The sequence below is a fragment of the Pangasianodon hypophthalmus genome, chromosome 27 (assembly GCF_027358585.1).
Source record: "Pangasianodon hypophthalmus isolate fPanHyp1 chromosome 27, fPanHyp1.pri, whole genome shotgun sequence".
In the NCBI taxonomy this organism is placed as follows: Eukaryota; Metazoa; Chordata; class Actinopteri; order Siluriformes; family Pangasiidae; genus Pangasianodon; species Pangasianodon hypophthalmus.
This window is the reverse complement of record NC_069736.1, coordinates 9,349,609-9,421,219: the sequence shown is the minus strand read 5'-3', so window position 1 is coordinate 9,421,219 and position 71,611 is coordinate 9,349,609. Positions and strand designations below refer to the sequence as shown.

Below are 71,611 nucleotides of genomic sequence, written 5' to 3'. Positions count from 1 at the left end.
GCCCTGATAAATAAAAACATAGGAAAACCCTAATAACCCTAGTAGTAGTGTATTTTTAATTGTATCGCACCAATGTCAGAAATTCAGACAAAACTACTACAAACTCTCCCCCCATCTCCAATTTGGTTACCTGCCAATTCCCACCCACCACCCAGCCAGCCCTGTCATATGACAGCTGCTCTCTGCCCTCTTCTGCATATGTGAGCTCACAGATGCTCACAACTGGCCAGTGTCACTTTGCTTGACAGGGCAGAGAGAGCAAGCAATCCCCCCATATGAGTTTTTAAACATTTTTGATGTTCTCATATAAGGGGGCTTCCAGTATACTGTTTTTCTGTTCTTTCATTAATACAGGGAAATATCAGTTCTTGTTTGTGGTACTTACACACACGCTACAGAGGTGAGGCGGTATTCAAACATAGAGTTTTCCTTTACCGAAGAGGTCCCCAACCCTGGTCAAGGAATACCCCCTGAAAGTAGTGTTTTCCTTGCTTTAACACAACCACTTCAACTCAGGAAGTGCTGCTGATTAGCTGAATCAGCTGTGTTGGAGCAGGGAAAACACTAAAATGTGCAGGACAAGGGGAACTCCAGGACCAGGGTTGGGAACCTGTGCTTTAAGGTAATCTGTGTGTTCAGGTAGGGCATGAACATTTCTGAAGAGGAAAGTTTGGTGTGCATGTATGTAATGTGTTTATATGTGACATTTCTAGCTGTGGACAATGGGACGGCGTCGAGTTGCCACTTTGCGAGGCGTTTCGTCAGCGAGACAGTTGGGGGTCACCCAATATGGCCCTTGACCCTTCAAACCCCATTACAGATGATTCGGAAAGGCCTATCGCTACAGAAACAATGTCACATCACCTCAATGGGCACGGAAGCAGCACAAATGAACAGTCTTGAAAACAGATCAGTTAGATCGCATAAGCTACTTTCTTAATCTTTGCTCTCTACATTAATTCCTGAGCCAAAAAAAAAAAAAAACTTTCACTGACTTAAAAAACTTAAATGACATACACTCATCTACATCTTTGCAGTGGAACAAATACTGGATTCTCTTTTTCTATGTCTGACTACTGTACATTCCTCCCATACCTCGCAGTATTATAGTGTGTGTGTTTACCGTACATGACTTATCACTCTTGGGTCAGGAAGGCCCTGTTAGATATCTGTTTACACTGTTTTTTTTTTTTCTAGTTCTTTCACATGATACTTTAGCACAGAAGCTCATAGTCATTTGTGTAATTTTTCATTGTGTTACCGTTTGAAGGCACATTTCCTTAGTTGCATCCACTACGAATAAAATGGTTTGACACAATAAGTTTCTGAAGTCTTATTTACTTGGAAACATGATGTAGATATATTAAGTATTCATTGCACTGCAAAGCTATTGTATAAAAACAGGCACAAATTGTTCAACTAAATATTTACATAATAGCATTTAAAGATGCAGTATGAAGCATTAACTAAGAAATCCTGGAACTCATGAAGAGAGACATCATGTTCACTTTCATTCATTCATTATCCTTTATCCTAATCAGGGTCATGGTGGATCCAGAGGAATCCCACGAACTCTGGACGTGAGCCAATTTAGCATGTTTTTGGGACATGGGAGGAAACCAGAGAACCCGGAAACAGGGAGAACATGCCCAACTCCACACAGACAGTAACCCAAGTCTGGAGCTGTGAGGCAGCAATGCAACTCTCTGCGCCACCATGCCACTCGTGTTATCCCACTACAAACAAAATATTCCTTTGAATTTTTGACAAATATTTATTTTCTTGCTTCAAATAATTTTGGTTGACTGCTTTTAATGAAGTCGTACACAATGCAACATTAACATGAATTAATTCACATTCATCAACATAAAATAATTCAGCAAGTATCCCTTGTGATTTGCTGATTACACATTATATTTACAGGTAAAATCTTTTTAGCTGTATTTATCTGTACAAATGTAATTATTTTCAGTATGACTTCTGCTTGCCAGATCTTAAAGAAGATATTTGCTAATTGTTCCACCAGCTCTTGAGAATTCATAAATCATTTCTCTAGGTGGTAAAATGGTATCTAACAGATGCACAATTTCAGCATCAGAGTTGATTTTTTGCAAAGTATGGATTGTTTGATGGATCAGTATCTTCGGTTCATCTTCTTGAATTTCTCATAATGATAGTCATCTGTGGCTTTCTCGTTGTTTGGTCTCTTGCGGTAGTTGGGTGGTGATTCTGAGAGGAAGGGAAAAAATTACCATCATAGCAAAACCAGGAACCATTAAATGTAATATACTGTTACGTAGCAAATGAATAAAAACTGGCAAAATAGACCAAAATGTATACTTTGCATTATGCAAACAGAATCTCTAGTCATTGGTGATGAATTGTTTTGAATTCATTTTCTATGAGGTGAACAATAGCAAAGAACCATGTGTGTTTCCTGTGGTTCACTGTATATTACCTATATTTACTAAAACCTATGACTGCTTAGTCCTTGCAACTTTACCAGAACTCTAAAAAGAGTAACAAGTGGCTGCATAACATTGGTACCATCTCATTATAGCTAATGAACACTGTGTTCTTTTCCATACTGTCCTGTGTATTATATTGTTCTGCTTTTATTCTGGCTTTACTCTATTGCACTTAATGCAGCTCTGTTTAGAGTCACTGTACTGTCTCACCTGCATCAGCTCAACTGTACTGGAGTCTGATACCTACACACGCGCGCACGCACACGCACACACACGCACACACACACACACACACACACACACACACACACACACACACACACACACACACACACAATGTGCCCACTCCCTCAGCTCTCTCTAACTCACCTGTCTGTTGGACTCCTGGGACTGATAATACCCTTTAAATATGCTTCTCTTTATTTCCTTTTTATTTGCATTGTTCACATTGCAAATAAAGTTAGGATTACATTTTATTCATTGCAGTTACTATTTCTGTATTTACCCTTTTTAATTTATCAAGAGATTTATTTGTTTGTACACATTTCTGTGTTAAATTGCAGTGTTCCATACAATGCCTGGACATATGACTGATAAAGAAGCACTAACTCTGTTAGTTTTGTGTTACTGTCTTTCTTTCTTTCTCTCTCTCTGTAAAGCACATTGTTTCCTCAAAATGGATTAATAAATAAAAACTGTCTTCTTTAACAGGTAGTTGTGAATAAACCTGGGTGCCCAGGTCGATTATCATCTACGCCTGATAAACAATGATACATATATGCATAAGAGGACAAACACTGATTTGATTTGACTCTGAAAGTCTTTCAGGTGCGAGTGTGAGGGTTTGCACTTACTTTCCGGTGCTGGTTTCTCAGTGTCTCCAACACGCAGTGGTCGTGCTTTAGGCTCTTCTCGGTGGCGTCTGTGAGGTGCGTTCACATCTTCATGGTAGACTGAAAAGTGAGTCATGTCAGTCAATTGCTGCACTGTCTCATATATTCAGATGACATACAGCAAAACACTCATCTTTTTAACAGCTGTGAATAAGCTCATAGTGTTTGTGTTGTTAATTCTAAAATGGATTACACAAAAGTAATCCAGATACACAAAAGTAGGGTGAGGGTATGTAAGAGCTAGTGGTCCGAATTGATGGAAAATACTCACAGCGATTATGCTGGACGTAGTTCACGGCAATGTTGGTGGGAACAAATGAGGTACCGCTGTCTTTCTTCTTATTCCTCTGCTCAGCAATCAGCTTCGCTTTGGCTTCCTCTGTAGTGATTATGTTCTTTATCTTTGCACTGCACAGGATACAAACAAAACAGTTTAGGACACAAACACACACATACAAATTACTGCAGGAAACAGCAATGAACAGGCCACAGAAAGCAGAACACAGGAAAGAGCAGTGACTACTTGTACATTTCTTCCCAAACATTCTTAATCTTTTCATATGAGTGTAGCATGATGCTAGATTTTAGGTTTAGCAGGCTAATGTTTCTCCCAAGCTTATACGCATTACAGAAATGACCCTACATAGCTACAACATTTTTCTAAGGACAGCATTCTGTATCTGTGTAAGCTCCTTGAACTCAGTGATACCAAATGCCACTCACAAGAGCTGTGTGGTTTTATTTTTTTGTTTCTTCACAGCTGACATCTGCCTGCACATTGCAGTGGATGCAGAATACCTGTATGTTGTACAATAGAAATACAATATGCAGAGATCTTGGATGCATTTGTTTTGGGTTTCTTTTCCTTTCTTTTTTGCATTTATGTTAAGTTGCAAGTAGCTGACTAAATTGCATGTTGCACATTACTGGTGGTTCAATCTTGATGTTTGTCTTTATAGGATTGTTCAGCATTATCACTGCAATAGAACACTATTATTTTATTCTGGATTATGGTTACTATCATCTACGTTAAGCATTTCATATGTATTACTTTTGGCTGTTATTATGGTCCCTGGAGGACTAGTGGTTGGCCATGGCGCTCTCACCGCCGCAGCCCAGGTTCGATTCCCGGCCAGGGAACCGAACACAGCCACTGGGGTTACACACGAGAGTACACTCCCAGTGCTGGGTTGCGTCAGGAAGGGCATCCTGCATAAAAACTGTGCCAAATCAAATATGCGGACTGTGGTGACAGTCGGGAACAGCCGAAAGAGGAACGAAAACAACTTTTGGCTGTTATTGTACCTTTGAATTCCTCATAGCTGTCCATTATTACTGACAGTTCATCAGGTGCAAAGTAAACATATCTATACAACAGCACTGTTGAATTCTCAGTTCTGCTTGGTCAGAAAATGCTGATTAATTTTCTTACAACGTCAGTTCTGACAGTGTTGGCTGCAAGACAAATCACAGGTTTATGTTATATTATAGCTAAATCACAGGGACTACAGCGAATGCCCCACATCTAACAGTAGACAGATTTTTTCTAAAAATGTAACAATGAAAAACATTATCATCCATATGGTTTAGTTTTCTGTGAGGAGACGGTGAATTAACATCGATGGGAGGAGTCTCCAGTGACAGAGCTTGGTAACAGTCAGAGGGAAAGCCGTTTCAGGGCAGAGGACTTTATGTTGCACTGCGTGTTTTATCAGTCACTTGACAAGCTGTTTTTTTGATCTTATTAAATTTATAGCTGCAATAACCTAAGTGCTAACAGGAACTAACTTGTTTTGCAGACATTTCACAACACTGAATGAACTACGTGTCATTCTTTAATAAATTTCAAAAAGAAAAACATGCAATCTTTGGCAAATTGCTGTGGTATAAGCAGAATAAAACATTTCGCAATGTGCCGTTAAGGAAAATGATCACCTCTTGGATCTCATAACACCATCATTCTATCAGCACGTCCTCTACTGAACACATATCGTTTCCCATTGACTATTTCAGCTCATGTGAGATCCACCCAGTTTTACATGAACACAGGCAGACAGAATTCTCCTGGTGACTTCTTATCCCCCTTCTTATCCCCTCAATTAACCCAGCTTGTAGAGATTTGCTTAAGTGAAGCCAGCCACATTTGCTAAACCCTGAGTGTGTCAAGATTCCTTCATATTATAAGCCTCGGCTCATGATCTTCCCATTCAGTAGCTGTGAATGTTCCTAATTATTTATCAGATAGTAATTCAACCTGACAGGAAAAGCTGCACTTGCACTTACTCGATTCCCAGGTCCACTTCTGGGATGCCGCTAAGCATCTGATTGGACAACATCTCTTCAGTCTTTTTGGCAGAATTGACACGGATGTTCTCAGGCAGCTCGTACAGGAGATCCTCAGCATTCTTCATCTTCACCTTCTGCTCCTCTGCCTCCAACAACCCCTTCTTCTTCTTCAGCTCTGTTTCAATGTATTTCATCCTGAAAGGAGGAAAAACAGATAAATGATGAGATGATACAGAAAGCATCATCTATATTTTTCACCATTGTTTCTTTTTTTTCCTTATTAAATAATTTTTTTTAATTAAAAAAAAAAAAAAGTGTCTCTCCTGTCCATTTAGCCCATCTCTAATATTAATATCTCTCTATAACTCCGTATACATACATGTCTGCATCTTCATCTCTTCTGTTCGTCTCAGCAGAGAAAGCAGTTCCCAGGTTCAGATCATCCTCTGTACTGGAATGGGGGAAAAAAAAAATGCAGCCTTGGTTACAAATACGCTCACACACGCCCACTGTAATAGAAGCTGGGGACCAAACACTGGCCTTCACATGTAGTCACTGGGACACTTACTTATCTATGGCTTTGTCTTTCACTTTCTTCATGTCCACGATGCCTCCTGTCTTGAGCTTAAATGGATCATCCTGAAATATAGGGAGAACAAAAACCACACAGAACTCCGTCACATCACTGTCAACATATTAATTAAACACATAAGACTACACTTAAATTTACAACACACCATGATGATGATATAGAACTGTAACACCTTCAATCATGAAGTAAGCTTACCTCTATCTCTGCTTCCAGTGGTAACTTTTCTCCCACAAGTAACGACACTAAACTGGGGAGAAAAATCAAAAAAGTGAAGAAGAAATTTAAAATTTCAGCCTTGTACTTCTGTCACTGTACAATAAGCAAAACAAATGGCAGAGAAAAATGACAATTATACTTCCTTTTTGTTCATGTACAAAACTGATTTCCATGTTCATTTAATCATATTTGTCTTATCGAATGCCTGTTACAACATGATCACGAATTAAAACAATATTGTCTAAGACGGCATTTATGCTTATTGACAAAAGTTTTTATCCCTGTTCACATTAGGAGTCAAATTAAGACCTGTGGGAAAAAGTCCTAAAACAGAAAACAGTGCTCTCTCCACTACTTGTGCATTGGATTCCTCATTAATACGACGTTTTACGTTGCTTGAAAATACTGAGAGAGAAAAGAAGCTCTTGCTCTCTTGTTTTAAGAGCTAACAGCACAGCTGGACCGTTATCATTTATGTTTGAGATCGATGGAATTTTTTTTCCCTATGCTTTGTTTTCATGTGACATCACAAAACGTGTGTATTTTGCCATCCACCATTTTGATTCCCTACACAAATGCCACATCTCTGCACAAAGACCCACTACACAGATACTCCAGTTGCCCAGATGAACAAAACAAGTTAAGATTATTCAAGGTTCTGAAAGTTATTACTGCTGTTATGTACTACTGAATCGTATGACATCGCAACCGAGGAGAAATGGGACTGAACGATCGTCTGTTCTTTCTCATTGTTTGGTTTTTACTCTCATGACAAGGTAAAATGTTGTCCATAAGAAGTTACGTGGTGAATTCTGAACTACTGATCCTGCTACTGATTACATTACCTCACCCAGCTTAAGGTTCACTACAGTAAAATGAAACATTATGCACTCTTTAACTCATTCATCCTCACAGCTCCATAGATTTGGTTGATGAATCAAACTTTGAAATGAGATGTACAACCTAATTAGACAATTTTAATTAAAAAAAAAAATTCAATAATATTGACAAAAAGCAAAGATCTTCCAGGCGAGATCTCAATACTGTTAAAGTACATGGAGGTAAATTGCCCCATGACGTAACTTCTAACTGGAATAATGAGAATACAGCACCAACCAACAAACCAGAACCACTAAGCACATCACAAATATTACAACTATTACAACATAGTGTGTTTTAGGGTGGAGGCTGCCTTCAAGTGATACCATTACCAGCAGTGAAAACATGCTCATTCAGAAACATGCACAAACTCATGAGCAAAGGGTGGAAGAACAATAACGGCAAACTGTCTGAGAGATCGCGGAAATCCAAAACACACCTGAAAAGTCCTTAGAGGCGAGTCTAAATTTGTATCAGGGTCAGAATTTGAGTGGTGCTGACACTGGAGACTCCTTCCATAAATGTGGAATAAACATCTCCTTACAGAACATTTAACCGTATCAACGATTATATGTTTTTTAATCTGTTTATTAGTCTCAAGTTGTGTCCCAAATGACCTACTATACACTATGCACTTACACTAAGCACTCTACCGTCTAGTGTATGAATTTTAGAAAGTTAATGTTGTCTCAAATGGAAAACTAACTGTTTTTACTAACCGGAAGTATACGCCGTTATCCAGGATGGCAAATTACGTCAAACGCACGTAATGTGATGCCACTAGCTTTAGCAGAATACTCAGCATCAATGAAAACTTATTACTACTTATTTCTCTACTGTTTATGCCAATGTTACCTTTTATGATTCTGAGTAAATCTGAGCCAGCGTCAGCACCCAGTAGCCCCGCCCCCTTCCGGTACGTAAGCAAAGCCGCGACCGTTGAGTGTTTGACATTCTACACGCAGTGTATTCTTCAGCTAAATACTTCTTCTTGTGTGAATTTTCAGTACTCACACTATTTATACTACAAAATGGCGTAGAATAGTGCATAAGTATGCACTTATGGGACGTACATTTAGACTATGTAAATCTTCCGCTGCACTAGTCCCTGTGACTAACCTGTTACTATAGAAACCATAACGTATTAGAACGCGCGCATTAATCTAAAGCTGTGATTTGCCTCGCAGCCGGAACTACTGTCATCGAAAATTAATCACCACCTTCTGACCAATCAGAACCGAGAATTCAACCGCGCTGTGGTATAAAGCTACATGAAATAACGCTCACCTCACACCTTTCTGTCTCCTCCGTAAACTCTGTAGCTCCTTTGCTTCATCAAGTTTGGTCCTGTGGACGCAGTTATTTAAAACTCAACATTACCTACAACGACACATTGTTTTCATACTGGGCCAATATCAGAATAAGAATGTTTATGAATAGTTTATAAGTAGCCTACAAACAGCAAATTGGTTATTTGTTTTTAGCAACACAGAAAGACAGTTAGCTAGCTAACGTTACAAAATCGATTAGCAGGAAGCTAAAGCGGTGGACAGATTATCAACCTGACTTCTGCAGTTACTTCGTCAGATTCCTCTTCATCAGAAGATTCCTCTTTTCTTCTCCTGAAATTTTTACCCGCTGACATGATGAGATATTTTTCTATATACTGTTATGAAACGTAACTTTCTCCTGCTCCTGATTGAGAGCGTTTTGGGAAACAATGTTCACTTCTTCTCCTGTTCACTGCCATCCGAAGTTATGGTTTATTACCGCCACCTACTGGACTGGAGGTGTACTGCGCTCAAGAGCTCTTGGTTCGTTTAACCCAGGATTCTCAAAAAACCTGAAGTGTAATATAATACAAATTCCACGAATTTGTTTTATGAACATAATCCATCTATTCAAATGTCAGGGCCATTATTCAAACGTGTGCAATAATATTCTGGCTATTTATCTGAGCCACAAAGCTTTTTTTCCTGAACTATCCATCAACAGTTTAACAATAAACATTAGATTAAAGTTAACATTATTTATAGGCTGATTTGTTTTTGAGTTATTGAGGGTTGGATTGAACCCTTGCATTTCAAGTGACTGGTCAAACAGGCTCATAACTATAAGAACGCCGTCCACCCATCCATTTTCTGTACCGCTTACCCTACACAGGGTCACGGGGAGCCTGGAGCCTATCTCAGGGGACTCGGGGTACGAGGCAGGGGACACCCTGGACCATCAGAGGGTACAATCACACCCATTCACGTGCTACAGACGATTTAGAGATGCCAATCAGCCTACAGTGCATGTCTTTGGACAGGGGGAGGAAACTGGAGAACCCACAGGAAACCCCCGAAGCACAGGGAGAACATGCAACCACCACACATGCAGGGTGTAGGTGGGAATCAAACCTCTAGCCCCAGAGGTGTGAGGCAATCGTGCCAACCACTAAGCCACCGTGCCCACTGTAAGGACTCCATAGCATAAATATAAACTTGGTAATAGTGGGTTGTGGTTTCCATCACTGTAACAGTTAAATAAACAGCACAGACTGCTGAGGATCTATGTCCTATTCACCAACACTATGTTCCTTAAAACGTAAATAGTGCTGTGCTAATCTACTGTGATTCATCCTGTAGTAGACCTTTTGACTGGACCAATCAATACTCGTTTCTCTCAGAAATTTATTCATTTATTTATTTATTTATTTGCTACACTGACTCCTCTGCCTCGCATCCATTACACCTCCCTGTATTAGGCTTCCCAATCACTTTAATAGCTGAATTTAATCCACAATGATCAACTCACAATACAGTGGATACAGAGAATGTCTTCACTTCTGTTCCTCCCTCTTACACTTCCTGTCCCAACCCTTCTTCAAAATATTGAAATGTTGTCTTCCATTTCTCTCATTTTCACAACTCTGCTCCCATTTCCTAATTATTACATTCCATATGCATTTTTAAATTTCTGATTTACTTATTGGTATTTCAGTATCTCCGCTATCATGGATTGTCAGCCCTCTCTTTCCCTCTTATTCCCTGATGTACTGAAACTCACATAAACCTGAGTTCCTGATTGCTGGAATTGTGTGGATCAGTGTAATGCCATGTTTAGAATATGATGTGTGATGTTTTTGTCAAGACTTGCCAATCCTTAGCTGGAATCTTAAAATATGAATACTTTCCCCAGTTTTGTCTATATGATAGTGGCCATGGTAAAACCCTAGTGTCATGGTTGAAAGCCATGTTTCTTCACACTGTTAAACAACTAACTATTCTGCATGCTTCCACTACCACGATAAAACAATGGTTTATTTTTCCTAAGGGATATATATATATATATATATATATATATATATATATATATATATATATATATTTTACATTGTCATATATTCCATAAGCAGTCTCATCTTTACATGGGTTAAGAAGTTTCCACATTTTATTACTTTGCTATTATTTTACACACTTAAATATGGCCATTTCCCATAATTTATATTAATATGTCACTCCAACAACAGAGCAGCAGACCGATTTTTGGCTCCAGTACAGTCAGTACACTTTAAAAATTAATGTAAGATTCATTCACGCCCTGCACATGGCTGCTTTCTTTGCTGGTAGTGTTGCCAGGTCCGTTGCTTTCCCTCTTTATACCTTTGAACTGCTATTGCGTTGCTGTTTTTTGTGGGGGAGCTGAGAAGTGACGGTTGGGAATTTTGCATACATTAGATTAATTCAAATAGGTAGGCTGTGCTAAAAACAAACAAACAAAAAAAAAACAACCAGCAAATAGTAAGCGTCTAGGCTACACAGTGGCAGTAATACACTATGTGACCAAATGTTTGTGGACACCTGACCATCACATTTGCTGGTATTATAACCTCCACTCTTCTGGGAAGGCTTTCCACTAGATTTTGGAGCATGGCTGTGGGGATTTGTGCTCATTCAGACACAAGAGCATTAGTGAGATCAGACAGTGATGTCAGGTTGAAGGCCTGGGGTGCAGTCAGTGTTCCAGTTCATCCTAAATTCATTCAGTGGGGTTGTGGTCAGGGCTCTGTGTATGAATTTTGTGCCAAAGGTTTCAAATAAAATAATAAAATCAATATCACAAGCAAAAGATTAATGATCAAAATCAAAATAGATTTTTTTTTTCAAAAAGATTACTTCTGATTCACACTCTCAGTTTTGCTTTAATTGTTTTCCAGAATTTTTCTGATGCAATTTTTTTTTTTTTGCTGACTTTTGGCACATTTTTTTGGGGGGTGGGTGGGTCTTAGAAGAAGGCCTCCAAATTAAATCTCTATTGGTCAACTGATTTTGGAGTGGGAGGTTCTCTGAGATTTACGCCCACCCTATTAACGATGGAGCGTCCTCTAACATGGCGGTACGAACGGAGTCGACTGCTCAGCAGCAGGGACGCTGTATTGTAGTTGCAGTAAAAAGCTGACAATAATAATAATACGCATAGCTACTGAACTGTCACCTAGTTATCTTTTTAAACCACCCCTTAACTGGATGGCATGGAGACACTTGTATAATAAAGAAATATGTGTGAGTGCATCTACAAATGATTCAGTAGCTACCTATATTATTTTTGTCAGCTTTTTAGTGCAACTACAATACAGTTTCTCTGCGGCTGAGCACCGGGAAGTGGGCGTGGCTACCCTTAAGAGCACCTCCCACTCCCAAATCAGTTTAAGGAGAATGGCTTCTTCTACGAAGCACTGAATAATATAAACGATGACTGTATATCCCTCATCAGGCTCCAATGCTGTGATTTGAATGAAAAGACACTGCAGACAGACAGTTCAAGAGACATAAATCTGCCTCAGACTTCAGGTATTTAAAGGGATATGAATACTGAATATGAAATTTGCCAGAATTTTACAACACAAGCTGGTAACCTTTTAAAGTGTACCATGATAATATTTTATAAAAATTATAGAAAGTAATAAGATTTCATATCTGATTTATCTCCTTAAACCCACAGTGCCCAGTGGTGCGTTCACATTCCTCACTACACACTTACATACCGACACACCTTTCCTGTATACTTTTGTCTACAGACTGAATCACTCATAATAGTTATTGAAGGTACCCTTACAGCTTTCCCTGTGGCTTGGTACTGTCCGTCATCTCCTCATGAGTATTTAAGGAGTCGGCAGTTTGGACTCATCGGTCTCGTTTTGCTCATTTGATTCGCTGTATTTGTGCTGCTAATTATTTGTGATTGGTGGATTTGGGTATATGACTCCAGATTATTACAGATAGAATATATTTTCTATTGTGTGTAGCGTTTGTAAATATGTGTGTGTATGTTAGTCAGGTGACTTAGTGGTTAGCATGTTTGCCTTTGATTCCCCCCTCCACCCTGCATGTGTGTAGAGTTTGTATTACACTGTGCTTCAGGGATTTCCTTCCCACTCCAAAGACACACATTGTAGGCTGATTGGGATTTCCAAAATGTCTGTAGTGAGTGAACGGGTGTGTGATTGTGCCCTGCGATGGGTTGGCACCCCGTCCAGAGTGTCCCCTGGGATAGGCACCAGGCCCCCTGCGACCCTGTGTAGGATAAGCAGTACAGAAACTAAATAGATGGCTGTTACCCACGTCAGCAGGGGTAGGCTTTGCCTGCCATTTGTGTTGGATGGGGGCATTTTGTCTGTGTTTATGGTTAGTCACAGAGAAAAGGGAAGCCAAATGTCATTTGTTTATCTTTTTTTTTTGTATAAGTAAGACAGCTTCCTTGTGCACAGTTAGTTTTGGGTGTTTATTTGTTGTTTTGGCCTGGGCTGGCCTGACGCAATACCAGTGACTGTAAATATTTTCTACAATATATCTCATAAAAGATCATTTGTGTCTTTGTCCTCATTTCTCAATTTCCTCATCTCACATTTCTGTTATCAAACCCAACCCTAGACTGGGGCGTAACGGAAGTGGTGAACGGAAATAGCCTACGTTTAAAGAAAATTATGTTCTGCTTACATCATCATACAGCAGAAAAATCCGGTTTTATATAGTCTTGTTGGGACAGGCTTACCAGTTCATCACTCTTTAGAAAGATTGTTATAAGTGCAAGTTCCCATTGTTTAATAACACAGCTCTACTTCCAGGATGTGCCCAGGGCTGGGACCTATAATATTGTTATTATTACAGTACATATGTATTTATGACAATATCGGAATAGCAGCTCATTTTGGTGGAATAAATGTTTAGGAAAGCTGCATGTTTGAATGCTGCATCATTAAAATGTGTTGTATGATATTAAGAAAAAAACACAATGGTGCATGGTGTTATAGAAAAATAAAACACAACGCGGTGGTGTGATACGACCCGACACTGAACAGAGTTTGCCTACAGTTACACTTCTTTAATAATTAAAGAACAACACGTCATACTCTTTAGCGATCTATTGTTACGTTTAATGTTGTGGAACATCTGCAAGACAAGTTACTTCCTATTATCACTTACATTATAGCAGCTGTAAGCAAGTGTTCCTTCACCAGCATCTCTTTTTTCTCTCTTTAAATTAATAATAATAATAATAAAAAAAACACTTGCCAGCTTGTTATGGAAAAACCAGAAAGCGTAAACTCCAAAAAGAAGTTATGGAAAAACCAGAAAGCGTAAACTCCCGGAGACTCTCCTGTGGCGGAAACATTTACAAAGCACTGAAACTGGAGACTCCTTTCCTCAATGTTAAAGAAACCTTCACCATATCAACACAATAATCAAGTTCATCTGCTTATTATTAGTCTTAGATGAAGTGGAGTCCCTGTGAATGAGTTCTTACTATAGAAACAGAAACCTGTGATTGACACTTTGATTGACACTGTTATCAGAGCTGCTGTTGTTGAAAATGACTCAACACCTCATGGCCAGGGGGGAGTTCAACAGCACTGTGGTATAATATCAGACTCTGTGTATTGAGTTGGGTTTTAATGCACATGGCGTGGCGTTGGTACAGACCTGGCAACCCTGCGCATCACCAGCGCTCTGGCTGCTAGTCTGTGTTTGTGTTGCTTAGCTTAGCCTGCTAGTGCTGCAGCAGGAGAAAGGCAATTTGCGCATTTCATTTTAGCCTAAAATGAACGTTTTTGAACATTTCCTCTGGATGTGCTGCTGAGGTGCGTTTTTTTACTGTTAAGTTATCTGAACAGAAAAAAAATTGTGTGTTATTTTGGGTTTTCTCTGGGCAGTGGCCTCCGCTATAAAGACCTTTAAATAGATTGGGAGGTATTGTTGCTAACAGTTGCTCAAAGTGCCAGTTAGCAAAATGATTATTGTGGAGAGTTCAGCAATATTGCAGCAATATGGGAGATGAATAGCTAGCTAATAGCTAATATTCCTGCCAGATGTTTGGGTCCTGTTATTGTCATGAAACAGCAGTAATGATGTCGAAGGAAATTGTTTTCCTTGTAGTTAGCAGACAAAACATCACAGGAGCATTGTCTGTGCTGTGTCACAGACCTGAAGCTGTCCTGTATCATTACTGGCATAATCAGCAGAGGATTATAGCAAATATTATTCCAAAACAAAACAAAAAAGCCAAGGTGTCCAAGGTGCTGTTTGCCTCCTGTCTGATGTAACACTCAGGATATGATTTTGTTTTATTTTTAGTGACCATCTGAGAAATATCTCTCAGTCATAACACATTTCTGAAATCATTATGTAATATTATATCAGTGAGACACTACAGGGTCATTTTTAAAACAAAACACAGAGCAGTTCATCTTCAGCAGTTTATTGCTGATATTCATACAGGTATTTTCATACAAGTATTTATTTATCCTTCATATATTTGTGCATACTTCATAAATGGCTGTTGTTCGAATTAAAATATTTTTCATTGTGAAGACGCCCAAGACAAAAGTTTGATGGGGAAATCATTTCTTTATTGTTGAACCATGAAATCAGCATGCAATATTTTTATGTTAATAAAAAATATTTCTATGCCATTCAGAAAAAAATCTAACATAAATCCAAGGATAATCAACATTTAGGGAAATTTCGCTCACTGTAATGTAACACTTACACATTTAAAATGCATTCAGGGTTTGCTGAATATTCATGAAATAATTAGAAAGCGATTGACTGTCATCATCGTAGAAAATTCGAAAATGATTTTGGTATCGTCAGAAAGTTTCCAGACTGCTCCATTGTAAGATAGAGAATGGAGACATGATCATGCTTCAAGTAATCTCATCTCATAGATGTAATCCCTTTGTTAACAAAAATGAATTTCAGGCATTTATCACAAACATAACATGCAACCAGGCGTTGCTGTCTTGCAGCTCCAGGGTCTGGGGTTCAATCGTGGGTTACTCCGGGTTCTCCGGTTTCCTCCCATCTCCCAAAAACATGCCGGTAGTTGGAATGGATACTCTAGATTGCCCCTAGGCGTATATGACTACGTTTACATGCACATCATTTCTGATGTTTATATGCGTACCGGCATCGGGATATTCCTGTATACATGGCTGTTGTAAGTTTTCCGTTTCCGTTTCGTGCGCGTTACCTTTCCCACTGTTATTTCCCGGGAGATTCAAGATGCTGGCGTTGGTAGTAGAGTATGCTCACTTATTAGTTTTATTACTACTTTTTCACACCAATTTAATTAGAACTCTAGCACTTCTCACCATCAAAAACGCCCGACAGCACCGCCTCGAAATGGAAAAGGTCGGGTGTTGGCACTAGGGCTGCACAATATATCGATATATCACAAACGTAAATATTGTGATATGCATATCAAGGGCTTGCGATAACTGAATGAATTTTAATACTTCAGAAAGTTTCGAAAAGTCACAGTTTTAGGGTGACTCAGATAGCAGAGAATGCTTTCTTTTCCTCAGAAGAACATGAAACATATGTCGGTTATGTCATTTTCAGTTTTTAAATATAAACATATATGTAAATGTATTTTAAATTGATTTTACACACTTATAGCATTATCATACCTCTTATCGCATATAGCATTATTTGACAAGTTAGATTGCATATCTAATTTTTCTTCAATATCATGCAGCCCTAGTTAGCACCCACAATTCCTTGCAGACTGAACATGCGCCTGTATCTCCTTTCAGTGGATTTTCTAAATAAATTTGTTTACATGCAACAAATTTGCTATTATAACTATTAAATTAAGCATATTCCAGGGGTGGGAATCAGAATTTTGGGAATCAAAATATTGTCTTAATCAGATTGTGGAGATTACATGACTCAGTAATAATTACAATATTGCCAAATTCTGATTAATATCGGAGTATTTATGTGCATGTAAACATAGTCAGTGAGTACCCAGTGTTCCTGGGATAGGCTCCAGATCCACAGTGACTCTGACCAGGATAAAGTGGAATCAGTGAATAAATAACGTAGAGACTCTTTCAGGATGTTTAGCACAGGTTAACCATGACTATGTGATGAAGCGGGTAAAAGTTTCGACTACAAGCTGTCAGAACAGCTTCAACGTTCCTCGTCATAGATTCTACAGGTGTCTGGAGCTGTACTCGAGGGATGAACACAGTTCTTCCAGAAGAGAGTGCTGTCTAACACGTCTGATTATTCAGTGAGCTCTCATGCTCTTCAGAGGAGACATATTGGCAGTGACTCTGCATAGCCACCGTTTTTTTCCCCTTCAGTTTCCTTCAATCATCCGTCTGTCTGCATGTCGATAAAATAAATAATTTAGCCTCCAAGCCTATTTGCACTTTCATATTTTACATATAATATAATGTTCAGTGCAATTTAAATATAAAAAGTAAAGTAAAAGTAAATTTAAAAGTAAAGGGTTACACAGCAGGGTACATTACATCTAAAAGTATTTTTCTATAATAAAGTGCACCAGATGTGTCCCTTTTTACCTGGACTCATGTTGTCTATTATTATCTAACTGATATTACCATTACTGTGCAGTGGTTCTCTGTGATTGCTTGTGTGATGATACACACTCTGACAGTCAAATCCTTATATTAAATGAAGCAGAATCTTAAGTCTCTGAGCTTAATGCTTGTTCTACATGAGGTCTCTGTGCTTAGATGCTTGCCCCGCCCCTCTCAAACCGTCTTGAAGTCATGTTTTATTGGTCCAGAGATCTTTATACAAGACTTAGACATATTGTTCTGACAAGGAAGTGAAAAAAAAAAGTTTCTTTATTACCTGAATTCACCGTACACCACATGATATGTGTCATATATGTAAACTTACTGTTTATAGTATTGCTAAATACATTGTGTAATTAGTTGTGGTTCTTCTCTTTAGTTCAACGCCTCGTTTTTTTTCTGTGAGACATCAGAGCCACAACATGACAGACTGTGGAGACGTTTGTCCTCACTTGGACTCCATAGGTGAAGTGACCAAGGAGGAACTTCTGCAAAAATCAAAGGTAAAGCTTGAATGTCAATGCAACCAATATTAAATCCGGTCACTTCTAGTTATTTGTAATGATTTAATCGGTACGCTGCAGATACGCCGTAGAAATGTCAGTATGTACAAGCTGAATTTGACATGACATATTCGTGAAAGGCATTTCAACATTCGATTTTTCTTTACTTATAGGGCACCTGTCAATCATGCGGGGTAGGTGGTCCCAACCTCTGGGCATGTCTTCAGGTGAGAGGGAAAATGAAGGGTTTTTTTTTTCTACTCACTTGGTAAATGAAAATGTTCTGCTTGTATATGCCACACTGTCCTGGCATTCTGAAACTGAGTGTTGGTGGTGTAGTCCAGCAAATGAATGATGATCATGTTTATGTGGCAGTCTGGGAAAACCCATTGGATGTCACTGTGATTGAATTTTAGCAAACAGCGAGGGATGAAAATTGTGTTTTTGTCAAAAAAAAGAAAAGGGTTTTCTGCCTTTAACATACTTTGACACCTTTAGTTTAAGAAAGCGTAAGTATATTCCACCAAAACAACCTAGAATGTTTTTCTTTACTTTTTATGGTTCTGTCAGTGGAGGCATTACGTATCGGGTTGTCCCACCTCCGTCTGTCCGAGATTCTCTTTAGCGTGATATCTCAAGGAGTGGTGGAATGTTTATAGGATTAAGAAGGAATGATCATTGTACCCAGCAGATTTTGGAATCTGCTTAGATTTTGGAATCGATCCAAACAGGATCAAGGTCACAGCAAGGTCAAATGTCTGAAATCGTTTTTTTTTTTCTCTTTTCAATAGCTTCCCAGTGGCAGGATTTTCTCCTTGATTTAATTTTGGCCAATTCTCACCCACCAGCCAGGTCTCCATTATCATATGACAGCTACCAGCCTATCATGGCTTCACGCGAAGCCAGCAAACTGCATCTTTTTGTGCTGCTGCTCATGCTGCGTCATGGGATGACTTAACACACTCGGAGGAAAGTGCTATTCGCCCCCTTCTGAATGCATGAGCTCACACACACACCCACGATTGGCTAGTGTCGCTGTGATTGACATGAGAGAGAGAGAGAATGCCATTCCTCCCACCCTGAGAGCATGGCCAATTTTACTCTCCTAGACTCCCAGCCACAGATGGCTGTGGCATCAACGGGATTCGACAAACTCGTGATCTCTGGATGCTCCTATATTGCGCCCCTCCGGAGCACCTTGAAGTGTTTTTTTAAGGGTATTTCCGGCATACAAATTAATAACAAGAAGAACTTGACTTGTTGGTGGTGGAAGCATCCCTGTCAGTGCTGAGTTCTACTTGTTTAACCTTACCTTGGCTATCTACCTGCAAAGGTCACATTGAGTAAGCAGCCAGTTTAACAATTGCTGCTAATAATGACCTCTAATAATCTACAAATGTTGGCTGCCCTGTTTATATAAAATAAAAGATATTATTATTATTAAACATGGAATGATTGAAAGATGGGCGGGACTTCTAAAAAGAGTCTGTAGTCTATGAACAAAGGCTGTTTATTAATCTTATTTATTACCTTAAATGCAAATGAAATTAATAAATGGTGTTTGCTTCTTCAGTGTGACTGTCCCTACGTTGGCTGCGGAGAGTCATACTCGGACCACAGCACCACACATGCGCAGGTAACTCTGAACCTCACATACATCCTCGCCTCTCCATCATCTATCAGTATCATCTTTCAGTATCTGTTCTGTTTATTCATTCATCTGTGTAACTTCTCTTTTCTCTCCAGGCGAAGAAACACAATCTGACAGTGAATCTGACCACGTTCAGGGTGTGGTGTTACGTGTGTGAGAGAGAGGTGTTCCTGGAGCAGAGGCCTATAAGCCCAGTGGCCTCAACTCAACGCTACAAACCTCTCGAACAGGTATCCTCATCCATATATCTCCTATCATCCTATCATCATCTGAACTTGAATCCTGAACTTGAAGATCTTGTGCATAGCACTCTTCATTTGATAACAGGGAAATTATTCAGCCAGGTGGTATTTTTCCAAAATTCTTTGGCAGCCTAGTGTGTGACCACTTTTCCTGTTTGAAAGCGTCGCTGCCAACAGTTTTTTTTTTCATTTTAGAAAAAAAAAAGAAGAATGCCAAGAAAGATCTGTGTTTAAAAGGAAAGGTCAATAATGTGAATGTGAATCTTTTTCCTGACCTTATTCTAGCCTGTAGTTTTTTTCTTCTCAAATTAACTTTATAACTCTAGCTTAAAGGATGGCAGATATATCTCTTATTTATTTGTTTATTTGTTTTTGTTTGTTACATTATACATTTGCAGGTGAAATTACACTGTGCTCATACCCCAAAAAATGTTTGTTTTTCCCCAGGATTCTCCTCCCCAGACTGCATGTCACCCATTAAAGGCAGTGCCGATCGCTGTGGCGGATGATGAAGGTTCAGAGTCTGAGGAAGATGAGTTTAAGCCCAGAGGTAAATAAACAAAACAACTGGCAGCTTTTTCAAAGCCATACAAAATGAGTGTGTGAATGTGTACATGAGATGAGATGTGCACTATATGGCCAGAAGTTTATGGACACCTGACCATCACATCTGTATGTGCTTTTTGGACATCTCATTCCAGATTTGCTGTTATAATAACAATCAAATCAAAATAGTTTATTGACAAGCTAAATAAAGTAGCAGTGATTTAAGCAAACCATTACAGACTGAGTAATAATACTGGTTCTGGGTCCATACATCATAATATAACATAATATTCTCCTCCATCTAAACTAGGAAGGAATATCTAATATTTCACAGAGGGAAAAATATGGTGTTCTGAGTCTCATCATCCTCAACTCCTAGGTAGTCACCACGTTTTGCTTATCATTTGCATAAGGCTAAACGTTGGTCAGTCTCATCACGCTTCCCCCTGCCCCTGCTTTGCTTTGCCAGTGGTTGAAAAATGAATGACTTCCAGGTCAAAGTGACATGTATCAGTATCCATACTGTGTTTGTGTAAATTTGAAAAAGAAGAGAAGGGAGAAGAAAAGGGGGGGGGGGGGGGGGGGGGGGGGATATATATGAATATGTATGTGCAATCTTTTCAAGTACTTTTTGTAGGTTTTGCTTTTTAAACTTTACATTTGACCTTAACATGATCACTTACATTACTATTTGTAAGTGGTATTATTATTAGTATTACTTTTTTTGAGTTTCTTTGTTTGTTTATTTATTTATTAATTTTTTATTATCCTTATTGAATTAGAGTCACTGAACCATTTTGTTACAATTTAATTTGGTGAGAAATTAAACTTATTTTTAGTTAGGCGCCCCCATTATATATCCCCTATATAATGCTGTTGTTTTCAGAATGAGGTGTTCTGTATGTCTGTTGTGAGGAGATCTGTTTCTTTTAAGAGGACAGGAAAGGTCTTTTGAAGCAAATCCAAGGAACACAATGTTCTGAGGATCCTCTGTAAATTGATTGTATTTTTTATCTCCTCAGGAAAGCGCACTGTATATTATTTAGCATGTATACAGTATGGTGGTGACTGTATATTTAGTATACTTAATAAACAAGTAAAAAATTTATATTTATTAAATAATAATTATTTATTAAATAATTAAAGAAGTAATTATGCAGTGACCAAGAAAAAAATAAACGATTTAAAACTATTATAAAAAAATTTAAAAACAATTTTAAAAAAAAGAAAGAAAAATGAATAATTTGTCACATTGTCGCTGCTGTTGTGATTCTAGCCGAGTTAATGTTAGTTAGTTAATGTAAGACTTGGGTAGCTGACGTATGAGACTTTTTTACCTGCGCATTTTAACCTTTTTGTCCCCTTTTTCAGTTCAAGTGTCTAACACTTTTAACAAAAGACATTGTCACAAAGCAGCTTTAGAGAAATCTGGTTATCGATTTATATTCCTAATGAGCAAGCCAGAGGTGACAGTGGCAAGGAAAAGCTTCCCGAGGCGACATGAGGGTGAAACCTTGAAAGGAACCAGACTCAAAATGACACCCAATAATGGGACTATAAATCATTACTGTTCTAAAATATTATACTATAGTATGCTAAAATGTATTGAAGTGTGTTGAAAAGATGTTCAGTATGAGGATTGTTAATAAGAGTCCTGGGATGCAAATCTGCAAATATCCACATGAGAAAGCCTTCCACTGAAGGAAGGTTGAGACTTGGGCATAAACTGCTTTTGAGAAGTGCAAATCTTTATCTTTATCTTCTTCTCCCTTTTCTGCAGGCCTCACAGGGATGAAGAACATTGGAAATTCATGTTACATGAATGCAGCATTGCAGGCCCTCTCAAACTGGTGGGTTCAACATTCGTGAGTGGATGGAGTTCGGTTTAAAATGATGGAATGGAACTTTAGTGCAGATCCTTTATCGTGAATCCTGTTTTTTTCGTTCTGTGTCTATAAAACGAATTTCTCTCATTTTCTCAACTTTCTTTTCAATGCTGTCTCTTTACCAGTCCTCCTTTGACTCAGTTTTTCCTGGACTGCAGCGGGCTGGTGCGTACAGATAAGAAACCCGCTCTGTGCAAAAGCTATCAGAAACTCATCTCCGAACTCTGGCATAAAAAACGGTATATACACACACACGCACACACACACACAGACACTGCTGTAATGTAATATGTCTAGGTTGAAAAAGGGGTTTTCTATTTTTGGGGCTAGTCTAATAGATTCAGTCATAACAATAATAGTTCATTGCCTCCATCTGGTCCAAGGTTATAACTCATTCTGGGTCCTTTTTTAGCTCCTGCCAAATTGTTACATTCGTTGTTTTTCATCACCCTGTTTCTTTCTTCCTGTTTAGACCCAGTTATGTGGTCCCCACTAGTCTGTTTCATGGCATCAAACTGGTGAATCCTATGTTTCGAGGCTACGCTCAACAGGTTTGTAAAGTATGCTTTTCAATACATACACAAGCACCAACTCACTGTGCTCTACTCACGAAAGTAATGAACAGTGTGAATTTTCTGTTTCTCACAGACACACAGGTATGTGGAAACACTGACATATAACTCTCCTACTATAACTAAGTGTCACCTCATGGGAAAACATCTTGAGAAAAAATAAGAATGCTAACCAGACTCAAACTATCTTTTACGTGTGATACAAGGATAGAACACCACATCTCTAACCTGAAACGTTGGTCTAACGACAAAAATTTTGGTCAAGAACAAAAATTCATTGTGCTCGAAACTTTATTCGAAGAGGATGAGGATCACAAACTTGTTAATTTTTTGTAGTCCGTATTAATGCCCTTCACTAGCTAACTTGTCTAGTCAATTTGGTTTCACATTACTGGTGGGCTAGCTGCTGAATTTCTGATTTATCAACTCCTGCAATATGTGAAAAACAGTCCAGTGTATAGCAGCCAATATTATAAGATGCAGTGCTCATATGATGCAAAAAAAAGTGTTTCGGTATTGTGCAAACAGTTCAAACTTAGCTTTGTCAGCTCTGTGCCCTTCAGGACACTCAGGAGTTCCTGCGCTGTCTGATGGATCAGCTGCATGAGGAACTGAAGGAGCCTGTCATTGACTACAGCAACTCCATCACTGAAAATGACTCGGAGAGCAATCACGACAACCAAGACCATGCTGGCGGAGACCGTAGCCCCTCGGAGGATGACTTCCTGTCATGTGACTCGGGTTCAGGGAGCGAGAGAGGTGATGGAGATAGAGCAGGAGGTGAGACGGAGCTTCTTATTCAGGACGAGTGCACAGGAACGAGGGAGAGCAGTGGGATCTCTGAGAAGGAGAAGCTGAAGGAGAGACGGCGGGAGGACAGAGGAGAGGAGAGAACGCCGGAGATGGACGAGGACGCTGATGTGGACACGGCAGTGCAGGAGGAGCAGAACGAAAGAGTTGGAGAGCAGATGGGGACCGGCAGAGCTCAGGGAAATACAGGTACACACAAAAACTGACTATATACAGTATATAATACTGCGTACTTTTGTACTACGCCGTGTAAATAAAAAATTTATTAAAATTAATCACATTTAAATAATGTGTGCAATAATATGTAGGCTGCTAAGAATCAGAGAGTTTTTCATTCTGATTTTTCCACTCATGGAACCCATTTTTATTGAAATTGTCTTTAGATTCCACTTCATGATATTCATAGATAGATAGATAAATAGATCATTTTTAATCCCAGAGGGAAATTCACACACAGGCATAATAACGTAAATAACTTTTAATAATGATGGGCTATGATTTCCCCCACTGTAACAGAATTGTAAAATCAGAGACCTCCTAGCAATGCTTTGAGAACTATGGCTCTAGAGTCTACCCTAGTGCCATTGTCACTAGGACAACCTTTTAAATAATACATGTAGAATGAGTCATATAACAGCCTTATAATATTTTAGTAGCTACATTGTGATTTATTATGGTGTCCTCTGAACACTGGGTTCATTATCCTCTTTTTATTCCACTGGGTTCATTATCCTTTTCGTAGAGGATCTTATATTAATCAATGACAATCTTTGATGTAGTAGTTGATTTAGTTTTTATCCTCTTTGCATTTTCTCTTTCTCAGAACCGGACAATGAGGTGTCCATGCATCGCCCGTCCTCTCGTCCCTGTAGCCCCACTCACAGTGTGCAGGAATTTCATTCAAAACTGTCCAGCAGCCCACCCAGGTCCAGTCCTCTACGAGCCAGCCCTGCCTATGCCTTCAAGAAAGGTCTGACAAATATGATTGTGTTTGTAATATACTGTTGCCGCATTTTTGTAATCAAATCTTTATCTACTGCTAATTGTCATCTAATTTATCTGAAGATGATTACAGCATGTTTACACAGCAGAGAAACTGTTTACTAGAAACTCATTTGTAATGGAAACTCAAGGGCAGTTGTTGGGGCGGTCAATAACTTTTTCTTCCATTCTTTTCTCAGTACTTGTTCCAATTCTTGTGTGTAGTAATAGTTGTTGATACAGAGGCAGTGGATAAAGAGTGTGTTACAAATGCTGGAATATTCCTAATGGTTTTTAAGGTGTTTATTTGCTTCATGTGCTTTTTTTTTGTCTTTCCTTTGGCCGTAGTATGCTTTCCCAAGACTTGAAAAGAAATTCAATGAAAACATACACTGCATTATTCACAACCACCCATTTTTGTTTAACCTACAGCTCAGATGCTCCTGGGCACTAAGAAGAAGAAGCAGTCCCGGTTTCGCAGTGTTATTTCTGACATCTTTGACGGCTCCATTCTGAGCCTGGTCCAGTGTTTGACTTGTGACCGGGTGAGGGAGCTCATGTCTCCACTAGATGGCAGCACCAGCAATGTGTATATGAGATTGTGGCGACAAACTAGGGCATCAGTCCTCCGAGACCTCTAATTGTAAAAGATTTTTAATTAAAATACATGTATTAATTATACACTAGTAAAATTACATGTAGCAACAATGCTTTTTCGACTTCTCTAGGTGTCAACAACAGTCGAGACCTTTCAGGATTTGTCTCTGCCAATTCCGGGTAAAGAAGATCTGGCTAAACTCCACTCCTCCATTCACCAGAGCACCCCAGCCAAGATGGGTGTGTGTGCAGACACCTATGCTGCCCAGGGCTGGCTCACCTACATTATGGAGTCGATACGCAGGTATGAAAAACAGAGAAAATTCACATTTCCATGTATCTGTCTACTTGCATTTATTTAGAAGAAACCCTGTCTCCACAATTACAAGAATCCACACTAGGAGTTATTTTTTGTCTTGTGCTGCTCAGGTACCTGTCCACTGTAGTGAGTAATCCTGCCTAGTTAGTTACTCCCAGTTATTATGGTTTTGTCGCAGCTCCCTGCTAGTGGCTACATAGCTACCTACACAACGTATACAAAACCACCCATTTATCCATATGAGATGATGATAATGAGATGTCTTGCCCATTTAACCCTAAATCAGATGTATTCCCATTTAAAAAACTGGGAGTAAATCCAGATTTTAGAAAAAAAAAAACCCACCAGTGTCATTCCATTTTTGGATATATCAAACACTTTAAGCCCATAAAAGCACATCAGGTATCACTGGCTGGTTCAAGAGCTGTGACTAGGAACAAACGTATGAAATATATGTATATAAAGGTGAGAATGTGGTGGGACCCTCACTTCCTGTGGTAGTCACCACACTGCTTGCGCGCTAACTAAATCACACATAGGTGTTTAACTGGGTTGAGATCTGGGGACTGTGAAGGCCATAGCAAACAATTTACATATTTTTTTATAGTTATTAATTTATTTAGTGAGTCCTCATGTCCTGTGGGTGGGGCAGGGTCATGCTGGAAAAGACCACTCCCTTCAGAATAGTAATGTAAGTAGTAATGTGAATAGTAAGGTAAAGGAGATCACCCAGAAGAACTTCATTTTTAGTGACTATTTCCTCTCAGCCAGAAAAATTCCATCACAGCATAACACAGCCACTGTTTTTTTTTTAAATCTGTCACACGTGTGTGTGTGTGTGTGTGTGTGTGTGTTGTGTGTTCAGGTTTGTAGTGTCCTGTATCCCCAGCTGGTTTTGGGGTCCCATGGTGACACTGGAGGACTGCCTCGCCGCCTTCTTTGCTGCAGATGAACTAAAAGGTGAAACCCAAAAAAAGAAAACACTAGTATTATTTCATGATTTTTTTTTTTTTTTATTTTAATCTCCACTTTACTCTTGAAGCATGTCCTCTGTGACAACAAAAATTTGTAATTTTTTTAAATGATTATCTTCTGTCTTAGGGGATAACATGTACAGCTGTGAACGATGTAAAAAGTAAGCACCTTCTTAAATGTTGTAAGATCATATTGCCTATTACTGCACTATTGCTATAAATACACGATTTTAAAAACTGCTATAATATTAAGCCAATTTGATCATGTGACCAAATATGAGATTTTGCTGACTACAGGTTAAGAAATGGCGTGAAATATTGTAAAGTCCTACAACTCCCAGAGGTTAGCATCTGCATTTATGCTTTTTAAGTCAGTGTACCTTGAGCAAGTGTAAAGCCTTTGTGTGTCTCTGTAACTGTATACTTTTCCCCCTCATATGTTGTACACAGATTTTGTGCATTCACCTGAAACGTTTCCGGCACGAGGTGATGTACTCCTTTAAGATCAGCAGCCACGTGTCTTTCCCGCTGGAGGGTTTGGACCTGCAGCCCTTCTTGGCCAAAGACAGCCCTTCTCAAATCACTACTTATGATCTCCTTTCTGTCATCTGCCATCACGGCACGGCCGGAAGTGAGTCAGCACTTGCTAACTGCCACTAACACATTTCTGTCAGCAACCTGAAATGCAATAAATATGCTTGTATTAAAATATTTGAGATGTGCTTTTCAATTCTGGTGCTAATTTTTTGGTTGCTGCTGTATTTTGTTTATTCGCATGAGGTTAGTGGTTGTGTGCCATGCTGATGTTAAAGGCGAACGTTGCTAGTGCCATTACACTGGCTTTTAATTGAAGACATATTCAGTGATCTCAAACAAGTGATAACGAGTGGGTTTTGCTGTTAGCACCTAAAAATATAAGAACAAGAGCTTCTTTTCTCACTCAATTCTTTTCCCACTTACAATGTTCAGTGCCATATTAATGAGAAATCCAATGTGGAAGTAGTAGAAACAATAAATTCTGGACTCAAACTTTCAGAAAGCAGTGCAGTTATAGGAAGCAGTTGCACTGAGTTACAGCAGAGATGAGATGAGAAGCACAGTGGTGTTGATTCTGGTATTGGCATGAAAGTTGAAGCTTTTGAAGTTGATCTGTTTTTAAGTGGAGAAATCTAGAATTAATTAAAATTAGAATTTAATCAATAAAATAAATGTTGGATGATTATTAAATATTAATAAACATATACAATTTAATATACATATTAATTATAAAGATTAATATGCAAGTCATTTGCAGTGGATTTCTTCACAAGAGAATTGTGAACCCTGTTTTTGAGAGATTCGAATTAGTCTTTTTTTCTTTTCTCAGAGATTGAAAGCTAACATCGCTTTTGTATTAGTTTATCCTTTATACCTTTATATTACATATACAGTCCTCTGGGAATATAGTGGAACAGCAAGGTCAATTCTTTTGTTTTCTGTTATGCACTGAGGACATTTGGGTTTGAGATGAAAAGATGAATATAAGATGGTAGAATTTCAGTTTTCATTTCCTGATATTTACATCTAGATGTGTTAAACAACTTAGAACATGGCACCTTTGGTGGCAGAACAAATAGTCTTAAAGTAAATAACACTTACTATTTGGTTGCATATCCCTTGTTTGCACTAACTGCATCAAGCCAGCAACACACTGATGTCACCAAACTGTTCATCTCTCACATGCGCTGATCAATCTTCCCTCTTTTCTCAGCTTCAAAATGGCTTGCTTTTGTCCCATAGACAGCTCTCTGGTCTTCATTATGGTTTAACGTTTTTAATAACAAATGTAGTCTTCACAGGCAAAACCAAGTGCTCAAACCAAGAGCAGAAATTCAGAGCTATTAATTGTTTAAACAATCAAACAGGCACACCTGAGGAACAAGAAATACCTTTCAGTCACATTACAATTTTTTTTGATCACTTGAAAAATATGTGGGTTCAGACAGCAGGTGCCATGTTCTAATATGTTTAACACATCTAGACGTAAATGCCAGGACGTAAAATTCTGATCTGTTGTCTCGTTCATCTTTTGCTCTCAAACCCAAACGTCTTCAGTGTATAGCAAAAACAAAAGAAATCTAAATCAAAACAAAAGAAATAAATCTAAATATTATTAGTCTTAGAAGTAGTTTTAATACTCCAGCAATGTAGTCAACTGTATCCATAGCCATTCCATGTACTCAGTAGAGTCCTGTTTACTCAAAACTGACTTACAGTCTACAGGAATATCTAAGGGCAGTTGTTTGAGCAGCCAATAAGGTGAAACTTATCTTTGTAGAATGCTGTCATGAATAGTTTAGTTCAGTGGCTCCCAAACTTTTTCAGTCAAGCCCCACTCTGCGAATAAAAAAAAAATTCAGGCCAAACCAACCCCTACTGCACTGCCATCTCCATGCTGCTCCCCTCTCGCTTCTCCCAAGGGGAGTCGCCTCACACTTTAAGAACCACTGCTTTAGTTCAAGGTATTTTATTTTACGTTTTAGACTTTGGGGTAACCAGGTTTTCTGGTTTCTCAGTACAGAGGAACAAAATGAATGTGCTAATCACAGATGTAATAGATAGCGATTAGGCTGAAAATCTCTGATGTTCTTTTAAGGTACTAATGAATAGAAATATGTGCTATCTTGAAGTTTATTTGTGTTTGAATGCTCAGGAATGTAATATATGTTTTGGTTTGACCTTCTCTTAGGTGGCCACTACATAGCATATTGTCAGAACGTTATCAATGGTCAGTGGTACGAGTTTGATGATCAGTATGTAACAGAGGTCCATGAGACGGTCGTGCAGAACGCAGAGGCCTACGTTCTCTTTTACAGGTGAGACATTTTCAGCTTACATTAAATGGCCTTCCTACCTTTTTTTTCTGTTGACTAATTAGACCTGTTTATGGGATGGAAAGCTACAACTCCATGGTCCTACAGTTATTTTAAATGACTAAGCTTAAGGCTGTTTACAGATGAAGAGTTACTAATGCTTAGTGTGAAAAAGAGATTGTCGTGGGCTTATCATTGGAACAAGACCAAGGCGATTACCGCATTTTGCTCATGTTTGCTCATGTCTCTGTTTTTTCCTTTTCGAAGGAAGAGCAGTGAGGAATCAGTGAGAGAACGGCAGAAAGTCATAGCTCTGGCTAATCTGAAGGAGCCCAGTCTTTTACAATTCTACATTTCCAGAGAATGGCTCAACAAATTCAACACATTTACGGAACCAGGACCCATCACTAATCATACCTTCCTGTGTCAACACGGAGGTATACAAATACACATAAACACATCTCCTCACTGATGCATATCACACTTGTTTCTAATGTTTTAAGTGAACTACAAAATGGCAAGAATATAATGATTTCTTATTTGCTTGAAAAACAGGTTTATTTATTCAGACATTAAAAAAAAGTATATTTTGGCTAAGCAACTACATTCCTGTAAACCACAAATAAAGTAGGGTGGAAACATTTCACAGCTGAGGAATCTGGTATTAGACCTGGTATTGACATCCATCTCGGGTGATCCAATCACAACTGGACAACATTAAATACAGGTGAGAACGGTGCATTGTGAGTCCTTGTAGAGGTCTGCGACACATGGCACCATTAAATTTTATAATGTCCCTGACAGTCACCTAGGTTGTGGTTGTGTGATTTGAATACGTACACTAATTACATCTTTTAAATAAACAAAAATACAAGAGTCAAAAACACAAACAATACAAAAATTGCTTATAGAGTATATTAAAAGATTTAAAAAAAAAAAACAACTTTTATTTCCTAATGTTTCAGACTGTCAATAACAAACAAAAAACTTTATATTACTTTATTTTTATGTCCATTTTTTCTCCATTTATCCTTTACTGTTCTTTTCTTATATTTCAAATTTTAGATTTCCTATTTTAGTGATCCCCGCATATTTCTCTATTTCTCAGTTTACTCAGACAATGAGGGGGCTACCCAAACCTCCTCAAGGGTTAGAATAGTTCAGGGGTAATTCAATTAATGGTTAATGCAGGCTAGAGCCGAGACAAACTACTGACAATACAGATTTTTCCTGAGGATGCATGTAAATACCAGGTGTAACCGGCTATTCATCTTGGCTGTTCACTTGTGATCGAATCACCAGAGACAGATGTTATTACTGAGTCTGAACAGGGTCCATGTCTGTGTTCTTGCAAGAATGCTTACTTGAGTTGCCATGTTGTTCAGGAATCCCTCCTACCAAATATCACTATGTGGACGATCTGGTGGTGATTCTGCCTCAGAATGTGTGGGAATACCTTTACAACAGGTGAGTACAACGGTTAATTCTGAGTATATTAAAGGAACACTTTTTCATCCCAATCACTATTCACTGTATCTGTAGCAGATGTGTAACGCATGACCCATGTTCTTATGTATGTTTTAACCAACTTTGCAACATTAGAGCAACAGTAAAAAAGTAAAAAGAAATTAGGGTTACTTCTCTTTCCTGAGGTTTTTGTGGTGTTCATGCCCCATCAGGCCCATATAACTATGCTTGTAACACATAACCACTTTTCTGTTTTGTTTCATTTCGTTTTTTTCAGTACAGGGAAACATGTTAAAACCTTTGTCTGTGGTAATCACACACATTCTTCATTTGAAAAACGTCTGAATATTCCAAGGGGAATAGTTAGTAGACATATTCATAAGGAAGGTGGAGTTGGCTGGATTTATTTAAAAAATAAATAAATAAATAAAAAATACAAAAAAAAAAAACACCGGACAGATGGTTCTGACTCATCTCAGCACTGTTAGTACAGCATCATCCCACATGTGTCCTCTTTCTTAATCAATTCATAATCCAGATAGTGGTAAAATGCTTGCAACATGCTTGCATTCTCCCACGATGCAGGTTTGGAGGAGGTCCAGCTGTAAATCACCTGTATGTGTGCACTATCTGCCAAGTGGAGATTGAGGCCTTAGCCAAACGCAGGAAAACTGAGATTGACACCTTCATCAAGGTCAGAACATGAACATACACAACAAGTATGAAATTAGTTTCCTTTAGTGGTATGGCTAGCAACGTTGTCACTTTTCTCTCTGTATAGCTCAATAAGGAGTTCCAGGCCGAGGAGGCTCCAACAGTTATTTTGTGCATCAGCATGCAGTGGTTCAGGGAGTGGGAGAACTTCGTCAAGGGTAAAGACAATGGTAAGAGCATAAGAACATACATCTGACTTTTTCAAAATATAACTACTACATTGTTTTACCAGGGTTGTTTCTACTTTCTAGAAGTGAAACTCTGTTGCCTTAGTCTTTTAATGACTATACTGTGTATAGTGTGGGTGTGGGTGTGGTGCTCTTGTAGTAAATTTTGAATTTTATATACACCCATGAACCCAAATTTTCAGGGTGCATCTGTGTGTTATCAACAGTACAACAGCTAGTTTGACAGAATGCATGCTTTTCAGAACCCGCAACATTGTCATTAAGATGGAACAAATCCAAGTTTTTGAATAAATAATTAGAGAAATTTATGAATGTGGCATATTTAGCTGTATTTTAGTTGACATTAAAATTTGATTTCGAATATAATCTTACTGACTACACCTAAGGCCAATGCTCTATCACCAAATAACATTTATAGCAAGAGACTTGCACTTCTTAAAAACTGCTTATGCTTAGAACTCTTTCCTGTTGCAGTGGATTATCTTGCACCTAGATACCACACAGTCTTATACTTCCTATGAGCTGCTTTTGTGAACATAAACACTGTCCTGTGCTCATCTCAGGACTCCTATTCCTAATATAATCATACAGAACAACCTGTATCCCTTCAACACACTTAGTACTGTTTGCCTTTTCTCTATTCATCTAAATACTGTAATGATTTACAATTCCATTAACTACTGCGACCCTGAAGAGGATAGGGTCCCTTTTGAATCTCCTTCCTATCAAGTTTTCTTCTTCATGTTGTCTCAGGGAGTATTTCTTTGTCACTGTTGCCTTTTGCATGCTCATTAGGGATCTAAATCTACATCTGGATTTCTGTGAAGATACTTTGTGTCAGTGTCTACTGTATAATTTAATTGATTTGTGCCTCTTTTCCATAAAGCGGTACATACATACAGTGTATACATGTACAGTGAAGGGAAATAAGTGGACACTTTTTTTTGTATATCTACATTATTTTCATAAGAGATAGTTTCAAAATAATATCCAAGATACAGTGTTGTTTTAGCTGTTATTTACTGTATCAGATTTTCAGCAGGTCAAAAGTCTGCATACACTTTGTTAGTGTTTATTGGCATTTCCTTTTAAATGCTTAACACAAATCAGACACTCAGGGTAGCTTTCCACAAGCTTCTCACAATAAGCTGTTTTGTTACTTTGGAGGTGTGCTTCAGATCATTGTTCTTCTGGAAGATCCAGTTGAAACCTAATAATCCTCCTTTCTTCATGATGCTATCTAGTTTCTGAAGTGTACCAGTCCCTTTTCCAGCAAAACAACCCACATCACGATGCAGCCATGCTTCACACTTGGGATGGTGTTCTTTGGATTAAAAGCCTTGCCCTTTTTCCTCCCTACATAGCAATTTTTTTTTTTTTTTTTTTTGGAAATTGCTCCTGAGGAGTAACCACATTTGTGGTCCACAAATCTTTTTCGGAGGTCTTGGCTGAGTACCTTGGTTTTCCTTCAGTATCAGTAGGCTCCAGGTGCGCTCTCATTAGACAACTGGCCAATCAGAAGCTTCTAAAAGTCATTATTTAAATTTCTGGAATCTTCCAGACTGTTTAAAGAGACAAAAATAAATATAAATCCATCTCTAATTGATTGTTTTGAAATTACCTCTAATGTGAACAAAGCAGATGCCCTAACTGACTTGAGATTGAATATCTTTACCCTGGGTGAATGTAAAATTTTGGCATCAACTGTATATCCACTTCTGATTCACTTTACATGCATAATGTCTTTTGACTTTGTACTTATAAATATGAAAAAAGTATGTATTTATATCTTTTAAACAAAGATATGTTTAAAAAGTAAAACAGGGGACAAAAGTATTCAGATACTACATTAGTGTGTGTGTGTGTGTGTGTGTGTAAAGTTTACATGAATATAAATATGTTCTCATGCAAATTGCACCTCGTGTTGTTCTAAAAGGCGTCGCCATTGCTTGGCAAGATTTCCCGTAGCAGTCAGGTTGAAGGCGAGGAGTTTCCTAAGGTTCTCAGGGACGACATTATTAAACGAGACTTGAGTGGAAAAATCTAGTTTGATAACAAGATTTGATAACAGGAGCAAGAAAGAGAACAACAAGCAATGAACTACACTACAATCATTGCTGTTCATACACACACAAAACTCCTCTGCTAAAGAAGAAGCACAGAGATTCACATCTAAAAGCATTTAGACAACTCAGAACGCTTTTGGAACAATATGCTCTGTTCAGACAAACACTGGCAATAATTCAGCTCCTCATGTTTGGAGAAAGATGGGTTGCATGTATGATTCCAAGAAAACCACAGCTGACCTGTCACGATGACTGCTTTTGTTGGACGATATATCATCCCAGAAATAATTGCGATAAACAATATTATTGTCATTTTAAGACCATTTTATGCCACTGATATAATGATAATATAAATAGCATAACAATGCAAGTACATCCTTTCAAAGAGCAATGAACTTTTCATTCTTAAGAATATTGGAATGTCAAAAAAACCACCAGATTTTTAAATCAGCAGTCCATGAAAGGGTTCAATGAATAAATACAAACCAAACAGCAGTGTTATATTGTTTATTGAACTAACCTGGCTGTTAACAGAGTGCCTTTATTTTTAACCTAAAGTACCAAGAATTATAAAATCAAAAGATTTAACCTAGGCTCTCAGGCCAGTTTCAGTGTTAATTTTCATACTGTTTTTTTTGTCATAGTTTTTGTCTTTGATGAAAATATCCTGTAAATTTAGTCAGTATTTCACCATGTCATATTTATTAATTTTAGTCAGGTTTTTCTGTGACTAAAATGTTAGTCAACGGCATTTTAGTTGGCGAGAAAATGCAAAAATTAAACCAAATATTCACACAGTTTATATATTAACTTAAACATGTATCAAGAAAAACATGTGAAAACTGCCCTTGTTGTGAAAACCTGATCTTCTGATATAATAACATTACAATGAGTACACTATTGTAATACAATATTGTGAATTCTTTATGCTTTAGTTCTTCATTGTCCATGTTACAGTGCGTTTTTATGGAAAGAGCGTACTCACACCGTGACTTACCATTCTACCTAGCGCCTTACTTAAGTTCAAGTTCACTTGTGCATTTGTGTCATTTTGTGCAGAAGCAAGTTGTAATATTACGTTTATGTTGTGTATATGTCTGATTAATCTCATGTGTATAGGATGCATTTGAGTGTGTTAATTAACCTGCTAGTAAAGCACGTCAATTTACTGGTGTTCGTTCACTGTTCAGCTTCAGCTTATGCAGCTTAAGCGCGTCAATCCCCAACATTATTCAATATGACTGGATTATTTGAAACAGTAGAACTATTCATTCTAGATTTTTCTTCTTCAAAAAACATCGTTATTGCGTTTTTAATATTTGTGTGTCCTTTTTTTCAACAGTATGTTTTAGTTAAAATCAGTACCAGTGCTTGCTACACAGTTGTTGCACCCGAATATGCATTTTTATCTTAAATTCAACAAATATTCAAAGTTTGGTGACATTGATTCTTATGTAAGCAAACACGCATATAAACACAATGGGCGATATCGAGGTCAGCAAAAATGATCGAGGTCATGTCCATATATCGTATGATAAGTCGATAACGTAATTATCATGACAGGCCTAAACCACACCCACAGGGAAGTACAGAGGTGGAAACATCAGGATATGGGACTGCTTCATTACAAACAGTACTGAAGCATTACAAGTCATGAATGGAGCAATGAAAGCGCAAATGACAAAACATGAATGGAGCGATGTTCCGGTAAATATTAGAGAAGAATTAATCTCATCGCCGAAGAAACTGGCAGAAGATCCCAAAATACCAAAAGAAAGCCTTGCATCTCCTGACTTGAACATTTAGGGAGGATTTCGAAATTGCGAGCCAGAGGGACCCTCGTAATCTTGGGCAGATGAAGATGATTTGCCAAGAGGAAGGGGCTAAAATTGAAACGCAGTATTGTGTAAAGCTAATTAGTCTTACCGTAGACATCTCAAAGCTGTAACTGCCAGCAACATCTTTGCAAAAAGTACTCATTTATTTTGTGGTGTCCGAAGACTTTTTTTTTCCTATCAATTTTGTTTTTTAAAAATGTCTTTGTTTATGCCTAAATACATAAGAATGAATACATACTTTTCTGTTCATGTTTATAAGTATGAAGTCAAAAGACATTCTGTAAATTTGAAAAGGATATATGCACTGGAAGTATATTAAATAACCAAAACAAAAGCTATGAAGCTAATGTAGCTAATGTAGCTAATAAGTAAGGGAAGCTTTTAGCCCCTAGCAGTGCATGCCTGAATCATCACACACTGAAGTGAACTATAAACAAACAGACTGTGCAAGCTGCAAAAAAAACACCCTTCCTTTCAGATCTCCCTCACAGCCACACACTATCTATAATAAAAAACATTCTGATACCACCAAAGGTTTGCCAAGACCACCTACATACTCAATTTTAACATGTAAACAGTAAATTGTAAGCCTCTTCTCATCTTTTATTCCTACCCTCAGTCCTCTTATTAGCAGTCTTCTTCTTTCCCTGCTCCTTGTGTTAGAGCCTCCAGGTGCGATTGACAACAGCAAGGTTGCAGTGATGAAGGGGGGGCATGCACAATTAAAACATGGTGAGTTTGATTGACAAGTGCAAATTCAAAGAGAATATTCAAGACTTTTAATGCTGTTATTGTAGATCCACTGACACAATTTTGTGTGTTTGTGTGTGTGTGTGTACGTGTGTGTCTGTGAACATGAACAGGGGCTGACTATGGGCAAATCTCTGAGGAGACATGGCAGTACTTGTTGGGAATTTATGGTGGCGGTCCTGAAATTGCAGTGAGGCAGAGCGTCAGCTCTCCTGAATCAGACACACATGGAGAGAGGAAGATCGAGGCAGAAACTAGAGCACTCTGAGCGAGTAAGTCTCAACACGAGCCACAGAGATATCAATTACACTGCGTTCACAGCAGTAAGGTACACGTCACTGACATGTTCCAGATGTGTCTTCTGTGGGCATAAACAACTGCTATCGTTATCGCTTACAGCCTGGTCAGCTTTTTAAAGTTCTGTTAATAAGTAGTAGTGGACAAAATTCAGTTGATATGTTTGTTTAAATGTAACACGTTTCAGTTGGTTTATATATTTCACCGTGCCTTGAAGCTATGGCACATGCTTCTGTTTTCCTGATTCCTGCCACCTGCTGCTCTACAGATGCGAACTGAGGACGTGTTCTGGCTGTTGGAAGGAACTAATTTTTTTTTTTTTACTAGGCATTAAAATTAACTCTAATGGTTGCTAGACATTCTTTCCATAATCAAGTTTCGTGTCCGTAATGGCCAGGTGTGTGTTATTCCCTTATTATGACACTTAGAAGTAAGCAGGTCTAGGGTTGGTTTCAAGTGTGGCATTTGCATTTGGAATCTATTGCTGTTAACTTTCAATATGAAGCCCAAAGAGCTGTCACTGCCAGTGAAGCAAGCCATCATTCTGCTGAGAAATCAAAACAAACCCATCAGAGAGATACTAAAAACATTAGGTGTGGCCATATCACTTATTTGCTACATTCTTGAAAAGAAAGAACGCACTGGTGAGTTCAGAAACACCAAAAGGCCCAGAAGACCAAAGAACACAACTGTGTTGAATGACAAGAAGAAACACTTCATAGCAGTTAGCCAGATAAAGAACATTATCAGCATTATCAGCCAAATGCTTCTAAACTCATTGGATAGTGCTTCACAGTGGAGATGTACAGTGAACTGAAGCATACTTCGAAAGCAGCCCAAAACCTTTTAAAGGCAAAGAAGTGGAATTTTTGGCGAATCTAACTGGCCATGCATTTCATTTGCTGAAGTTGAAACTGAAGGATAACACCCCAAGAACAAGCAGGAACTGAAGACAGCTGCAGTAAAGACCTGGCAGAGGTGATGTATATGGGCTCCAGACTTCAGGCAGTCATTGACTGCAGAGGATTTTCAACCAAGTATTAAAAATGACAATTTAATTTATGATTGTTAGTTTGTCCAATTACCAGTTGGTCCCTTACAAAGCAGGGTGTAAAGAGCTGTAATTCCTGCACCGTTCACCCAAATAGAATGTAAATACTATCAAATTAAACCTAAAAGTCTGCATTTATCACTATTTAATTTCTACTTCTAGAAAACTAAAAAAACAATATTTTTATAACAATAATTTGTCAATGTCCAAATATTTATGGACCCAACTGTAGCTTTTTTGTTTTCATGATTTAAAAAATTCTAATTTATTTCACTATGGCACAAGATGGCTGTATGATACCATGTGACCTATTTGTAAGCATAGCTAACCATGAGACTGATTTCAGCCAGTGGAGCGGTATTTATGATGTCAGGGTATTTATGATGAGCACCTCTGTCACGACACTAAAAACAGTTTTGTGAACCTACGCAGGGACAGTTGCTTTGTCATTGTGAATGCAGAATTATACTGCAAATATGGTTTCTAATTCTTGTTTCTTTCCCACGCAGGTGGTATCCTGAATGTGGCTGAACTTTATCTGCACCGTGTTTACGCCTGCTTTCCTGTAAGCACTTTGTGAGCGCACCTAATGTCGTGGTCTATTACCTCTATAGGACTTGGATGTCTAGTAACACAGGGTTGGTATACTAGAAGGTCTGTATGTCTGGACAGTGTCAGGTACAGTGAGTCACTCATTTCATGCAGCTGGGAGACTGAGCCCATTTCCCCTCTTCAGATCTCCCATACTTACATTTACATTTAAACTTTATTTCTTCCAGAATTCAGATTACACATGTGCAGTAATGCACAGGTTCTCTTGAATAAAACTTATAAAGTAAAAAGCTTTACATGCACTTTGTGAAATGAACACAATGTTCGAGGTTGTAAATATTTACTCCCAGCAGACAAAGTTCTAACTGGGATTGATGCATTACTTACTGTACCATAAATCTGCACTCCCACAGATGTGCGTACACAAAAGCAAACCCAGTTCACTCATTCCTCTCTCTGTCTCTGTCTCTCTCTCTCTCACACACACAGATAACAAATTCATTCAAATTCAGCTATTTAGCTACATTGAGTTTTCCTTGTGTTTTCAACTGTTGAGACCCGACCCTGGTTGCTGCTTTTTAGAGCGATACTATAAGCTTAGACCCAAGCAGACTATAAACCACAATACATACCTGATCTTTGGTCAGTCCTCCACATTTTTCTAATGTGTTCTTCTGATGGCTGCTAATGTTGCTTCAGGTAGTATATGTGGCTAGTAGCCTCCTTTCAGACTGAGTCATAGCAAAGTGTTTAGCACTTACATCAGAGCCGTTCCTGACTTCCATGAAATGTGATCAAATACTGACTCATTTAACTCTAATGCTATCATGTCAGACACTATTTAACGTAAACTGGTTTTCAAGCTTGAAGGTTGACCTTTAATTTAATAGAAAGTTAAGGCAAAACCATGGCAATTAAGGCACAGAAAGTGAAGTCATATCATGAGAGCCAATCTTCGGTGGTTCAGTAAGAGACTTCTGTTATTTATGTTTGGCCATTTTTCTGTTATGGTTAAAGTATTAGACTCTGTTTTAAACATAACTGGATTTGGAAGTCATATACTGTGTGTCAAATGTGAGTGAGGGTTATGTCTCTGTTCCTTTGTAATTTGAAGTATCAATGTACACTTCGTAAAAAAAAAAGAAAAGTTTTTTTATTATTATGAAGAAATGAAAAGAGTGAGTTACAAGGAGTTACAAAGTCAGTCTTTTACAGTCCTTTATTTATAAATGTTTGTTTATGTGCCGTTGCGTTCAGCTCCAGTTGAAATTCACCAAAGTAGACTGTTGACAGTTATACCAACATTTTAACTTGTGTTTTTGGTTAATTAGTAAATTCAGGGCTTGTGCAATGAAGTCAGTGTGAGGAGCCATGACAGTGAACAGTGTTTTACTGTTATGCTAAAGTACATATGATTTCACTAGGAACGGTGGTGGCTATAACGTCCAGCATATTGTGCTTAGTCGAGTTGATGGCAACAGGGGGCGGTGGTCCTTTGCTATTGTATCATCTTAATGCTACTGTTGCTCCCATCTGTACTTAAAACATGCATATTTAAATATTAAATCCTATTTCAGGTTTATATTATGATGTATATTTCCTCCTTAATTAAAAGTTCAGCCGATTGTTTCATTGAGCACAATCATAGACAGCTTGATAATCTGATTATTAAAAGAAAAGTGTTGAGAACAAAGAATGACTGTTTTGCTAATTATGTGAATTGCAACTATTTAAAATGCCAAGCTTTGTGCTTGTGTAATGGCTTTTTGACTCTGAGCGTGTAGATGTCACTGACAAGTGAACTAATAAAGCCTGTTTTTTCATCACTGTGTTAATTTTTCTTCATTTGAATTATGATGTTAAAACATGATGTACCTTAAAATGTCTGATCGTCACAATATTCATGTATTCATGTACCTAAATCATAACTTGCATAATCCATAAATGTGTAATGAGAATAATAATCCTGAAATGAATGCTTACTGTTTGTAATTGTTATAGCAGTTATGCATGCAATCTTTCTGAAATAATTATTCTCAACATCTTTATAGGACACCCGAATTTGTGTAAATTCCATATTTAATCATTATATCTACTGCTACACTTGTAAACCTTACTGTGTAGTAATCTCTTAGGAAAAAGTAAATAAAATATCATAATGTTTTGATTAATGATTAAGACAGTGATTAGGTAAGGAATAAAACACTAAGGAGCTTGCTGTTATAGGAAAATAATCAACAACAAAGTGGTGTGATATGGCCTATACTTACTGTTACCTCACAGAAGTTGATCATTTTCAGCACAATTCGAGTCCTGAAGTGTTTTATTCCTTTTACACCACAGCAATTTACCAACTATTAGATTTTTATTAATTAATAATGACACGTCACACTTATCTATTTATAGTTGCGTTTATAGTCCATAAGTATTTGGACAGTGACATAGTTTCCATCATTTTGCCTCTGTATACCACCACAATGGATTTGAAATGAAGCAATCAAGATGTGATTGAAGTGTAGACTTTCAGCTTTTATTCAAGGAGTAATTCAAATATATTGCCTTAACAGTTTAGGAAATACAATCCCTCCATTTTCACAGGCTCAAAAGTAATTTGGACAAACTAACAATCATAAATATTAGTACTATTTTTAATACTTGGGTACAAATCCTTTGCAGTCAGTGACTGCCTGAAATCTGGAACCCATGGACATCACCAAATGCTGAACTTCCTCCTTTGAGATGTTGTGCCAGGCCTTTACTGCAGCTGCCTTTAGTTGCTGCTTGTTTGTGGCCTTTCTGGCTTCAGTTTTGTCTTAAGTAAGTGAAAATGATGCTCAATTTTGTTGAGGTGATCGAACATTTAAGAATATTTAATTTCTTTGCCTTAAGAAGCTTTTGGGTTGCTTTTGCAGTATGTTTTGGGTCATTATCCATCTATACTCTGAAGCACTGTCCTATCAGTTTTGCAGAATTTGACTGAATCTGAGCAAAAGGTATAGCTCTGTACACTTCAGAATTCATCCTGCTACTTCTCTCCGGAGTCACATCATCAATAAACACCTTCCTTTCCTTCTCCATACTCTTCTCTTCCCATAATCTTGCATCAGAAATGGTCAGGCTTTTATTAAAGTTTTTTTTTTGTGGCAAAGTCTAATCTGGCCTTTCTGTTCCTGAGTGTTATCAGTGGGTTGCATCTTGAAGTAAACTGTCTGTATTTACATTCATGAAGGCGTCTCTTGATTGTAAACTTTGATAATGATACGCCTACCTATTCCAGTGTGTTCTTGACTTAGATGTTGTGAAGGGGTTTTTCTTCAACAAGGAAAGAAGGAAGCATTCATCCACTTTAGCTGTCTTACATGGTCCTCCTGGCCTTCAGCTGCATCGACACCTTGGACTGCATATTGAGTGTATTCCCATGAACAGCTACCAAATGCAAATTCAACACTTGGAATCAGCTCCAGACCTTTATTTCATTAATTTGTCATGAAATAATGAAGAAACAGGCCACACCTGGCCATGAAACTACTTGTCAGTCAATTGTCCAATTACTTTTACTATTACTATTTCTGTTAAACCCCTTGAATTAAAGCTGAAAGAGACCTGACTCTGTGTGTGTGTGTGTATGTACATATATATATATATATATATATATATATATATATTTATATATTTATATATATTTCACATTTACTTCACCTGTCAGTGGTTTTAATGTTATGGTTTTAATGTTATATATATACACACACACCGATCAGCCATAACATTAAAACCACTGACAGGTGAATAACATTCATTATCTCATTACAATGGCACCTGTCAGGGGGTGGGATATATTAGGCAGCAAGTGAACAGTCAGTTCTCGAAGTTGATGTGTTGGAAGCAGGAAAAATGGGCAAGTGTAAGGATCTGAGCAACTTTGACAAGGGCCAAATTGTGATGGCCAGACGACTTGGTCAGAGCATCTCCAAAACAACAGATCTTGTGGGGTGTTCCCGGTATGCAGTGGTTAGTACCTACTAAAAGTGGTCCAAGGAAAGACATACGGTGAACTGGCGAGAGGGCAATGGGCACCCAAAATCCATCTCGTCCGATCCCACATAATAGCTACTGTAGCACAAATTGCTGAAATAGTTAATGCTGGCTATGATAGAAAGGTGATAGAATGCTGTGTATGGGGTTGCGCAGCTGCAGACCGGTCAGAGTGCCCATGTGACCCCTCTCCACTACCGAAAGCGCATATAATAAGCATGTGAGCATCAGAATTGGACCAAAGAGCAATGGAAGAAGGTGGCCTGGTCTGATGAATCACATTTTCTTTTACATCATGTGTACGGCCGGGTATGTGTCCATCGCTTACCTAAACATTGTTGCAAACCAAGTACACCCCTTCATGGCAACGGTATTCTTTAATGGCAGAGGCATCTTTCAGCAGGATAATGCGCCCTGCCAAACTGCAAAAATTGTTCAGGAGTGGGTTGAGGAACATGACAAAGAGTTCAAGGGTTGACTTGACCTCCAAATTCCCCAGATCTCCATCCGATTGAGCATCTGTGGGATGTGCTGGACAAACAAGTCCAATGCATAGAGGCCCCACCTCGCAACTTACAGGACTTAAACGATCTGCTGCTAATGTCTTGGTGCCAGATACCACAGCATACCTTCAGAGGTCTTGAGGAGTCCATGCCTCAATGGGTCAGTGCTGTTTTGGCAGGTGGTTTTAATGTTATGGCTGATGGGTGTATATACACACATTCACCATCCACTTCAATAGGAACATCTGTGCACCTGCTCATTTATGCACTTATCCAATCAGCCAACATGTGGCTTCAGCTGTCCAGTTTGGGTGAGTCTGTGCCCATAATAGCCTCAGCCTTACTGTAGACTTCCTGTAAGCGCAGGCCAGTCTGTTGATTCTTCTCTGATCTCTCTCATCAACAAGGTGTTTCAGCCTGCAGACCCACCGCACACTGGATGTTTTTTGTTTTTCGCACCACTCTGTGTAAACTCTGGAGACTGTTGCTTGTGAAATTCCCAGGAGATTAGCAGTTTCTGAAATACTCAAACCAGCCCGTCTGACACCAACAACCATGCCACGATTAAAGTCACCACGATCACACTTTTTCCCCGTTCTGATGTTTGATGTGAACAATAGCTGAACCTGTATCTGCATGATTTTTTGTATTGTACTGCTACCACATGATTGGCTGACATAAATGACATGATTAACTGCATAAATACAAAAATGCATCTTATTAATGAGAAAATGCAACATACTGTGTTCTGAAGACTGTTCTAAAGTGCTGACACTGGAGACTCCTTTCATAGATATTAAATAAACATTTCTTTATAGAAAATTTCATCATATCTATATATATATATATATATATATATATATATATATATATAGTATTGTTAAATAACAGGACATTTTAAAATTATGAGATTATGCGGAGCATCTTCCTTGTAATCTCACTATATATGAACAATAACATGCTAGAACAAGCACATTAATATATAGTATTAAATTGCAGCTGGCACTACTGTCAGAGCTGCTGCTACAGAAAAAAAAACACCTTCTAACCAATCGGATTGAATATACGTAATTCACAGAGCATATAAAGACTGGTGTCTGCCTCTAATCACATGCTGACTGGCCCAGCTGAGCCCCATCATCTGTCCCTCATCCATCTTAATCCTTTCATTCAGTAGAGCTAAAGTGAAGTCCATGGCTACCCAGGGGGAGGTGTGTAGGAGACCATGCTACTCTTGATGTCACTCTGAATCACCATTCTACTAGCAGGCAGATAAAAAAAAAAACACAGAGCAGGAGACAAGAAAGCAGCACTGCAGACGAGCTGTTCAGCATCATCAGCCCTGCTCTGGAGACAGGACCTTCTTCTTCCTTAAGAGGTAAGTAGTCACATATTTCTGCCTCTTTTTGTTTTTTTACAGTATCAGTACAATTGGCAGCATCAAAAGAAGGCTTTCACATGTTTGTCTTGGACAATAATAGCTGCACCCTCTCGCAGTGAGCACTAGCATGTGGCAGAGGGAAATCTTTCCAGACACGTTCTGACAATAAGGGTGTGTCCTAGCTCACTGAAATTACTCTGTGGTTGAAATTATCAGCTATAATGACATGAGTAGCAGCATTTGATCTAATTATGCATAACGATTTTTTACATCTCCTTTCTAATATGTATAGAATAGCACATAACATTCCTCTGTTAATGAATGTGTCACTTCACAAAGCTATTGCTTAGTTTGTATTAATAAAGTGTTCAATTCCTAATAGACCTAACCTTTTACATGACAAAAATGTCAAATCATCAAGGCAAAAAGCAAAAAAGCAAAATTAAACATGTATAATGAAACCAGAGTTAGTTTATCAGTAATTTATGAATAAACACATCAAACAAGATGGTTGTAGCCTAGATGAAATCAGTATTTTTCTTCCTTTTTGATACCTGTTCAGCAGACATCATTAGAGAACATCCACAGAGATTTTCTATTGTCTCAACCTGTACACGCTGCATTTTTAATGCCCCAGAGTGTGGCTCCATTAAATTACAGTAGGTTAACTCTTAATTATTACACAGCATTTAGAATTATTTTTCTTTGGGTGGATTGCTCAGAGATACAATATCTTAGCTCGGGGCAAATATTTTGGTTATGAAGTGAACCCCACTATTTTATATTCCTTGACTAAGATAAGCATAATTATATTAAATACACCAAAATGTGATCAGCAGAATTAGCAGTGATGAGATACACAGTAGTTAGAGGAGGTGTGCATAAACCCTGCGCCTGTTAACTGCAGTGAATCTTTTACAGGTTTGATTACTTTGGCTCAATGACTCTATGACTTGTTCACACTCTTTAGCCAGCGGTGAGACTAAATGATGAATATGATATAAAATAGCAGGTCATGGCCATATAATTGCCAATAATATTATGTTGATATTGATGATAACCTAAAATATGGAGATTTAACCTTGTGTTGTAATATAACATGAGCAAGTCTATGAGGAAATAACCATGATATATAGAACATGGGGCTTTTGTGGCTGAATACAGACTGAACATTTGTGTTCATGCAGCAAAGCTGGAACACTACACTTTACTATTTGTTTTTAAATTATGTTTAAGGCATCAAGGTTGTGCATCTGGTAGCATTGCTGCCTCACAGTTCCAGGAACTCCGGTTTGATCCCGAGCTCAGATTACTGACTGTGTAGAGTTTTGTATGTTCTCCACATATCTGCATGGGTTTCCTCTGGGTTCTCCAGCTTCTTCCCACCTCCAAAAACATGCATTCAAGTGGAATGGCCCCATTAAATTGTCTCTAGATGTGAATACGTGTGAGCAAGGTGCCCTGCAATGAAGTGTTTACAGGATACGCTCCGGATCACCTGCGACCCTGACCAGGATAAAGCTGTGAAGATGAAGGTCTTTTAATTTAGTACAGTTTATTCATTATACTCAAAGCTTTTTTAATGAAAATATGATTTGATGTTCATATGTTATTATTATTATTATTATTATTTTACTTTAATTTTTATTACAGACTTCTTATTTTATTGTTAGACCTCTTCTTCTTCTTCTTCTTCTCCTTCTTCTTCTACATATTTAATTTAATTCTTTTTTAAAAATATCTTTCTTTATTAAACTTCATTTACTTTATTTTTCAATTTGACTTTATAATTTTTTAATCCTTTTAATTCTTCTTCTTCTTCTTCTTCTTGTCGTCACGGTGGATCCAGAGAATCTGGTGGATCTGATGGAACCCAGGAATGCTGGTTGCGAGGCGGCACCATTTCCCACTGTACCATCATGCTGTTCTATATTATTATTATTATTATTATTATTATTATTAATTACTCCCTTGAAACAATGCAATGTATAAGACTTCTTGAGGCTGTACAGGTGACAGGTCAAAACAATGACACCCTTCATATGCGTATACTATTTAATTGATATAGTGCAGTGTTTTACATTAATTAATTTATCTGTGATAAACCACACCTTGAAATTTACCAAATCCTTTAATGATACTTGGTTAAATGTTGTCTAAAGTGCTGTTGCATCAGCTTTAGTCTGTATTATGTGCTTGGTATGAAGATCTAAGTGTTGGTGTAGCTGTTAAAATAAGATTATCTGTAATACCCTGGGTATTGGAGGCTCATTTCAGCATCTCATTTTACTCCTCACAGGCAGGACAGAAACATGAGTGTCCAACAGGCTTCCTGAAACATGTTCAAGCAGCAGCCACTTGAACAGATCCGCAACACACCCAAGACTATGGAATAAAGAAGGACATTGCTGGCATCTCAGATGGCTGTTAGGATGCCCATTCCCATTGTATAATAAGAATAAAGCCGAAACTTGGACCTACGTCTCTTATCAGTTGAAAGTGTGAAAAGAATGTGCAAGAAAGTCCTCTCCAGGGAGATTCATATCCGTAAATATCTGCTTTTGACTTTTGTGCAGTGTAAAGCTGAACTGGAATGCTGTGTTGTGACCCTATGACCTCTGACCTGCCTTCTTCAGACACACCTGCATGAGGTGCCGCTGAGACACACGCAACAGCAGCTTCCCTCTTTCTATCTTTCTCACGGCCTTTTGTCCTGAGTGCCACATTATTGTCGTCATTCCCTTAGGCGAGGGTTTGCCAGGAAGCTAAACTAAACACATACCAATGGATTTTGTCTTCATGTTACACACACTAAGGAAGTCAGAAGATCATTCAGTGTCTACAGTGTGAGCTGCCATTTCTCTCCTCAAATATAAACCTGTTAGAGTGCTGGAAGTGTCAGAAGATAAGAGTCATTTGTGTGGATTAATCTGTCTGACAGTATGAGTGGATGGCTTATAGCTGTGAGACTGTAAATGTGACATTTATTTCAAAGCTAGTAGAAAATATGAGCTTAAGTAGTAGTAATTGGTTTCATGCAAAAACATAAAATACAAAGAGATGTGTGTGTGCCTGTGAAAGTCGGGGCGCTGACAGCCAGTGTGTCTGTCCATAGCCTGTAGGCATTTCTACAGCTGAAATTGTGGGTGTGGTTTGTTGGGATTAATCAGCATAATGCAAAAATGGGCTGTGCGATATGCACTCAGTTAATTGACATGTGCAGCACGTCGGCTTCACAAGCTGGACCGAGAGCCATGGAAATGTCCGGCTTTCCAGAAGTCCCTCAGCAGGACTACCACAGACTGTCCGGTTTACACTACACTTCTTCTTTCTCTGATGCAGAGGACTGCTGTGACGAAACGACCAGTACAAGCTCTTCCTCAGATTACTTTGGCATGGACGATTGACAGAATATCTGTGTTTATTGCCTTTATTTAACCTAGGGAAAGTGCACTGAAGAGCATCATGATGTCTGGGCACCTGGTCTTAAATCCCCTTCTCTTTGTGCCATGACCAATATTTGAAGTTCTTGGTCCATGTCTCACACACTATGCACTATATTCTAAAACCCTTAGACTATGTACTTGGCTTTTAAGGACATGAATGTCTTAAATTGCACTAAAAGTAAATGCCATTACTGCCCAGTACCTCACTGGACAACACCAGAACAGCCCCCACAAGAATAACCCCCGGTTTTAAATTCTAAAATGGCTGCTCTAAATTTTTTTTGTTACCAATTTGAATCTACGGAGTAGCAGCTGCCTCTGATGCCCCTTTCTGCTATATAGAGCAGGCTATGACCGGCAAGTGCAGAAAATGTCCAGCGTTACACACATCAGTTCTTGACTATATCTTAATAGTGCTGCACGTCTCCCAGCATGAACACACGCAATTTGAGAATTAGTTATAGATTTAATTTTGAGCCAGAATATCACAAAGATCGAAAAACTGCAAGATCAGCAAACAAGATATTATCAGCATCTTAAAATAGAAAAGGAAAAGTTGCTATTACAATAACAATGCTATAATAATAATAATAATAATAATAATAATAATAATAATAATGTTAATAAAAACTTCATTTTCAGCTACATATAGTTTATTTAGGTTCCTGTTGTTTATTTTATGGTTACTAATGATATTTTGTGCTTTTTTTGGTTGTGGTTTTTTTTTGGTTGAAATCAAGTAATGGACCCTAATGGTTTATCAGCTGACCGGCGAGTGATTCTACATGTGTTTAATGGTTTTCTAATGAGAGTTAAAGGTCCTACAGGGATTTGGCAGTCACTGCTGGAGACCCTGTGGTCAGAGAACTGGCAAAAATTCAATTAAGGTAAAACAATTCAGTTTACTAAACGGAGAATAGATCCTGGATCCATAACTGAATCAAGAATGACTCAACTCTTGGAAACCATTCAATCCATTAGATCCTGATGTGAATACCGTGATGTTTGATGGAAACCACAGATCAGTTCCCACTGGAGGGAAACAATATCTAAAATATGACATGTTTTGCATTTTTATGCTTCTGGAATAATTTTGAAGATCTTTAATAAATATTTGGCAAATGAACTCTGTATATATAGAATCCTTACACACAAGACCAGACAAAAAGCCTGGTCTTGTTCTTGTACTGCTTCTAACTCTTATATATACTACACTACACATCACCATGGTTAATGCCAAAGCATAAATGATCTATGTATGATACATCATGTTTTATTTGCTTCAGCATTACATACAGTACATCACACATTGCACGTTTTTGTTCTTTATTTATTTATGAATTTTTGGGAACCTTACTTTTGTGTTCACACACTGTTGCGTCAGTGCTCCAGAACATTATTAAATGTATTTAGATTATTAAACCAAATTAATTTCACATTACTGGGAAGATGACCCAGCAATAATGTATAATAATTCTGTTTACGCCTTAAGGCCATAATATGTTCCTGCTTGATTAAATTTACTTTCATAAGCATAATTATATTTAATTATATTCATCATGCACTGACTGGTAAAACGTAAAAATCAAAAATCAAGGAACCAGATATAAAATAATACAGCATGATGAGCTATTGCATAACCAACTTTCTATTACACTTAATTATGTTAGTATTATGTATATGAATGCCAAGTAAAGTTTTTTTGTAAAAAAAATGTCAGGCCTAAAGTAATTAACAAACCAGAAGTGTGCTAATCTATGATTCCCTCTTTCAAAATTTTACAAGTGGACACATTCACCTACAAGATCTGTCTTGCTTGTATGTTGCAACATTTCTCATGTTTTAGGAAACTTTCTGTCCTATTGGGAAAAGCCAGGAAGATGTTTGCACTCGTTTAATCCAGTTCCCTATGTCTCATAGGGTCTTACACCACTGTATTGCTTCTAATCCATTTTTTCCTCAAGCCAATATAATGACATCATAATTATACTCAGATGGAAATGACATCTTTATAGAGAATGTGTTGAATAAACACATGCGCTGTATGTAGGTCAGGCTGAACTTTAGGTCTGTTACAGTTACTTCAACAGGAGATAATTAAACCTCTGTAACAATTCATTCAACACTAGTCAGTAATGTACAACTGACGAGTGTTATCCCAGTAGATATTAATGCAGTATTAATAGAGCATTTTCACTGCTGTGAGAATGTTAATTCAGCAGTGTAGGAGTTATTTGATAGAATTAATTCATTACTACTTCAATGCAGCAGCATAATCTAATTTTTGCAGCCAGAAACAGCAAATTATTTAAATGTGTATAATAATATTTTGACCATTTTTTGGAGCCATAGAGCTTTTTAATTTATTAACTTTCCTCTGATGGAATAAATCATTATTAGTGTTGTTATTAGATTCATCTTGACATTATTTATAAAACCAGTTAATTGAGTTACTGGGATTTAGAATTTCAATATTATAAATAAAATGTGTACGGATTTCATACTATTTTTAGTGGTGAAGTCCTTTGTGTTACTTTCTGTTAAATACATTTTCCCATCATTATTGTTCATGAATCACACAAAGGTCTTTAACAGTAAAACAGTATGAAATCTATGAATATGTTATTGGTAATATTATAAAACTGTAATTTGACCTGCCACCAAATAATTAATTAATAATTTGCCTTCACTGGAACTAAAGGGCCCAAACCTGTTCCAGCACGACAATGCATTTTGCACAAAGCGAGCTCCATAAAGTCATGGTGTGCCAAGGATGGAGTGGAAGAACCTGAGTGGCTTGCACAGAGCCCTGAACTCAACCCAAATGAAAATGAATTGGAATGCTGACTGCACCCCAGGCCTCCTCACTCCTCACTTGTGTCTGAATAAACACAAATCCTCATAGCCACGCTCCAAAATCTAGTGGAAAGCCTTCCCAGAAGAGTGGAGATTATTATAACAGCAAAGGGGGACCAAATCTGGAAAAAGATGTTCAACAAGCACATATATGTGTTAAGTGTAGGTGTCTACAAACTTTTGTCCATATGGAGGTCCTCAGACCTCATGGAACTAGGAGATTATAACATGAGCAATTGTAATTAATCCAATTTCCACAAATATCGTTATATTAGACGGCGCATAAATTACAGCCAGCACTACTGTCAGAGCTGCTGCTATTAAATTAATCAACACCATCTGACCAATCAGAATTCATAAAATCAACATATAATGCATCTATTCTACTTTATATAATGCTGGATGTCATTCATTCATGAATGTTATGATAATCTTCTTACCAAATAGTAAACAGGTAGTGTCAAATATAGTTGAGTTTGGGCGGCACTGTGGCTTAGTGGTTAGCACTGTTAACTCACACCTTGAATCCCACCTCCACCCTGTGTGTGCGGTGTTTGCATGTTCTCCCCCTGCTTCGGGGGTTTCCTCCTGGTACTTTGGTTTCCTCCCCCAGTCCAAAGACATGCGTTGTAGGCTGATTGGCATCTGCAAATTGTCTGTAGTGTGTGAGTGTGTGGGTTGGCACCCTGTCCTGTGTGTCCCCACCTTGTGCCCTAAGTTGCCTGGGATTGGCTCCAGGCTCCACCGTGACCCTGTGTAGGATAAGTGGTACAGAAAATGGATGGATGGCTGAGTTGCTATAGTGTTAGCTAAATAATTATAAAAGAGTAAAAAGTTTTCACCTTCTTTAGTGTCATTATATAATAATCATGAAGTAACTATCACTAATTTGCTATCTGGGTCAAAGAATTTAATATATTGTTATTATATTACATCTCAAACAGTAGCGTGGCCTGTGGGACATCTATTACGCAATTACGTGTTAGTTTTTGGTGATGTGAAAATCATATTTGCTGTTCACGGTCATGTTATCATATGTAGGAACATTTATCTAAATCGTATCGGATATCAGCTCTTTATGCCCACTTGATCTTGGAATTAAAATTTGTAATGATATTTTAACTTGTCTGTATGTCATTTTTTGTGAAATCCAAATGTGACAAATGTGCAAGCTGTTCATTAGGGTAATAAACAGACCTGGTTAAACAGACCTCTATTCCTCCATCTGGATATGATTTCAATCATTTGTTATTAACTAGAAAAATGGTGTTACACAAAATCATGGTGCAGAAGAATATGAAAAGAATTTCACAGTTTTCACTTCAATCATTATACTATGGGGTTTAAATGAGTTGCACAAATATGTTATACTTCTCTATACTATACCTCTATACCTCTACACCTCTCTTTTTTTCTGCTTTGCTGGTAGACAGATTAAAGGAAGCAGGCTTGCGTGTTCCAGCAGGAAAAGCACTAATATGTGCAATGCAGGGATTCCAGCAGCAGCAGCAGCAGTGGGAAGCACTGACGCAGCGTAAAATATGGAAACTGACTAATGTCTGTAACATAGGGAAGAGCAGAGAAGCAGAGAGACAGGGGGAAATCTGAAGGAGGGGGGAGGCTGGGGTGAACGGAAGCTCGTCAGTGAAAGTTGTGCTCTGATGTGTGTGACTCAGAGCTTCCCAAAAGTGAGATTGCTCATATAAAGCGCGGTGGAGTCCAGTGCGCCTCAGGATCTGCGCTCCGGTGCGGTGTGGACGGAATGGACGCCATGCTAGAAAACCCGGTCTTCTCCTGCTTTGTGTTCTACAGCACGCTCTTAATCCTGAAGATGTACACCATTGCTGTCATCACTGGACAAGTGAGGCTGCGGAAAAAGGTAAAAAGAGGCTCAAATGCAGCTCACGATCACTGTAAAAGACTTGCATGCCTGCATGCTTGCAGCCTGGTAGTGGGGCAGAGTGTTGTTTTGGTGCAGCTGGAACTGGAACTGCAAAAGTTTAGCAGACAGCAAAGATTCACTCTGGATGCTTTTCCTCGCACCGGAATGCAGTGTTCAGTCTTTTGCAACTAATCCTATTCACAGAGCGCAAAAGTTTGCACACCCTTACTTCGAAATGATCAAACACAAAAAAAATAATATGCAAGGTAGATTTTACAGATGTTGCAGATGTTTAATGATGTTTCTTCCAACATTACCTTGATATCATTTTATACCTTTCTGGTCAGTCATTTCTGTTTCTGTTTTCCTGAGAAATATATATTTTCATACCAGAAATAAGATTTATGTTCGATTCCACTTTTGGGGTGCAATTTGTGTCCCACTGATATTACATTTACAAACATGCATTTAAGTTAAAGGCATTACAAACATAGGTAAAGTGTACTTAAAACTTTAATAAAACCTCTACAGCACTTGCAAACTGCTTCAGACACATTAAAATACTATTATTTACACGTGACTCCATTTAACATCTCACGAAACATCTTGTTCCACGAGTCATCCATTACAGGTTATGAAAATTGTACATTTTAGTTGCATCGCACAACATTCGTTCAGCTGTTCACCTGAACGCATTCACTCCTATGAAATATTTGAAATATTCCACAAGTGATGCGTTTAACCGGCAGTTACATCATCCAGATTTCCTGAAGATCATGGGAAGAAGAAAATTAAGTTCTCTAATTCTTTATTTATTTATTTATTTTCAGTGATTTTTCAGGTCACTTTGAAACTACAAACCTGTTACCCAAATTATTGGATTGAAAGCAAATTATTATTTAAAAGATGATTTTAAGTAAACTGTTAGAATGTCTTTAATCTCCTCATGCCATTAGTATGGATACTAGTTAACCAAATTTTGTGTATTTGTTAATCTATGATCAAAAAAACCCTCAATTTGTTACTCATTTAAGAGCAAAATGCAGCAATTATAAGCAAAATAAACCGTGTAAAACAAAAAACGATATTCAGAGATGGGCTAACTCATTTTGAGTGGTTAAATGCATGTTTAATTATATTCAGTGTTGAAAAATGCAAAGGCTAAATGGCACCACAATCATGGAATACAGACACATACATAAAGATAACTTCTGACTAGACTCAACTGCTGCAATACATCTACAGGCTGTTTCATGATGCATGATGACTATCATTATTCTCCAGGCTTTTGCTAATCCGGAGGATGCAGACCGCCATGGAGGACCACAGTTCTGCCGCACAGACCCGTACGTGGAGCGCTGCAACAGGTAAGAATGTAAACACCTTTATCAGCAATGCACGGAAAGTAAAACAACAGCAGACATTCCAGTGCACAGTAACCTATGAAATGTAAAAAATGGGAATGCTCTACTTGCAAAAGGGGAATTTGACCAAAACGTGTTATGTCTACTGATCACTGGGGCTATAAGATGGGATCTCGTGTGTGTTCATCCTGGTTGTATATGTCATGGTCTTCCCTTCCAATTCAATTCAACAGCCTTACAATTAACTAGAAACATAGTAGAGCGAGGCTGTCTTCCTGCATTTTGTGATAAAATCACCACCAACAGGATGTAATCTGCCCAATCTGGCAACACTGGATGTCTGAACATCTGGGCTGAATCTTTCCCCGCCTTTAAAGTGACACAGCTCCAAATTCTGCACCCTATGGGCCTCCTTCTCAGACTTGTGGGTGGGATGTTTCTAAAAGAAGTTGTTTTTGCTCATTTTTGGCTACTTCTCAATTTTTTTCTTTCGTTTTTTCCCCTGCAAGATTTAGTTGTTTTTTTTTTAACAGAAAAGCATGGCTGGGTGCATCAACTTTGATTAGTCAATTTTATACGATGTTCATTGACACATTTGCTGTTTGAAAAGAAAGATAAACCCTGAATGAGCCTCAAATGTTTTTATGGATGGAGGGTTCATTCCGTTAGCCTATTTATTCACCAATTATTGATCTGCCTATTTCTCTGATTAACACATAAAAATGAACTATTTGTTGTGAGGCCACAACAAATAGTTCATTTTTATGTTTTTTTGAGAACCCTCTCCAGAATTAGCCAGTCAGGACATTCACTAGTCAAAATATTGTCACCTCAGACATAACTATCCACCATTCCTCACTGTCAGTTCCACTGTTTCCAAGGCTGGCATCATTGTTCACAGTTAGACTACATTTACATTTATGGCATTTGGCAGACGCCCTTATCCAGAGCGACTTACAATTATCTCATTTATACAACTGAGCAGTTGAGGGGTTAATGGCCTTGCTCAAGGGCCCAGCAGTGACAGCTTGGTGGCGCTGGGATTTGAGCTCTTGACCTTCCAATCAGAGGGCCAACATCTTAACCACTGAGCTACTACTTCGGACTAAAAGCATGATGCAGTTCAGATAACTGATTCATACTCGTCCCCTGCCAGGAAACTCATTTCCTGCCAGATCTTCACAGATAAAAACTAGGACTAGTTTTATAGCAGTAAACAAGGGCACTTTAATTAGAGTCATTTTATCACCCTTTTCATGCATTTCTTTTTTATATTCTTTTTTTAACAAACCAACTGGACATACAGGAATGATTGGAATTTGCAGAAAGGCTCATTTCTGTTGATCATGTAGCTGAGTGTGATTACACATTGTTTAACCTTAAATGGAAATATTATATACAAGGTAAATAAAAGATTAAAAATGAGTTTGCACTGCCTGGCTAAACAAATCCAGTGTTTCTTTTGACTCAATTCCAAGTTAAGTCCATTTCAAACCCAATCCCTTTCCTTCCTCCTCCAGCAGAGGATTGGAGCAGATTAAGAATGTTATTACTGAACAATTTTTTTTTTAAATTTTTTTACAAACATTCCACTTCTATTGTGCTCTGAATTATTACAGGCCTGTTCATTTCCAGCTGTTGCTCCAGAGAGAATCTCCCAGCTCTGTTCTCATGGGACTCACTGCAGGAATGTTTGAATTCTTGGTCTAACTGTTGAAACTAACCAGGTAGTTCTGACAGTTGTGTGGAATGACTGTGTAGATGTAAAAAAGTCTGCATGATAGAACACTATATGCAGCTAAGATAATATGGTTTGCCTTAGAACATCATCACTGAATCTACACTATAAAATACAGTTTTCAATGTAAGTATGATAAGAAGCATGCAATTAACACCAGTGAATTTCCAACTGATTGTTTAGCTAATTTTTATTTTAGTAGTCATACATTTATCCAACATACACACAATTCCAATTAATACACAATGATTTTATAGGTAGTGCTGATGTAAACACAGCACCCATAACATTTAAAATAGATTGAACTACATTTGTGGTTTACAGCAGTGTTTTCTCTGAAACAAATGAAGACTGAAGGACAATCCAAGACAAAAATAGTTAAAGCTGCCATTATCTAGGTCTCTGATATTTTCAAAATTGATTAGGATTGTATAAATCTTGCAGTGTGTCCAAGGCATTCCACTGGTTATAAAATATGGATGACTTATAAGAAATTGTGCTGGTATTATCAGCCTGAGTCTGATAGTCTGAGTTATCAGTCTGTTTTCGAGAGTTTCCTTCTTAAAGGAACTGAATAATGGGCATTTTCTGATATGAAACAGATGAAAGGGAAAATATCCGAAGGGAGGAAATAGTTTTCAAATGAAAACATTTTTTGTTTGGCTTTGTTGAGCAGAGAAAGTTGGGTAATGCAGGATTTTGCAGCCCTGGTCCACACTGTTGCTCCTCATCTTGTGTGATCTTGTGAAATTCCAGCTGTAGATGCCACATATTTTATGAGCAAACAGGAATATCATTACCATTTCATACACTGAATATAAGCACTTACTGTACTTGAGGAATGATTACGCAAGTAAATCTGACTGTGGTGAGTAAAAGTTTTGTTAGTGTTTGAATGATGTTGGCAGACACCTAAGCATCTGGGCATACTGTCAAGACACTGAATCACATAGAACTCAGCTAGATGATCTAAAACAGATGTCATGGCTTTCTTGTGTATGCATGCATCGACGCAAGTATCCACATAAGGAATTTCCGACTATGCCTCATCAGGGGCCAAATCTTTTCAGAAGTATTTACATATTCTAACAGTTCCGTGTATGTTTGTGTGTGTGTTTCAGAGCTCATAGGAACGACATGGAAAATATCTTTCCCTTCTTGTTTCTGGGTGCCATCTACTCCATGACGGGGCCATCACTGGTTATAGCACAAGGTCATTTCCTGGTCTTCTTCTTGGGTCGGATCGTGCACAGTGTGGCCTACTTGTGTGCCCTAAAAGCGCCGACACGCTCACTAGCCTACACCATTGCTCAAGTTCCCTGTGTCTCCATGGCCATACAGATACTTCTCACTGTGGGCTTTTATGTGTGAAGTGGTCCAGTTCTCTGATATGCAGAACCCTTCAATAAGTTGCTACTTTTTTAATTATCGATAGCTTGAGGACTAAATATAATGCTTCCACACAGTATATTATTTGTGGGACAATTATATTAACAGTTCACCAATGAGCCAAGGGGATGGTAAAGGTCTGTTTTCATTTCATTTTGTTGTATTTGTAGGAAATCTGGAGTGTCAGGAATCAGATGAAGGTTTGAGTAAGGCTTAGTGTCCTTAAACTGCTGGACCTGAAAGTTTCTCCTGACTGTTTACAAAGCAGTGGCCACTCAACAAAATGACCATGCTCAGTAAAGGCCACTTCATCAACAACAAAACTGTTATTCAAGGGTTTCTGAACTAAATGAATGGTTTCCATTTTAAAAGAGCCTTGTTCAGTGTGGGCCTTTCAGAGCTAGTGTAGCATTAAATAAATGTTGTTACATAAACGCTAGCTTCTCTCCTTCTTGTGGATTATACAACTCATGGCAAAGTGTTTACTTAGGACCAATACTTTGACAAATGCGTTGAATATCAAATTAACAAAAGGGGAAGCGACCCAGTGAGTTTAAAGCAGCATTGTGTGATTCTGAATCTGAATGAATTTAACAAGTGCTAGATGACTGCTAAAAACAAACAGCTATAAATTCCTCCTCTCCCTTCAGATCTGCCTAAGATAATGTTTACACATCTGATTCAATTTAAAGAAAAAATATGAACATGGCGAATATTAATAAGACCTCTATTAGGTAACTATTTGTTTGGCTATTGTTAAGGTGAGCTAGCTACATGTAAAAAGACTCACTCATTTAGCCAAAATTGGGATGCTGGCAGTCATCTACATAAGCAAAATAATGTTAGTAATGTAATATTACAGGTAGCCTTCCTATACCAGTCATTCACTTGGGCAGTAACTATTGGGACTTAATGTTTTGGATGATAAATTCTGCTAGAAATAAGACTATGCAAAGTAAAATAATAACTTTCTCCAGAAGTAGCGCTATCGCCACATCGCTCCCTCAGCTCTCTCCAGCGTCAAAAAGCCATACCATTATTTACTGTGGTCTTCCCTGACTCTTCCCAGATAGCACACAAATGTCATCATGACATGTTTAATTTATATCTTAGTTAATTTGTTATTTTATCATCTGCTCTGTCCAGACATCCCTGCGTATAAATTTTTTTATCTAAACCTATCAATGTTGCAGGGCATCATTTCATCCTGCTGATCTTTGCAAAAAGCAGATAAAAACATTTCCTTCATGCAGGTTTCTTCCTGTGATTAATATATGTGACCTACTTTTTGAGGTCTTGTTTAGCTGATAACCTATGGTGGCCCGTAAATGCAAACACAAATCAAAAGATCAGCAACAAATCAGAAAACACTACAGCAAAAACCAAAAACACAGTAAATTCAGAAACAACTCAAAAGGAAAGTGTGAGTCTTTATTGAACATCACATGTTTGTTGCTAATTGAACATTGCATATGACTACATGGTGCAGAAAAACCCACACTTTTTCAGACGTGTATGTTATTACAGTGAAGAGTAATTCTTTGTTCTGAATAACCAAGCTTCCTTTTCAGTATTCACACACTCATATTAATGCCATGCAACGTTGACACCTTATCTAAATCAACATCATATGAATGCCCTTGATAAAAACAAGCACAGAAAAAAGCATGAGTAGATTCATGTAAGTTTATATATCCTCTTACTGTAAATATCCTCTGTAGACTCGCTTTCTTCTAACCTCTCCATTTCGAGTTAATGTTGTGTGTCTTCTGATGTTGTGTTTTTAGTTTGTTAACACATTTTGCACTGTGGGTGACACAATCAGCCACTGACTAATGCCCCAACTCTGAAAGTTAAACCAATGTTGTGCTGTCTTCCCCATTAGCAAATGAGCTCCTGGTTACATTTTTGCAATGTCATCATGACAGTGTTGGCTAGATGTATGTGTGCTATCTGATTTTCGCTGTCTTTTTATATGCCGCCTGTCTTTCACATTAGCCCCGTTTTCCCATTTTAGCATGTTTGCACTTTCTGTCTAATTTGTGCATGTGCTGCTATTATTTAACCCATTAAGCCTGAATGTGATTTTCTTTTTTTTATCGTCTTGACTATAGATACCTAGGACAGTCACAGGAACCAGACTTACTCAGAACTCAGCATTTGCTTTATTTATATATTTCAGAATAGTTTAATCATAGTGTTTTTTAACCACACAATGCAGCTTTAACCTGTGCTGGTTATACAGCGTCTTGTGCATTAGGCAAAGGATGCTTGATATTTAATAGTAGTGAGCAGTAATGATATTAAAAGCTTGCATAGTGTTTTAATACTGTATTTTTCACAATGTAATTGTATAATAAATTATATCTATATGTTCTAGCATATATTTTATATTTTTAAAATATTTTCAAACTAGTCTGATGTCTGTAGGAAAGATGTAGCTGCCAAATACAAAAATAAATCTAATAAAGGTATTATCTTTATCTATTAGGCTTTGTGTGTGAGTGTGTGTGTTTAAAAGAGTGAAGGAGTGAAGATAGCAGCCCGTTATGTTCTACAATTTTTATTTTTGGACTGAAAGAAGAACCAAAGTCCTGAATACCAACATTCCAGTTATGCAAGAGCTGAAAAGTGGAAGAGATGGGGGGAAGAGAAAGAGACAGCATTCCATCAGTGAACAGTGTGATTCAATAAACTTGTTTTGATTTCAGTTACCAGGTGACAAAACACACTGGTGAATTTCTGATATTTTCATATACACTGCTTACAAAGTACAATAATTTTACATTTATTGTACATTGTATATTTGAGTCCAGCCATAAAATTTGTGTGATTTCTTTGTGAACTAAAAAAAAAACCCAGGAAATTCTGCAAGGTTAATTGCAACACCCATACAATTTCTCTTATTCAGCTTATAAGCTCATATTGACTGACTATTTGAGTTTCGTAGCTTTATCATCACACCATCACAGATGACTCAGCAAAAAAAAAAAAATCAAGGAAGCACACAAGTGATAGAATCACTGTAAATAAGGATAAAATCAAGTACATGGTTTTAGAGTTGCATGTAAAATTAAGGTGTTGTTGGCAAGGAGCGTGCACTGGCCTGCCTCTCAGCTCAGAGCTGCTGCTGTGTGTATGTGTCAGCACATGTTTGTGGCATTTCAAATACGTGTAAGTGAAGACTGTTCATTAAACATGTCATTATACGCATTAGGGTTGTAAGCATTGTAATTTTATACTTCAAAAGGAAGGGATTTATCAAAGAATGAAGGGGGACTGTTAGAGATTCTTTTATGGTGGATGAGACGAACGCTTTCCTTCTTGCTCAGAATGACACCGAAAAACCCTTTGGCCTGGTTCTCAAGTAGAGGTGTGTCAGTATACTAGTATACCGTGATAAGTTAATCAGGAATAGGTTAGTGTCTTTATTTGTCCAGTGTGGTGCTTCATACACAAAAGGAAGCACCTTGAAGGTAACTCTGGAACAGTTAAAGGTCATGGGCCTTTCTTTATGGAGCAGAAATGGTTGAACAGGTTGGTTGTGTTTAAAGAACACAAACTTTTTTGTGGCAAGTCAACAGAAAATGATATTAGAAACAACAGAAAATGGCACAAAAACACAGCTGAAAAAAAAAAAAATCCCCCAGATCCTACACACTCCACCTCCTTCCACTACACTGGTTTCATATGACTTGCATTTACATATTGAAACCTGACAGAAATGTGATGATGCATCAGGAAATTGTGCGATTCACATCATGTATGTGAGTGTTCTGTTAATTATGCATCTAATGCAATTGCACTGTTTGAACATCAGCGGTCCTAATCTGCACAACCCATAGAGTTACAATATGTATAGAGCACGCTGACTGATAGGTTAGACTCACAATGAACACGCATTATAGATTATACGGTTAAACCACCATGTTATAACCGTTAAAAAGAGCTCTTCAGTTGTTTTCAAACAACACCAGCCCTGCGCCGCTGAGATCTACAGTGCCTTAGAAAGAGCTCTTTTTTTCAGAACTCAGAGTTTAATTAGTTTTATACAGACCAAAATGCACATTGTTTTGCATTGTTTATGATGCAGAAATAAGAGTCTTTTCAGTCATAATTTTTCATAACGATTTTGTTCAAAATATTATGAGAATCTAATTGAATCAAATTGTGAAGCTGACACCTTTACACCTGCTTATTCATGCAATTACATGTCAAGAGCTTCAGTTCATGTTAACATCAGAATGGGGGGAAAATGTGATCTCAGTCACTTTGACCATTGCATGGTTGTTGGTGCCAGACAGGCTGGTGTGAGTGTTTCAGAAACTGCTGATTTCCTGGTATTTTTGCACACAACTGTCTATAAGTTTACATAGAATGGTGCAAAAAAACAAACAAAAAAAAACATCCAGTGAGCAGCAGTTCTGTCGGCAGAAACATCTTGTTGATAAGAGAGGTCCGAGGAAAATGGCCAAACTGGTTCGAGCGGAACCTATAGGAAGCCTATAGTTACTCAAATAACTACTCTTTAAATCTGTGGTGAGCAGAAAAGCATCTCAGAACACACATGTGAAACCTTGAGGCAGATGGGATACAACAGCAGAAGACCACACTGGGTTCCACTACTGTCAGTAAAGAACAGGAATCTAAGGCTACAGTTAGTACAGGTTCGCCAAAACTGGACAGCTTGGAAAAATTGGGGAAAAAAACAAGTTTAACTGTCCAGTTTCAATGTAGATATATTAATATAACCCCTACTGCAGAGCCAGCTGTGGGAGCTATGAGGGATCCTTCAGTCACTGATAGTACTGCTGTTACTGTAACTGAGGATCTCAGGAGGTTGAATTTCCAGAAATTTCTGGTATATAAAAAAAGACAGTTAATTTAGGTCAGAACATGAATGTGCCTTGTTCTCTTCTTGCACCATTGATGTGATATGCATCTGTTATAAGAATTATACACAATTTTCCATTGCAGGGTGGGAATTAAACCTGCATGAGGTCTCAAATTATACCTCCACATGATTTTCTGTTCTACTGTGTTAATTATAGGTTTTTTTTTTTGTAAATACCCTCCTTTGAATCTCGGGATAGAGATAGCAGATTTTAAAAGACAAAGCGGTGTTGCAGAGGGTGTGAAAAATAGTAAAGAAAATGCTGCTTACTTGACCATAGCTTGAGTGTCCAAGGGTGGTGATGTTTTTATTGCTAGTCCCAGAATACCTACTCCTGTTAATGAAACCATGTTCTGTGTTACTGGTGTACTCCAAAAACTGTGTGGCAATACTGATATAAGTACAAAAACATATGAAAAAAAGCAGTCTGTGTCACTGAACAGGCTAGTACAGGTTTCATGTCACTCTATTAACTCCATTACTTGAGAAACTGATAGATGTGCTCTCCCTCTTCTTCCGTCCATTCCCTTGTAGCCACATTTGTTCTTATATGAGCAAACATGCAACATTTGGCTCAGAGTAGTCTCATAAGCAAGACTTCAATCTCTAGACTTCCAGCTTTATTTTAAGAGGTTCCACAAAAATGACCATTTAGGAATTACAGCCATTTTCAGCAAAGTACCTTCATTTTCAGGGGCTCAAAGGTATTTGGACAAAGTGACATAATTGTAAAAATAACCATAATTTTAATACTTGGATGAAAATCCTTTGCAGTCAATGACTGCCTGAAGTCTGGAGCCCATGTTCTCAAAACTCAAATTCCACGGCAGTGTTATGGCATGGGCAGGTATGGCTGCCAATGGAACTGGGTCACTGGTGTTTATTGATGATGTGACTGCTGATAGAAGGAGCAGAATGAATTCTGAAGTGTACAGAGCTATGCTTTCTGGTCAGATTCAGACAAATGCTGCAAAACTGATAGGACAGTGCTTCACGGTACAGATAGATATTGACCCAAAATGTACCGCAAAAGCAACCCAAGCGCTTGTAAATGGAATGTGGCCAAGTTAGTTACCTGACCTCAACCCAATTGAGCATGTTTTTCACTTACTGAAGACAAAACTGAAAGCAGAAACACCCACAAACCAGCAGCAACTGAAAGCATTTGCAGTAAATCATCTCATGATGATGTCCATCAGTTCCAAACTTCCAGACATCGACTACAATGGATTTACATTCAAGTATTAAAAATATTCCTAATATTTATGATTATGTTAGTTTGTCCAATTACTTTTGGCTGTAATTCCTAAAGGGTTAATGCAATATTTTTGTTAAAACCCTTAAATTAAACCCCTTAAATTAAAATATTTTTGTTAAACCCTTAAATTAATTTGCTTCATTTCAAATCCATTGTGGTGGTGTACAGAGGCAAAATTACGAAAATTGTGCCACTTGTGTCATACTTATGGACCTGACCTAAATATATAACCACCTTCTAATCAGACATCACCCAGACATCACGTAGATCTCAATTAGCAATGATGCTCATCTCACTTCTAGGAAAAATATGACAAACTGCTTGCACAATTAGAAATCTTAATAAGATCAAGATAACATAAGAGCAAAACCACTGCTTGGTTTCACAGCTCACAGCTCTGCTTGTTTATCTATGTATCTCTCTCTCTCTCTCTCTCTCTCTCTCTCTTATATATATATATATATATATATATATATAAAATTCATTTTCCTGGAACAGAGATGAGCAGCACTGCTGATTAAGATCTATGTGATTCCTGTGGAAATTAATGCTGATGTGAAGGTGATCAAATCTGTAGGGTATGAACGGATCAGTATGCCATACAAAGTGGTAAAACTTGAAAGTTTGCCTGTAATTTCTGATTGCCATTACATTGTAACTTGAGGAAGCCTTTCTTTATCAAAGGAATCATGGGTCTATTGTGACTGGATTGCTTTAACAAACTATGCACCGCCAAAGTGTCACTAGACAACACCTGTGAAAACTGCCTTTGTTCTGGGGCCCATGTTATTAAGAGTGTGTGAATGATATTTGAACCTTACAACACAACTCTTTTCTGTTTGTCTTTCACAAGAGTTAGAAATATTAGCCACCCAAACCCCTTTGAAAAGTATAGAACACATTATATTATGCATAATGAATAATGAATGCTCATTAACTGAGTCAAAAATAGTCTATAGGATGATTGTCTGTATTTGTGTATTATTGAAATATCATTTTCTGTTCATTTCCAGTTCATCTTGAGACTCTGTGTGATAGAATAACATAAAATATGTAACACAAAACAGTCAGATTAGATTAGGCCATGCAGGCAGCTTCTCGTTATCTGCTTCTCGTCTGAAACTGATGTGTCACAGAAGTCTTCATTCACAATAAACCAATAAACACAATAAACATCTGCTTGAGAGTAACAACTCATGACTAAATCCTGAGAGGTGACTTTTTCCAGCTGTCTTCTACAGATTTAATGATCTGTGATTTGTAACATTTACAAATCAACATAATCAACAAGCAATCATTAATGTTCAAGCAACACTGCCATCTAGCGTTTAAACTGAACATGACAACAACATTTTTAGGTTAAAGGGTATTAAAAAGTTATGAGGTTTATAAAAAGAATGTCAGTATGGCATCACATGTGATACAAGATAAGTGACTTATTGTATAAGATAATAAAAACAAAACTATTAATGCCACCAACGTGCTCCCCAGCCAAGACCAATAGTAGAATTGGGGTCAAGGCACATGTGAAGAAACGTTTTTCAAATGGCCACTTAAAATAGCACATATCACACTCAAAATATTGAAGCTTCTGTGTTGTAATTGTGTATTTACAGTATCTCTAAGGCCAGACGGCTCCACTGGTGGTACCAGCCTGTAGACATGTTCAGATTGGCATCATCTGTAAGGTATGCGACTGGGGAACAGGAAGTAGATCTGCCCTGGAATACTCTAGTGTTTTTTCTCTATCTCTTTTTCGCTGCATCTGTAGCATGTTTGTGTGATTGTGACAGATATGACTTTTAACATGCTTCCTGTAAGGAGAAAACTTTTACTTGTTTGCTCAAAACTCAGTGGAAATCTAATGCCACTCATTGAATTCTGCTGTTAGTAAAGGTTTACGTGTATATGTTTGTTGAATGCTTTTTTAAGAGAATTTGTAAATTGGTCTATAATTTGTCATTTTAGAGATTGGACTAGTTTTTCAGAGAGACAAAGTTGTGGTTATGAGGCTGATGGTACTTTGATGGTACTCTGATGGTACTATGAGGCTGAAAGTTGAAGAAAGCTTTGGGAAGACTTTCTCTGTTATGTGTCTCATGCTTAACCCCTATTTGTTAGAGTGTTGCTAGCTGCAGTTTTGAATTTGCATTATACAGACATATGTATTTTGGAGTTTAAAGTATGGAGCAGAAAAGCATTTGTTCTATAATCAGGAGTTTGTGAGCTCAAATCCCAGTGAAATCACAGACAGGGCCAGGGGTCCCAAAAACTTCCCTGTCAATCAGAGCAACACTAGTCAGTCTTGAGCATCTGTGAGCTCATGTACTCAGAAGAGTGCAGTAAGCGCTTTCTCCCGAGAGTTCAGCTGCCCTGGGATGTAGCATTTTGAATAAAAGAACCGAATTACGAGAAAGTGGAGTAAAAAAAAAAAAAGTTGAGTCTTGCCTCAGAGTTTGTGTTAATCATCTGTTAATCAGCAGTACTTTCCTTTTCAAATCAGCTATATACTATATATAGAGACATAAAGTGTCATTAGGGGCAATCATTCAGGCCTATACCATTCTCTTAGCATATGCTGAAAAGAGTCACTGCAAATCAATACAAACTTAGTCTGACTGATCATCTTTATAGTATGCTGAAACATTTCTACTCTCATGGGAGTGGTCTCTTCCAGGAGGAAAATGTTCCCATTCACAGGGCAAGAGGGATCAATGAATGGTTTAAATATGAAAAGGATGTAAATCATATGCTATAGTCTCCAAGTCACTGTGTGGAGTCACTGTGTGGAGTCACTGTGTGGAGTCACTGTGTGGAGTCACTGTGAGGAGTCACTGTGTGGAGTCACTGTGAGAAGTCACTGTGTGGAGTCACTGTGTGGAGTCACTGTGAGGAGTCACTGTGTGGAGTCACTGTGAGAAGTCACTGTGTGGAGTCACTGTGAGGAGTCACTGTGTGGAGTCACTGTGAGAAGTCACTGTGTGGAGTCACTGTGTGGAGTCACTGTGTGGAGTCACTGTGAGAAGTCACTGTGTGGAGTCACTGTGTGGAGTCACTGTGAGAAGTCACTGTGTGGAGTCACTGTGTGGAGTCACTGTGTGGAGTCACTGTGTGGAGTCAGAACTTGCGAAGGCCCAGATTCCCACTGCACACTCAGGGTTCCCGGGATAGGCTTCGGATCCATTGCGACCCTGACCAGGACAAAACTGTTACTGAAGATGAATGAATGAAAGAAAATACCGCAGTATATCTACCTCAAACAGTATTTTATTCTCAGAGAGTTTAACATCAGATCAAATCTAATTAATGACCTCTGGTGTAAACCGTCTCAGTGGCGTAGGCCTAGGCTATAGATAACAGTGCTAATTCATTCCTTTGGTTTTAAACACAGTGCTTGTAAAATTACTGCTGATTGTAGCTTATGTATATAAGCTTCTGTGAATATTCATTTTTTTTAATCCATTTAAGCCATGTTTCACAAGGTCAATCCACTGTATGTAGTTCATTATATAACCGCTAGGGGGCCATTTGCTATTCAGCTGCGACCTTCATCGTGTTGAATCTGCTGCACAGAAATTTTTATGTGTTAAAAAGCTCTACAGCGAATACAGAATTATATGCCATAATATAATAAAAAACACACAAAATTGTTTAAAACTTTTGTGTGTGTTTAAGATTTCTGTATTTGTTGCTGGTTATGTCCTGTATGAAGGCGCTTACTTACCGTTTTTGAGATTGTGTCGAATCAAGAAATAGTTGTGCTTGGATAGATTTACCAGGCTGTCGAACGCACAGCTTCATCATGGCGGCGCCCGTGAGGAGCAGCGATGCTTCACAAGCGAGCGTTTCAGCTCAATCCACAGCAGTGTCCGGAGCCGAAAATGTTCATCTACAGTACAGTGTTCTCTTGGATCATCTCATCGGTGACAAGAGACAAATTAAAGAGCTGAACCCGAGCGTTATGGGCGGTTTACCGACTCCGCACAAAACAGACGAGCAGAAGATGATTGAACGCGGAATGGAGAGCTGCGCTTTTAAAGCAACGCTGGCGTGTGTCGGAGGTAATGAGATGAACACAACACTCAGACTCATGGGAGTGAATTAGTGATCATGTTTGATGTTTGGAATGATAGTCAGGTACAGGTCGTGCATGTGCTCTGAGTGCTGATCTTTATGACTGGGACTTGAATGGAGCAGAATAATGGAGGTCTGTCATACACACTGTCATAATAAACCTACTTTAATCTTATTCTTTAATAAGCTCAGTGTTGCAAACTCTTCAGAGGAGAGCAGCAAATCCATGCTCAGAAGTAGCTATAATGACGTAATTGTCTAATTTGCATATTCATTTAATTATGGTCTTTCATGACGTATCAGGACGTGTTACGAAGGAGGATTTTCTGAAGACATACATAATAGAATAAAAAATAGAATAAAGTAATCGATTATAGGTCATTTCTTATAGAAAGAAGTATTTGGTCATGGCACTACAAACTAGTTATCTATTTAGCATCCAACTCAGGGCACAAGGCAGGGGACACCTTGGACGGGGTGCCAATCCATCACAGGGCACAATCACACACACATTCACACACTACAGACAATTTTGGAAATGCCAATCAGCCTACAACTCATGTCTTTTGGAAGAACATGCAAAGTCCGCACCCTCCGGGCTGAGGCGGAATTCGAACCCCCAACCCCGAGACAAACGTGCTAACCCCTAAGCCACCATGCCCCCCTATGTATTTACCAAATAGATTTAAATCAACCACTAACGTATTTACAGAATTATTTAAATTTCTCTCCAGATCCCAGACAAAAATAAGGAGTGGTAGTGAGTCAGGAAATAGACATGAAAGAAATGGTTAAGGATGCAGTACCTCACTTTTATTACTTGTAAACATCACCAAGAAGAGTTTAATATGAAGAAGTTCACATCGGGAATGTTGGTGATCAGTGATTGGTCTTTGGTAAAGATACTGATTCGTGATTGGTCATTGGGAATGATGGTGATCTGTGATTGGTCATTGGGAACGATGGTGATCTGTGATTGGTCATTGGGAACGATGGTGATCGGTGATTGGTCATTGGGAACGATGGTGATCGGTGATTGGTCATTGGGAACGATGGTGATCAGTGATTGGTCATTGGGAACGATGGTGATCAGTGATTGGTCATTGGGAACGATGGTGATCGGTGATTGGTCGTTGGGCATGTAGGCTCAACTCAGTCAGGTTTTATTGACTGAACTTAACTCTCTCTACTCATATATCCAGCAGCTGTGATGTGAGTTGGAGAGCTGTATAGAGTGTAGGACAGTCACTAATGTCTGCATAAAGTCACTAAGTTTTTTTTTTTTTTTTTTTTTTTAATAAAGTTGCTAAACAATGTAAAACGTGACCAAATCTTGCGGCAAAGCCACTAAGTTGGCAACACTCAGTGAGTGACCGAGTTGATTCAGGTGTGTTAGTGCTGGGATGCTTAGATGTGTAGATAGAGTGACTCCAGTATGAACACTGGGAAACACTGATCAGATAAATACCTAGAGCTGAGAAAATCTTCATGATGTTTGATCTGTAAATGTTGTCATTATTCAGTTGTGTGTTTTAATTGTATTTCTTTTTTTTCTTCCAGGTTTTGTATTAGGAGGTGCTTTTGGAGTCTTCACAGCTGGCATTGACACCAATGTTGGGTTCGATCCTAAAGACCCACTGAAGACCCCCACAGTGAGAGAAGTGCTGAGAGACATGGGTCAGAGAGGAATGTCCTACGCCAAAAACTTTGCTATTGTTGGTGCTATGTTCTCATGTACAGAGTGCATTATAGAATCAGTAAGTTTTCCCTTTGACTTCCCCTGTTTAAAGGTTCTTAAAAAACCTTTATCATCCATCACCATGGGGGGATTTTCACCAAAAATACATTGTCCATCTCAATCTCAGACTTTACACCCCATTAGAAACCTACTTAAAAACTATTCTGAAATAAAGATGATGATCCATATGTACAAACCTAAGGATGTAAACTGAGTGGTCCAAAATCCCTCTACAACCTTTGCTTGTATATTCTGACTCACTTGTAAGTCACTTTGTGTACTCATGAAGCACCTACCAGATTCTGCCAAATGAATACATGTGGATGCAATAATATGTAAATAAAAGATAAAAGAATCATTTTTTGTCCTGTCACAGCATCGCGGTAAATCAGATTGGAAGAACGCAGTGTACAGCGGCTGCATTACTGGAGGTGCGATTGGATTCAGAGGTAGGATTCACATCATTAACATTTACACACCTTTATAAAACTTGACTGTTACGCCTGGTTTACACTGTACGATTTTTGTCCCTGATTTTTGTCGCAGACAAAAACCACACATTGTCAAATCATTGTTTGGTCGTGAGTTGAATGACTTTAAAATGCATAATGTGGCGATTTCATGTCTTCGTCACTGGCAGCGTCAGAAATGTTTTGATTAAAATGTCCAGCATGTGACTGCTGCTACAATGCCCAGCTAAAAGCCCCCAATAGGGGGATGGCACAGGATTATGCAAAACTCCTGGGACAGCTACATATACCATCATTGAAATGGCAAAATGTAAACGAAACAAGCCAATGGACAGAAAAAATATCCTTCTTACTTTAAGCTCACTTTGAAGAATTTCTGTTTATCTGACCTTGTTTGTGCGTAAGCCCAGATCACACTGATTGATGATGGAAGTAGAAGGTAGTAATTTCCTTTAATGAAAGGTCTATCCTTAGAGGATCTTCATCATCTAATCTGACATGGAGAGCACGTTTCTCAAACACTCTGTTATAGACTTCAGCCAAGATTTTATTGGGTCATCTCATGATTGTAATCACGGTTATTTATTCATATGCAACAGGTGTAACCGTAACTATTTATTATCCTCTAGCTGGCCTGAAAGCTGGGATTCTGGGCTGTGGCGGTTTCGCTGCTTTCTCTGCTGCTATTGAGTATTACCTCAGATGAACGGCTGCTTCAGAACTTCCAGAGTTGGATGGACTCTGAACAAGAACCTATATTACCAAGAGCAGGCTCTGAACATGAGACTTTTTGGCAGGCTTTCCTTGCTTGTCAAAAGATTTTGAAATTGTTCTCGTGGAGAACCGACCTGCCAGTTCAGTTTCCTGACCTGGAGAAGTGTGTAATGTGAATTTCCGTGTGGCCTGTTGGGATCAGTGTACACATACCAGCTTTCCTCATGGTTTTCACACAGTCAGAGGACTTCTCTGGTAAAAACAACATGAAGCTGAGAGGGATCATGGTGATAAATCCTGTCAGTGAATGCTTATTGATGTGTAGTATGACTGTCTTTTTGGCCCCATCGCTGTTTATGTATATAATCGTACAAGTAATAAATAAAATATGAAATCTTACATTGGCTCTGGATTGGCTGGATGTCACTTGTGGTTAAAAAAGTTTAGGCAAAATGTGTTTGTTGTTAATTAGCTTAACCTCAGACTAAACATATGAGAGAAGTCTGAGTTATTATTGAAGTAAATTTATTCTACGGAAATAAAAAACCCTCTTCAATAATATCAGATACTATTAGTGTTTAGGAACTTTGAAGTGGTTATTCACAAATGAAATGAGACAAAAGTGTGTTGATTTTCATAAATCAGGCAATGGCTGTAAGAAAATTGCTTATCCATACCATTGTTAGGGTAATAATTAAAAACAACCAGAGCTTTAATGAAACTGCTTGGAAGAGAACACAAGTGTATTTTCCTCATGCAAAAGGATTGTTAGAGAATCAAAAATTCCTTCAAGGATCAGCACTGGAGATTGGTAGAAGATAATCGCATTTTGGCATCACAAAGTCTCCAAATCTACAATTAAGCACAACCTCCATGCCAACAACTACTTTGAAATCATGCAAGAGGAAACATTTCATCTAACCACCAATGTAAGCACCTGGGGTTCACTAGACACTACTGGATCTTTGATTAGGACTGGGTTCTGTCCTGGGCTCTGCGGCAACAAACACCACAGGTACAATTCAATTCGATTTTATTAATATAGAGCTTTTAACAGTGGACATTGTCAAAAAGCAGCTTTACAGAAATCTGGATATAGATTTAGATTTATCCATAATGATGGTGGCAAAGAAAACTCCCTGAGAAGACATGAGTGAAGAAACTGAGAGACACTGGATAGTGAGAATTTAGCTCATTACTCTTCTACGCTTGTATACTATGGAGTCAAGCAGTGCTAAGTGTGTTGGAAAGATCCTCAGTTTAAGTATGAGGGTTATTGTTGATTTCAATAGAGTTTTAGCTTTCTAAGTCTATAATATCCAAGTGAGGTTAGCCACTGTATTATGAATGAGACCTGAGCAGTTTTTAGCAAGTGCAGTCATCAGGCTGTCCAATTGAGAACATCCACAATCATCTTTAGGGTATCGGTGTGGTACCATCCGCAGCAACCTCACAGCAAACTTTAGGATATCCATGCAGGGTCATGCTCAGCCACAGGTGGGTTTAGTGTAAAAAAGAAGGATGGTTATACAGAAAAGACCCAAATCCCTACTGATGGCTTTAGTGGAGAATCTGTGGATGATGTGAGACTGTTTTTCCTCCAAAGGCTGTGGGAATCTTGTTAGGATACATGGCATGAAGTACCAGGGGATTTTAAATGAAAATCTGTCTGTCAATACCATAATGCTACAACTGGATCATGGTTGAATTTTCCAGTGTGACAGTGATCCAAATTCCACACAAAAATGCTTCAATGAGTACAAAATCAAGCTTCTGACACGTGTGGCCTAAATGTTATCACACCGACA

At 38.2% G+C, this 71,611-nt stretch overlaps 5 protein-coding genes and 1 long non-coding RNA gene across 9 annotated transcripts in view; 5 read left to right on the top strand and 1 right to left on the bottom strand.

Moving 5' to 3' along the window:
• The window catches only part of med22 (mediator complex subunit 22), a 10,231-nt gene extending 7,150 nt beyond the window's left edge, over window positions 1-3,081 (top strand). For 2 of the 3 annotated variants that reach the window (XM_026922281.3, XM_026922280.3), the window contains exon 5: window positions 714-1,321. In XM_026922281.3, coding sequence (XP_026778082.1) covers window positions 714-903 — 190 coding nt within the window. In that variant the 3' untranslated portion in view covers window positions 904-1,321. Of the gene's footprint in view, window positions 1-713; window positions 1,322-1,541 lie in introns of those variants that run through there. The other variant, XM_053230277.1, reaches the window with a different exon arrangement.
• Window positions 1,755-9,100, bottom strand: c27h9orf78 (chromosome 27 C9orf78 homolog). The gene is made up of 9 exons (XM_026922279.3): window positions 8,897-9,100; window positions 8,622-8,681; window positions 6,435-6,486; window positions 6,216-6,286; window positions 6,027-6,098; window positions 5,645-5,842; window positions 3,633-3,769; window positions 3,323-3,421; window positions 1,755-2,229 (listed from the first exon to the last, which is right to left on the bottom strand). Exons 1-9 carry the CDS (start codon window positions 8,977-8,979, stop codon window positions 2,135-2,137), a joined length of 867 nt encoding a protein of 288 aa, XP_026778080.1. The 5' UTR covers window positions 8,980-9,100; the 3' UTR covers window positions 1,755-2,134.
• A 5,202-nt stretch (window positions 9,101-14,302) lies between these two features.
• On the top strand, window positions 14,303-39,887 carry usp20 (ubiquitin specific peptidase 20). The gene is made up of 25 exons (XM_026922036.3): window positions 14,303-14,457; window positions 17,588-17,711; window positions 17,885-17,938; window positions 19,285-19,347; window positions 19,458-19,592; window positions 20,052-20,154; window positions 21,931-22,000; window positions 22,162-22,275; window positions 22,509-22,587; window positions 23,172-23,607; window positions 24,242-24,388; window positions 24,832-24,944; window positions 25,128-25,300; window positions 26,181-26,275; window positions 26,417-26,450; window positions 26,587-26,632; window positions 26,740-26,920; window positions 29,018-29,144; window positions 29,409-29,578; window positions 30,527-30,608; window positions 31,194-31,302; window positions 31,390-31,492; window positions 36,078-36,146; window positions 36,278-36,436; window positions 38,022-39,887. Exons 2-24 carry the CDS (start codon window positions 17,631-17,633, stop codon window positions 36,430-36,432), a joined length of 2,739 nt encoding a protein of 912 aa, XP_026777837.1. The 5' UTR covers window positions 14,303-14,457; window positions 17,588-17,630; the 3' UTR covers window positions 36,433-36,436; window positions 38,022-39,887.
• Window positions 39,888-43,639: 3,752 nt separating this feature from the next.
• LOC117596217 (uncharacterized) lies at window positions 43,640-48,552 on the top strand. 2 transcript variants are annotated; one of them, XR_004577383.2, is made up of 3 exons: window positions 43,640-45,515; window positions 45,830-45,891; window positions 46,280-48,552. It is a non-coding gene; the product is annotated as an uncharacterized LOC117596217 (long non-coding RNA). The 2 variants fall into 2 exon arrangements; XR_004577382.2 differs by lacking the exon at window positions 45,830-45,891 and having other exon boundaries at window positions 43,640-43,977.
• Window positions 48,553-51,866: 3,314 nt separating this feature from the next.
• On the top strand, window positions 51,867-59,145 carry ptges (prostaglandin E synthase). Its single transcript, XM_026922513.3, has 3 exons — window positions 51,867-52,161; window positions 53,449-53,531; window positions 56,388-59,145. The coding sequence occupies exons 1-3, from the start codon at window positions 52,045-52,047 to the stop codon at window positions 56,635-56,637; spliced, it is 450 nt and encodes a 149-aa protein (XP_026778314.1). The 5' UTR covers window positions 51,867-52,044; the 3' UTR covers window positions 56,638-59,145.
• Window positions 59,146-66,565: 7,420 nt separating this feature from the next.
• On the top strand, window positions 66,566-70,202 carry timm22 (translocase of inner mitochondrial membrane 22 homolog (yeast)). Its single transcript, XM_026922289.3, has 4 exons — window positions 66,566-66,868; window positions 68,442-68,638; window positions 68,996-69,068; window positions 69,719-70,202. Exons 1-4 carry the CDS (start codon window positions 66,610-66,612, stop codon window positions 69,793-69,795), a joined length of 606 nt encoding a protein of 201 aa, XP_026778090.2. The 5' UTR covers window positions 66,566-66,609; the 3' UTR covers window positions 69,796-70,202.
• Window positions 70,203-71,611: the final 1,409 nt, after the last annotated feature.

Excerpts from the sequence above, each read along its gene's own strand:
- c27h9orf78 (XM_026922279.3), bottom strand. The coding sequence starts at position 8,979 with ATGTCAGCGGGTAAAAATTTCAGGAGAAGAAAAGAGGAATCTTCTGAT. Across the intron at positions 8,682-8,896 it reads GAAGTAACTGCAGAAGTCAG|GACCAAACTTGATGAAGCAA; the intron begins GTTGATAATCTG and ends CTGCGTCCACAG. Across the intron at positions 2,230-3,322 it reads TGAGAAACCAGCACCGGAAA|AATCACCACCCAACTACCGC; the intron begins GTAAGTGCAAAC and ends CCTTCCTCTCAG.
- usp20 (XM_026922036.3), top strand. The coding sequence starts at position 17,631 with ATGACAGACTGTGGAGACGTTTGTCCTCACTTGGACTCCATAGGTGAA. Across the intron at positions 22,588-23,171 it reads TTCGAGGCTACGCTCAACAG|GACACTCAGGAGTTCCTGCG; the intron begins GTTTGTAAAGTA and ends TGTGCCCTTCAG. Across the intron at positions 26,451-26,586 it reads AGCTGTGAACGATGTAAAAA|GTTAAGAAATGGCGTGAAAT; the intron begins GTAAGCACCTTC and ends TGCTGACTACAG.
- ptges (XM_026922513.3), top strand. The coding sequence starts at position 52,045 with ATGGACGCCATGCTAGAAAACCCGGTCTTCTCCTGCTTTGTGTTCTAC. Across the intron at positions 52,162-53,448 it reads AAGTGAGGCTGCGGAAAAAG|GCTTTTGCTAATCCGGAGGA; the intron begins GTAAAAAGAGGC and ends ATTATTCTCCAG. Across the intron at positions 53,532-56,387 it reads TACGTGGAGCGCTGCAACAG|AGCTCATAGGAACGACATGG; the intron begins GTAAGAATGTAA and ends TGTGTGTTTCAG.
- timm22 (XM_026922289.3), top strand. The coding sequence starts at position 66,610 with ATGGCGGCGCCCGTGAGGAGCAGCGATGCTTCACAAGCGAGCGTTTCA. Across the intron at positions 66,869-68,441 it reads AACGCTGGCGTGTGTCGGAG|GTTTTGTATTAGGAGGTGCT; the intron begins GTAATGAGATGA and ends TTTTTCTTCCAG. Across the intron at positions 69,069-69,718 it reads AGGTGCGATTGGATTCAGAG|CTGGCCTGAAAGCTGGGATT; the intron begins GTAGGATTCACA and ends ATTATCCTCTAG.